This window comes from Bos indicus x Bos taurus, chromosome 14 (assembly GCF_003369695.1).
Source record: "Bos indicus x Bos taurus breed Angus x Brahman F1 hybrid chromosome 14, Bos_hybrid_MaternalHap_v2.0, whole genome shotgun sequence".
NCBI classification, from domain to species: domain Eukaryota; kingdom Metazoa; phylum Chordata; class Mammalia; order Artiodactyla; family Bovidae; genus Bos; species Bos indicus x Bos taurus.
In genome coordinates this window covers 31,097,286-31,161,008 of record NC_040089.1, presented here as the reverse complement: position 1 = coordinate 31,161,008, position 63,723 = coordinate 31,097,286, and the positions used below count along the sequence as shown (strand labels likewise).

At 38.5% G+C, this 63,723-nt stretch overlaps 1 protein-coding gene and 1 non-coding gene across 4 annotated transcripts; one reads left to right on the top strand and one right to left on the bottom strand.

The window, feature by feature from the left end:
• The first annotated feature begins 7,371 nt into the window (after positions 1-7,371).
• On the top strand, positions 7,372-44,493 carry MYBL1 (MYB proto-oncogene like 1). 3 transcript variants are annotated; one of them, XR_003514449.1, is made up of 16 exons: positions 7,372-7,841; positions 16,926-17,031; positions 17,358-17,429; positions 18,855-18,947; positions 21,842-22,062; positions 24,311-24,485; positions 26,904-26,978; positions 27,587-27,691; positions 30,799-31,032; positions 32,262-32,630; positions 34,985-35,127; positions 35,545-35,659; positions 39,670-39,786; positions 39,876-39,980; positions 40,486-40,603; positions 41,860-44,493. XR_003514449.1 is itself a non-coding variant. In XM_027561097.1 (16 exons), the coding sequence occupies exons 1-16, from the start codon at positions 7,822-7,824 to the stop codon at positions 41,986-41,988; spliced, it is 2,259 nt and encodes a 752-aa protein (XP_027416898.1). In that variant the 5' UTR covers positions 7,373-7,821; the 3' UTR covers positions 41,989-44,493. The 3 variants fall into 3 exon arrangements, 2 of the variants coding, with proteins under 2 accessions (XP_027416898.1, XP_027416899.1); XM_027561097.1 differs by having other exon boundaries at positions 7,373-7,841; positions 40,424-40,603; XM_027561098.1 differs by lacking the exon at positions 40,486-40,603 and having other exon boundaries at positions 7,373-7,841.
• Positions 44,494-47,686: 3,193 nt separating this feature from the next.
• On the bottom strand, positions 47,687-47,793 carry LOC113904526. Its single transcript, XR_003514546.1, has one exon. It is a non-coding gene; the product is annotated as a U6 spliceosomal RNA (small nuclear RNA).
• Positions 47,794-63,723: the final 15,930 nt, after the last annotated feature.

Below are 63,723 nucleotides of genomic sequence, written 5' to 3'. Positions count from 1 at the left end.
AGAACTTGTTTTTGTGTTTTTTAATGCTATAGATAATGAAGGAAAATATAGAACATAGTATTAAATAACACTTGTATAGCTTAATAATCAACACAACTGATATTTTAAAGTTGAAGGTATATGCTTAATGTCCATTTTGTTAGACTGCTAACTTAGTAGTCAGTGAATAGCCTTATAGATCTGAGCCCTGGCATCTCTTTACTGTGTGACCTTTGTGCTTCAGTTTCATCTCTGGGATGATAATAATAACACTTGCTTCTGGAGTTTTTGTGAGGATAAAACCAGTGAACACATATCAGATGATTAGAACAGTGCTTGACATACTAAGGGCTTCCCTGGTGGCTCAGCTGGTGAAGAGTCTGCCTGCAATGTGGGAGACCTGGGTTTGATCCCTGGGTTGGGAAGATTCTCTGGAGAAGGAAATGGCCACGCACTTCAGTATTCTGGCCTGGAGAATTCCAAGGACTGTATAGTCCATGGGGTTGCAGAGTTGGGCACAACTGAGTGACTTTCACTGGTGTAACTATTACTGTTATTTACTCATCAATGTAACGAGCTCAGTTGCCATTTAAATGGGATAAATCATACCTAGGGCTTCCCTGATGGCTCAGACAGTAAAGAGTCTGCCTGCAATTCGGGAGACCCAAGTTTGATCCCTGGGTTGGGAAGATCTGGAGAAGGAAATGGCAACCCACCCCAGTACTCTTGTCTGGAAAATGCCATGGACAGCAGAGCCTGGTAGACTACAGTCCATGGGGTCACAAAAGAGTCGGACATGACTGAGTGAATTCACTTTCGGGGCATAACATTATGTTAAGCTTTGCTTTATTTGTGGTATATAATTTATGAGCTAAAAACTGAATGGTTATGCGTTTCAGTTTTTAGGCAAGAGCTTTATGACCACACGCAACATTGGAAATCTGAACTGACAGTCTTGTGCTCTGTGACTAATACATTCTGACCTAAGGCCAGTCGTGGAGCCTCTGAAGACCTCCATTCTACTACAAGCTGTTAACAGTTGTTACTGTCTTGTTCTGGTGACTGTGTCATCGTGGTCTCACTCGCTGGCGGCATATGCTGATGACACAAATGACATGGGTATGAGCCCATCCCTTCCAAAGTTTCAAGCAAAAGGGAGTAACGACGTCAAATCCTGTAGAAAGTTCAGGCAAAACAGATTTCTTTCTTCAAGTGTCCATTGGTTTTAATAGGGGTTGGTGACTTTTACAGCCACAATTTCAATGGTGTGATGGTGGTAAAGGTTAGATTGTGAAAAGACTTAAGACTAATTGGGTAGTCGAGACACGTTTTAAGAAATATGAGCTTCCCTCCCCGCCACAAAATGTTTGAAAGGAAAGAACAAAAATACTGCAGATACAAGAGGAATATGAATGGATTTCAGATAATATTTAGATAAATATTTTCAACACTCCTGGAGCCAGTATCCCCCTTTTATAATAATATATTCTAGTCCTTATATCCTACTGAAATAAAATTCAGATAATTTTAAAAGCCAATTGAGTGCTCTACCTATGAGAAACAAGAGATTTATAATAAAACCTCTCTGAAGCACAACTAATCCAACTGATACATATGTAGACAATAGCTGCAAATAGATACCGGTGGGCTGTATTAGTGTCTTAAAATCTTGAGTGTCTTAATACCTTCACTGGTGTGATTTTCTAAAACAGGCAAACAACTCTTAAGTCTGAATAAAGTAAAATACAGTCTTGCCCTGGTTTACATAGTAGTTGTGCTTCTGGGTATAGTCGGTGTATTTTAAAAGAGTGCAAAATCCCCCCATACTTTGAATACTTGGGTTTATAAGTAAAAAGGAGTTGGTTCCAGGCTTAAATAATTATCAGGTTTTTCACTTAACTGCCTGTTTGAACTTTGACCGGAACTCAACATAGTTTTTCCTTGTTCACTCTCATTTTTCTGTTTCTAGGCCTGGCAGTCTGAATGGCAGTAACAACTTTCAATCACCACAGACTTCCCAAAATTTTCTAAATTGACTTCCCTTTGGGAAGTACCCTCTCCCTTATCTTGGATTCCTAACTTTGGTTTAAAATCCTCAGCTAGTAGGCTCATTTGCTGTAAGTCAGGGCTAAAATTTACACACTGTGAAAGATTACTTTTTGAAGAGAAAGCAACATTTTTATTATGCCAGGTCAAAAATGTTGAAAATTTCAGAGCAGGTAGTTTCCTATTTCTCTTATTTTATTACTGCTGCTGTAACAAATCACCACAAATTTAGTGGCTTAAAACAATACAAACTTAGTATTCTAAGGTTCTAGAGATCAGAGGTACAGACAGCATGTCCCTGGACTAAGATCAAGGTGTTAGCAGGGCTGTGTTCCTTTCCGGAGCCTCGAGGAGAATCCGTTTCCCTGACTTCCTACTTCCTAGAAGCTCTTTGCATTCCTGGGCTCATGACCCTTTTCTTCATTTTTAAAGCTAACAGTGTAACATCTTCAATTTCTCAGACTCTTCTGCTTACATCCTCCACTCTTAAAGGACATTTGTGATTACACTAGGTCCATGTAGATATTCCAAACTGTCAAGATCTTTAATTATATCTGCAAAGTCTCTTTTGCCATTAAGGTAATATGCTCACAGGTTCTGGGAGTAAGGAAGTGGACATATTTGGGGGGTTCAGTTCAGTCACTCAGTCGTGTCTGACTCTTTGCGACCCCATCGACCACAGCATGCCAGGCCTCCCTGTCCATCACCAACTCCTGGAGTCCACCCAAACCCATGTCCATCAAGTCGGTGATGCCATCCAACCATTTCCCTCTCTGTTGTCCCCTTCTCCTCCTGCCCTCAATCTTTCCCAGCATCAGGGTCTTTTCAAATGAGTCAGCTCTTCGCATCAGGTGGCCAAAGTATTGGGAGTTTCAGCTTCAACATCGGTCCTTCCAATGAACACCCAGGACTGATATCCTTTAGGATGGACTGGTTGGATCTCCTTGCAGTCCAACGGACTCTCAAGAGTCTTCTCCAACACCACAGTCCAAAAGCATCAATTCTTTGGCGGGGGGCGAGGAAGGGTAGGGGGGGCATTATTCTATCTACCAGAAAAGGATAGAAGCAAGGAAGACAGAGTTGAAACTGGGATACTTTAAAATGTTTTTTTTCTTATAGTATTTCTTTCTTGCAGTTCAACCACCCTTATTTTTTGCCTTTAAAAGCCAAACTAAGAATTCTCTAGCTGCTTATGTTAGTATGGTTTCTATTTGTAACTTCCATTAAATTTAAAATAGCACCCTAAATATACAGTAGAGATTTGTAATGTAAATGTAAAGTGGGGAGATAGACGTTGTACAGAATACATTTACATATTAAAAACAGATTTATTTTTAAAAATATTTATTTGGTTGCACCAGGTCTTAAGTTGCTGTACATGGATTCTTAGTTGGGGCATATGGGATCTAGTTCCCTGAGCAGAGATCAAACCTAGGCCCCTGCATTGGGAATACATAGACTTAGCCACTGGACCACCAGGGAAGCTCCCTCAAAATAGAGTTCAAAACCTGATTTGGTTTTCATATTGAATACATAATATATGGTTTCATTATTCTGCCAAAGCTTGCTTATTTAGCATTATCAATACTGGAACAAGTTTTATATACCATGTGTGTTCTATTTCTTTCTAGGATTTTCAGCAATTTTTAGAGTTTATCATCAACTAATTTTTTCTAATTAAAAAAGAAACCTGGAATTTATGATTAAAAACAAAGTCAAATCATACAAAAGTACATGTGGTAAAAAGTTAAAGCCTCTTCTGTTCCTGTTTCATTCCTCTCTGCAAAATAAAACACTGTTCAACAGTTTGGAGTGATTTCCATAGAGCTGCACAGATTGCCTTCTAGACTATTAGACACATCTTCACATATACACTCCCCTGAGTTTTTGTTTATGTAAATGACGTCATCCTAATTATACAGTTCTGCTGCTATTTCTGTGCACTATACCACACTGTCTCTACACCTACACTACACTTAGAGTTGAATGCCCATAGATATTAAGGTAGTAGAGTGATTTAGAGTTTGGGCTCTAATTTAAATCTTGGTTCTGTCAAGGTATGCCCCTGGACAAATTAACCTTTTGGTACCCAATTTTCCTTATTTATAAAGTGGATGAAAATAACAGTAACTATCTCATAGGGTTGTTACGATTATAGCAGTTGTGGATGTTACCTAAGACTAATGCATGTGAAGCACCAAGGAGGGCCTAGTAGTGTAATAGCCATTTAATGGCACTGCCTTAATATTATACTATTTTTTACTGGCCATACTTTTTTTTTTTTTTTTTTTTTTTTACTGCTGACAAACCATTTAAACTAGTCTAAAAATGTGAATGCTTCCAAACTGGGGTTCTAATGGAATATACTACTATTAGCATTGAAGCCCATCTTTTTTGCTTGTATTGAATTATATTTCTAAAGCTAAATTTTTGTCAAAGGCTGTGCACACATTTATGGCTTTTGCTCTGTACTGCTTTCCAAAAGGATTACACCAGTTTTAATACATCAAAGAATTATTCAAACTTTGTTGGCAGGATTTAGAAAAATTTTGCTACCTCAGTAGTCATAAAATGGTATTTCAAATCTGGTTTAATTTGTACATTTTGCATCCTGGTAAGCATATTTACTTATGTACTTAATTTATATTTTTCCATTCATTTTGCAATTATATTGCACATCTGAGTACATCACTATTCTAGGGGCTGGACAAGCTAACAATAGTTAGACAAAAATCTAATCATGGAAATGGTTGATACAGCTCTATTGAAACTACAGTGTATTAGGTACTATATTAAACCAGCATAAGCTTTTCACACTAACACTGGCAAATCTTTGGGGTACTTGGCCTTTCTAGGATAAGAAGCTGGTACAGTCATGTGAAAGATAAGCATGGTGTACCTTCTGCTTATTTATTTACTATTAGCAATAGTGAGGCGATTTATTTAAAGATTTGGAGTGAGAAAGTAAATCAGTACATAATTAAAACTCATTTTTATAGTTACAAATGAGTTTTTAAAACTAAGACAGTTTTCAAGGAAATTTCCAGCACTCGTCCCCAGCCTTCGCCCGTGTGGTATTTTTCCCTATACTTCCGTGGAAAGACTTGGGAAGCATTTACAGACTATTCAAAACGAACTCCTGGGGTGCTGAGGAGTACATGTGTGACAATGTTCCTTGTGTTTTCAGCTTTTGGTGATTACAAATAAAGCCACTGTAAACATCTGTTTTCCAAAGTGGCTGTTTCATTTGCGTTCCTATCAGCAATGTATGAAAGTTATATTTGCTCGGCCTCTTCATTTCCACCAACACTAGTACAGCATTCCCCCTCCCATTCTAACAGCTGTTCAATGGTACCTCCTGAGCTTTTACTTTGCATTTCTCTAATGATTAATGATGTGGAGCACCTCTCCATGCTACTTATTTGCCATTTGTATATCTTTTTTGGTGAAGTGTCTGCCCTAATTTCCCATTTTTTATTGCTTTTCTCATTATTGAGTTTTGAGAAGTAAATTTATTAAAGATATGTTTTGATTAAAAAAAAAAAAAAAAAAACAAGTCACAGGTTATGGTATCTTTAAGTGAAGTGAAGTGAAGTCGCTCAGTCGTGTCCGACTCTTTGCGACCCCGTGGACTGTAGCCCGCCAGGCTCCTCTGTCCATGGGATTCTCCAGGCAAGAATATTGGAGTGGGTTACCATTTCGTTCTCCAGGGGATCTTCCCGACCCAGGGATCGAACCCGGGTCTCCCCGCATTGGAGGCAGACTCTTTGAGTATGTGTACTCAAATACTGTGCACCACTTGAAGCCCCCATTTTGTTTTTTTGTAACTAATTTACATGAATCTGCAATGTTACCTTTCTGAGGAATTATATTTTTCTCTATCTCTAAAATGAAAAGAATTCGCTTTGCTGTCAAAATCTAAAATAACTCTCTTCAAGCTCTAAAATAGTATTCTGTATAAAACCGACTACAGCCTAAAATATAGCAGAAACTCTGTTTCTTGTTAGGATGTAAATAAGCGGAGTAATGCATGGCCCAGGAGTAAAGAAAACATTGTTTTCAAAAGACATTACTTTCTAAATTAGGTTTTCTTTTTTAAATGAACTAGCGACATACTAAGGAATGATTTGAAAGAAAGGCTGTTTTACCTTACCAGAATCCATACTTTGAGAAAAAGGAACTATAAAAAGCCAGGTGTTTTTAAGTTTTGAAAGTAGTGCATGCAAGCTCTTCTTAGTACACATTTGCACCTGCATCTCTGATTTGCAAAAACTGATGCGTAAATTTTCAAAATAGCAAAATATAAATCTGTTACAATATTAACATGTGGTTTCGTGCTCTATGCAGTAGAGCATGTTACCTTGCAAATTTGCATCCTTTACCATTTCTAATCGTTACTGTAGTTAATCTACTTTCATGCTGCTTGAACTGAGCATTTCGTGGGTATTAGACTTGAAACCTCTAGAGTAGTTGTAACTGCTAGAAGGTCCTGCAGTGCGGTTCCCCACTTCCTCCCGGCTCTCTTGCGAGAGAAGGTCACCTTCTACCGTTGACTACTCATTTATCTGGGCGAAATTCCCAGTCCGCTCCTGTCTTCCTGCATTCTCCTTCTGGACCAGGGCTCCTTCACCGAGCGCAGCAGTTATTTCCCGAAGAGTCGGAGAGGAGATTAAAGTACTTTGAAGGCCAGCCGCAGACCCGGATTATTTCCCTTTCCCGTTCCATGTGTCCAACTAAAAACTTTTTCACCTGTCACACTCCTGCTCCTTCCCGCTACAGAGTCTTCACTAGATCAGTAGTTACAACGTCTGGCAAAAAAAAAAAAAAAGCTCGCATTTTTGCTTAAACAGTCACGGCCGCGCAAATTTTATGGTTAGGTTTATCTCAAATCCAAAGACTGAGCTTCCTAACTAGTGATGAGGGATGCCCCCGAGAACTGAGGAGCTTTGGCCGAGAGAAGGTTGCGGTGAACCGAACTGCTCAACATCCAGAGACACCGTCCGCGATCCCGGAGAAGCTTGGATTCTGGCTGCCGCTTCCGGACACGCCTCTCGGAGAGCCTGGAACTCACTTTCCCAGCGGGCCCCAGCGCGGCCCTTGGCGCCCCGCCCCTTCGGGTGCGGCGCTCGGCGCGGTCCGGGTCCTGTCACAGCAAGACCTTTGAGCCTTGCCCACGGCCACACCCCCTGGCTCCCAGCTCCTTCCCGGACTCCCGCGAGTTCCAGTCCCGGCTTCCAGCTCCCCAGCCCCGCCCTCAGTCGCGCGCGCTCTCCCCGCCCCGCCCTTGTCCCCCCGCGTGCGGCTACCACAGCCAATGAGGTTCGGGGCCGCGTGCGCAGATTCAAACGGCGGCTCTTGAGGGAGGCTGGGCGCGAGATTCGGCGGTGCGGACAAAACCCTGCAGGGAGACTACGAGTCCTGCAGAGCTGCCCGCTGCGGGGAGAGGGCGGGGGTCGGCGCCCGCGGCAGAGCCGCGCTGGGACCGAGGCGAGGAGGCTAAGAGGCGGCGGGAGGGGCCAGGGGAGGGCAGGAGCGCGCCTGCTGACATGTTGGGGGCATCCCTGACCGGGCAGGGCCGGGGCTAAGAAGCAGAGCTGCGGGCCGGGGGCGGGTCGCGGTCCGCCCCTCCGTCCCTCCGTCCTGCCCTGCCGGGGACCTGCGTTCCGCACTCGGTCGGCCTCGGAGCGGGAGCGAGGGAAGCGGCGGGGGAGGGTCGGGGAGAAGGAGCATTCGCCCGAGGCTGGAGGAGGCTGACCCGCGTCCCCGCCCAGCCCGCGCCTATGCGGTACTTGAAGGATGGCGAAGAGGTCGCGCAGGTGGGTGACATCCCTTTCGCCCAGGCCTGTGGGCACAGCCTCGGCTCAGATTCCCTTTCCTTTCCCTCTGAGTCCCCCCACCCCCCACCCCCACCCCCCACCCCCACCCCCCCGCGCCTACCTGGGCCCTCCGAGGCCGGGGCAGAAGTTTTCCTTCCCGCTGCGCTACAGCCGCCTCGGCCCGCTGGCCAGAGCGCAGCCGTGACGTGTGGAGAGTTGGGGACCAGGGCATTTCGGACTCAGAAAGAGAGTTACAGATGCCCAGGCGGCTCCTTGGAGTCGATTCTCCCCCAGCATATGTCCAGCTCCCCACTGTCCCACAGCCACTTCTTGGGATTTGTTGGCAGGTAAGTCGGTGCGCTTTCAGGGAATACGCTCCGCACCGGAAGGTGGTGGTGTCCTACCCGGACGGCCTGAAAATGCTGTTCCTAGGGCCTCTTACTCTCTGGATTCCTGAGCCAGTTACAAACGGGCTCTGTGATATACCTGGGTTGGGGACCCCTCTGCTACCTTGAAAGGTGTGGAAGTCCTCTGAGATATAGCTGAGGACAGAGTACTTTTTTGATGTCTACTGTGATTACCATACCCATGGTCGCAGTTTCCTTCTACTGGGAAGATGTCACACTGTTAACACCAGTAACTTGATCTTAAAACAATGTGTTTGATTCACTTAATATTTTGTGTGTCCGTTGGACTCTGACTGTACTTGAGGGTTGCATAGAGGTAGAGCATTTCTTTGGTGGTGGTGGTTTTGGAAAACTTGCTAAGATGAATTTATGCATTTCGGTTTTATTTAAAGGTCACTGTAGTAGCTACTCGTAGACTTAGTGTGTAGGAATCACTCATATGACAAAAAACACTAGGGTGTCTTTTAGTTGTCAGTATTATTCAGTAAATATGAAAAGTTGTTTGACAGCGTTTCCAAACAGTTTTATCTGGATCCACAACTTCAAAGTCTCAACTAGAAGTGTTTTTCCCAAGTTGAAATTTAGTAGTAACTTCATTCATTGCAGATGTCTGTTAAAAATTGTCAACAGTCACACCATAGTATTTGTTGCTCTATTCATTTATTAAGGATCTGCTGTCTGTAAGGTATTTTTGCAGAAATCAGCATAGAATGTAATTAAGTCCCTATTAGATTATTATTTTGTACCAACTACAGAAGAGATCAAACTTTTGAAGTGGAACAAACACACACACTTCTCTTGTAGAGGATTTTCAACTTAGACACTGTTGATACTTGGGATCAGATAATTCTTTGTATTGGGAAGGCAGTGGTGGGGGCAGTGGGGAGTGCTGTCCTGTGCTTTGTAGAATGTCTAGCAGCATCCCTGGCCTCTGTCCCATGGATGTCAGTAACACCTCATTTCCCCAGGTGTGACAATCAAAAAATGTCTTCAGACATTACCACCGAATGTCTGTTGAAGGGCAAAATCACCCAGGTGAGAATTACTGCTCTAGAACATTAAGGACCTGACTGACTTCTCAGTCTTCAGAAAAGATAGATATTAAAAGCTCCTGTAACTATAATTACTGAAGTATTGATTTAGGCCTTTTCTTTTGTATTTTTAAACATACCTTCTTTAAGCAAGGTGACAAACGAATATTGTCAACTCAGTAACAGGAGTTTGTATACAGTGTGTGGCATTATCTGCTTGTCTGTATTGATGTTAATCTTATTTGAAACAGTTTCTTGGCTAATGCTATCATCAGCAGTTAGTTATGGTTAGACATGGATGCTTGAATGTCAGAACCCTGCCTTCTTCAGTTAGTTTTTTGTCCATAATTTGTGTATGCTTCATAATAATAGGCTAAGAAGAAAGCGATTTCATGATTAATTTGCTGGTGTAAGTTATTTTGTTTTATTGACAATATTGTGAGCTTTGAGATATAAATATTAATTGTACTACTGACTTTTATTCCTGTCAGCTGTATAAATTAATTGAAATGTATTACAGAATGATTGAAAGAGTCATAAGTCTGGAGTAATTAAATGTAGTGAAGCTACACTCCCTATGTGAATATACGGGTAGATGTGAGAAACTATCATTTCTGAATGGTGTATTTCTTAGGGCCTTTATCCTTGAATGTGTTTTGTTCTATGAATTCTATTTCTTGTATATGTAAATATGACTTATTTGCCCTAGAAAAAATAAAATGTGAAATGTTTTGAAGGATAAATAATCTTTATTCAGCATAGTCTCATGCCTTTACCTATGAATCTAATTTATAGTTGAATGAGAAAGGACATGAGTCAGTCACTTTGAAGTCTCCACTATACAACCATTGAACTGTTTGATTGAAAACTATACTTTGCTGTATAAAAGTTTTGCATAAGACTACAGGCATAAATCCTGTAATAACCTTTCCTGTATGATCTGAAAAAAAAAAGTAAAAAACTGTTACCTCCCGGAGAAACAGCTGAAGGATATTAGCTCTTTTAATCATTGTTTAAGATAGCTGTAGTATCTCTGGTCTGGATTGACATAGAGGAAAAAGTTTATTTAGTGTTGTGACTTTAAATAGTTTTAGGTCCCTTTGGGGGTTATAATGACATAATTTACAGGCAGTACTAAAATTGGTATATATGTTATTAATGTGTACGTGATTTTTAACCATACTTATGTATTAAGTAAGTAATTTTAGATTTTAAAAGCCAGTTCCACTCTTAAAAATTAGCTTAAAGAAATGTCATTTAGAAGCTAGAAGATGTATTTAAGTAGTAACAGATTCAGGTTTTTACCCTTGAGATGACTGGCAACTACAGTAAACTGGAAAGACAAAAGCCAACTCTCTTGAATTAGAAGATATTTTTCCATGGGGTATGCGTGTGCGTAGGAAGCAATTTTACTGTGTTGCTTCTAGTGAGATGGGTGTCATGGGTGAAAGAATACTGGAATATGAGAACTGATATGTTTAATCAACTTTGTAATTAGCAATAATATTTGGAGAAAGCAAGTAAACTCTATATCCCAGTTTTTTGTCTCAATATAAGAGGTTTGGATTTTGTGGTCTATAAGTCTTTTAATATATTTCCTATTTTGAACTCTTTGTAATCATCTTTCTTCATTTAAAAATATACACATGCTAGTGGAATAAAATAGAAATGTTCTCGCATTGTTTTTGTTTATGGATCGCTAGGTAGAACTCCCTTCAGTATATATTTCATTATTGCTATTCATGGTCAGATGAAGTCCAATTTGTCTTACTGTAATAATGCTAGGTTGCAGTCTAGATTTGAAATTAAGATATTCATGTATGCAGTACATCATGTTAACCACTGGGTGGCCTGATTTCACTTTACTAAATCAAGCTGGTAAATTTTCAGGCCTTGAATTTGATTGAACTTAAAAAAATGCAAATACACAGTTATCCTGTCAAGACAGTATAATAAAGATGTATTTTTTGATTATGATAAAAATATTTAGGCTTGATGCAGTTTAATTTAAAATTAAACTGTCAAGTTGAAGTGGTTTTGCTAGAAAAAATTTTATAGAACTACTGATAATTCTCTTAATTTCAAATCTGTAGTTTCTATTCAAATAAAATAAATTTTGAACAATTTCAAATTCTTCCTTTGGCACACCTCATTTTAATCTTTTCAGGTAGAATAATTGATGTCCTTTTTTTTATTTTTTATTTTTATTTTTTATTGATGTCCTTTAAAATTGAACTTCTCTTGAATGTTTTATCTTGATGTTGCCAAGTGTGAATAGTTTGTGTATTATTTCACAGGGAAAGTTATGAGTATCACATCCTATTAGCTTAACCCCAGTGTAGAATTACTTTTAAACAATTTTCCTGGTCTAATGAGTCATAATATTTTTGTGTGTGTGCGTGTGTGCTTCCTTTTGCTGTTTCATAACTACCCTAATCGCTTTGTTCATAATCTACAAAAGTTTTTGAACATAGTACTTAGGTTACATATTAGACAGTTACAGAATAAATATTTTCTTTGACTTAAAAAATAAAACTGGCAGAATGATTCTGGAAACCAATTCCTGGAGAGAGATTCAGAGACCAAATTCCTCTTCTATTTATGCCTTGTGACTGGAGAAATAATTTCACCTATTTTTACTGTCTTCTAGATTAGTCACTCTAGGCTTAGAAATGGTTTATCTATTTATAGATAGATAGTAGAAAGTTGACTTTATTTAGCTATTAGATATTGCTAACATTGATTGCTACAATACAGAAATACTAAAAAATGAAATAAAAATCAGAGAAATAAAGCAAATGAAATATGATTTGTTTTGGTGGTGTCTAATGTTTTGAAGGTGTCTAACCATTATTAAGGGTTCCCTGATAGCTCAGTTGGTAAAGAATCTGCCTGCAATGAACCCGGGTTCGATCCCTGGGTTGGGGAGATACCCTGGAGAAGGGAAAGGCTACCACCCACTCCAGTATTCTGGCCTGGAGAATTCCAGGAACTGTATAGTCCATGGGGTCTCAGAGTCAGACACGACTGAGCAACTTTCACTTCAGTTCACTTCAACCATTATTAAGCAGTGAAACTTTTTCACTGTTAAGTGGTAAAAGTAGAACATTGGTGATGTTATTTGTGGGGTTTTATCCCTTCCCAGTTTTCTTTGCAAAGCGTAGACATCCTTAGGCATCTTTATGTTGTTCAGTTCAGTTCAGTTCACTCAGTCATGTCTGACTCTTTGCGATCCCATGAACCGTAGCACGCCAGACCTCCCTGTCCATCACCAACTCCCAGAGTCCACCCAAACCCACGTCCATCGAGTTGGTGATGCCATCCAACCATCTCATCCTCTGTCGTCCCCTTCTCCTGCCGTCAATCTTTCCCAGCATCAGGGTCTTTTCCAATGAGTCAACTCTTCGCATGCGGTGGCCAAAGTATTGGAGTTTCAGCTTCAACATCAGTCCTTCCAATGAACACCCAGGACTGATCTCCTTTAAGATGGACTGGTAGGATCTCCTTGCACTCCAAGGGACTCTTGAGAGTCTTCTCCAACACCACAGTTCAAAAGCATCAATTCTTCAGCGCTCAGCTTTCTTTATAGTCCAACTCTCACATCCATACATGACCACTGGAAAAACCATAGCCTTGACTAGACAGACCTTTGTTGACAAAGTAATGTCTCTGCTTTTTAATATGCTGTCTAGGTTGGCCATAACTTTCCTTCCAAGGAGTAACTAGTGATAATTTCCTAGGATCTTTTCTGTCACGCTTACTTGAAAGTTTTATCATCCTTTTAACAATTATATAAATAATACAGAAATAACTTAATGCTTGCACCAAGAAGTAGTTAGGTAGATAAATTCTAGGAAAGCCCCAGTGGTAGAGAGATGGATTCTAAGAATTCTGCTTTAATCCTCTCTCACACTCAACCACTCAAAAAACCCAGCTTCCTGAACATGATGGCCATGCTTTTGCAAAACAGATAATGAAACCTCTTGTAGAAACACAAATTTCTCACAAATCAAGTATGTGGTTAAAAAATAAGGCAGATTTTTAAAGTTAAAATGAACACGTTTTCAGAAAGATCATTCCTTGGAAACTAGTCTTTTGACCAAAACAACATTTTTGGACGCATATCTTTAAAATGTTTTGTTAAGAACCTTACAGTGAATTTTGTACAGATTAATGTAGGTATTTTTGTGAATAATCAAAGTTTATATGAATGAGTCCCCAAATTTAAAGTTATTTTCAAATCTAATTTTTAAACCATAATTTTAAAATATGCTGTTGGGGAAGCTGTTGGGGTCTGAGAAAAGTGAATAAAAGAGGGAACCTGTAAAAACCATAACTGAGGGCTGTTTGGGAAGGCTGGAAGTGTTAATGTTGCGGGGGACAGTTGTAGGAAAGGTTAGGCTGTATTGGTAGATACCTCAAAGAACACTTTCTGTACTGAATATTTTCTTTACATTTGTTTCAGCAGGTTTATGCTTCTTAAAATTCTACCACTTGGCGGTGTATTTGGATTTTGAAAGTTCTTTTTATGGGAGTATTTTTCACCTCCTCCTAGAGGTATTTTGTTTAACAAAAAAGGTTGTTTTTTTTTTTTCTCTCATATCAATTTGAGATCACCTGTATTGAGGGAGGTGGAAGTTTTGATTGGGTTGGGAAAGAGTGAGGTAATTTTGGAATACAGAATAGTTGGAGGAGGTGAAAGCATAAGCAATCATTCAGTAATTTTACAGTTATTTGAATGGTCAAGTCTCGGACTTGGTACAGAGAGGTGAACGTATTAGACGTGGTCTTTGCACTCCTGAGTTGTTTGGATGGGAAGCATAGATGCCATGAGTGCATATAGTGGACAGTAAGCTTCGGTATGGTGTTTTATCAGGTTTAATAGCCGCCTTAGAAATTTATGAAGTCATTGCATCCTGAACCATCTCCAACTTAACAATTTAATCATCATTAATCAGGTGATATTTCCGATAGCTGAAGATGGCTGCAAATAACAGGTATTTCTTTAATTAAGCCTGTGCTTTTATTTTTAGCATAGTTTATCAAAATAATCATATATGGAAATGTAGGAGTGGCAGATTATTAAATAGGCATTGGCTTTAGGGGAGAAAGGATTGAAATACTGACGTGCATTGAACTAGAGAAGCAGTTAGGTGTCATAGCTAGTTGGGGGATTTTGGTATCTTGTTTGGTCAGATAATTTTTGGTCAGATGTAATTGACAAATCAAGGAAATTAGAAGTTCCTGCAAAGGCTCTGTAAACAGTATATATTAAATCTAGGCCTTCATTTTCCACAATGTCTGTTACTCAGAAAGGTTAAATAAATATTAGCTCATGTTATTTTCAGATGTTCATATCTTGGTTCAGTCCACTGACTACTCAGAATTCTCTAATTCAGTTTATCATTAAGACCTGCTCTCTTTTCTAGAGTTTTGTGCTCTCGTGGCTTTAACTTTTGTCTGTGGGCTAGTGATTGCCAAAACTAAGTATCCCCTAGACCTAGAGATGAGCAGAAGATCCACATGCCCAGTTATCTTCAAGATCTGCTCTGCCCAATAGGAGAGCCACTGGTCACATGTGGCTGTTGAGCTCTTGATGTACTACTAGTCTGAATTGCTGTGTACTTTTTATTTTATTACATCTAAAAAATTTTATTTTTGTTTTTCTGGTTACCTGTGTCTGAAGCTAGGAATTCACTTTGTTGCTCCCGGGCTGTTTCTATCAGCTTCATCTTCTTGTTATTTTTCTCTTTTGCCTCTGGCTCTCTTTTCTCCTGGACAATGCATGCCAGATTTCAAAGACTTAAGAAGAAAAGAATGTAAAACATTTTGTGATTATGTTGATTACATGTTGAATTGATCACTTAAAAATAGATTGGGTTAAGTATTACTTCTTATTAAAATTAATTTCACCTGTTTTTTTAAACTGTGGTTGCTAATAAATTACTTAGGTGGCTTGCATTATGTTTCTACTGGACAATGCTTTGTAGATACATGTAGTATCCACCTGTGTATTTCTCAAGTACCTTGAAATCAGTTCAAACTACTTACTCTCCTCATTCCCTTTTCCTTCCCAAAGTTCTTTTTCTCCTTCTATTCCTTATCTCAGCAGGTAGTTCTGTGTTTCCAAAGCCAGAAATTTGGAGTTGTCCTTGAATCTTCTTCCCATGTCTCATATTGATCAGTTGAACAAAATCCTTTTGTTTATACTTTTTTCTCAGTTTTATGTGTGTCTTTCTGTTGGTACTATCATGACCTTAGTTGGTTTATTCTTTTATGGTTTCTCGGTTTTTGTCCATTTAGATCTCTTCTACTCAAGGATATAAAAAATAATTCTACCCTAAAAGGTAGAACTAATAGGGCTTCCCTGGTAGCTCCAACAGTAAAGATTCTGCCTGCAATGCAGGAGACCCGGGTTCAATCCCTGGATCTGGAAGATCCCCTGGAAAAGGAAATGGCAACCCACTCCAATATTCTTGCCTGGAGAATTCATGGACAAAGGGGCCTACCAGGCTACAATCCATTGGGTTGCAAAGAGTTGGACAGGACTGAGCAGTTAACACTTTCACTTTCACCGTAATAGGTACTGTTATGTTTTCATTTTTAAAAGTGTAGAATATTTGCTTCATCTGAATTCTTTTATTTTAAAGTAGGACTTTAGGTTTGTTTTTAAAATAACTACCCACTGTCTTACCTTTGTTGAAAAGTCCATCTTTATCACACTGATTGATATTATAATTGATGAAATTCCCATGTGAGGTTTTTTTCTGAATATTCTGTTCCATTGATTTGAGGAGTATTTATTGTTTCTCTGCAGTATTTTCTGGTATTTGGTAGTACTAATTCTCTTTCTCTCTCTCTTTTTAGAGCTTTTCTGGGTATTACTGCTTGTTTGTTTTTCTATATGAACTATAGAATCAGCTTGTCTGTGTTCCTCTGAAAATCTATTGGTATTTTTATTCATTTAATTTAAGTTTATGAATTAATTTACAGAGAATGGACTTCTGTAATATTGTTTTCATGCCCAAGAATGTGGTCTGATTGTTTTTTCATTTGTTCTGTGTCTCCTGATAGTGTTTTGTAGTTTACTATATCTTGATCTTGTATATTCAAATTATTTCTACATATTTTAACTTTTTTGCTGTTGGTGTTGTAAATGGCTCATATCTTACATTATGTCTTTTAACTGACTGTGTTTTGTATTTTACCATTATCATTGCCAGGCCCTAATAATTTCTTTTTGGATTCTTGTGAAAGATCACTAATTGATCTTCCTCCATCTCTCCACATTCCTGCCAGTGATTTTTTTCTGAAACACAAGATATTTGTCTTTTGCTCCTTTACTTAAATTCCTTTAACTCTGTAGGTTAAAGATCAGATTAAGAATAAAGGCCAAACTCCTTAGCATGACGTAAAGGTTATCACTTGGCCCTTGCTGACATATCTAGCTTCATTCCTCTGGTATCAGTAAGCACTATAGCTCCTGTCCATTTTGTGACTGTTAATATTTTTATACTTGAATAATCTCATTGGACATATGTCTGCTAGTCTGAGTGGCTTATTTAGTTGTATCTATGTGTTCAGATTTAGTGATTGAATTCACATATTTAAATAAAAATCTTGATTTCAAATTGTGTTGTTTTCAGTGAGGATGAGGATGATGACCTTCAGTATGCTGATCATGATTATGAAGTACCACAACAAAAAGGGTTGAAGAAACTCTGGAACAGAGTAAAATGGACAAGAGACGAGGTGATTATGTGTAATATGGTTTACTAATTCCATACTTGTATTTCTTGATTAATAAGATATGTATTAAAGATACTTAAAAACACAACATGAGAAAAGTTATCCCTCAGCTAACTTGCACATTTTTCTTCTTCAACCATACATAAAGAGTGGGTTGATGTTGAGACTGACAGAATTAGTTTAGTAAACGGGAGAACATGTGTGATAATGGCTTCAGTGTTTCTAAAAATGGCCACCAGATATGACGTGAAAGAATTGGACAGTGTATTCAGGAATAGGGGAATAGGGTGAGGGAAAGCTTTTTCATTTTCATAAACCTGTCTTAATAGGATGACAAGTTAAAGAAGTTGGTTGAACAACATGGAACTGATGATTGGACTCTAATTGCTAGTCATCTTCAAGTAAGTGAAACACTCTCTCATACTGCTAACACTAATGATTTAGGCCAAGGGGTTACATTTGCTGTTTTTCAGAAATGTGTCTATGTTATTTTAGATTTAGGTTCCTGTCCTAAAAACAACTGTTTTGTTCTGCTCTTCCTACAGTTGGAAACTTAGAAAGTCTGTTTTTTTTTTTTTAGTAATTAGTTTATCTGGGGACCTAAAAAGATGGCTGACCTAAAGCAAAAATGATACCAACTTTGGATAGGGCTTTATAAATATTTGCTAATCAATGTTTAAACATTTTGAGAGAAGTTAAATCTATTGAAATACTTTTGGTAACTAATAAAACCAGAAGAAGTTATGTTGCTGTGAGAATTAGAAGTAACGTATAGGATGTTTGGCACAGTGCCTTACATTTAGCACATGTTCAATAAATAGAATCTAAATTAGAAAAGCTGCGTACATTAGCTTTATCAGTTTAACTTCAGTGGTATAACAGCAAATATAGTCAACAGAGAAATGTTACCAGGACGTACAAGAACAACCTGATTATTTTGAGAAAATGATAACCTTAAAGTGAATCAGCATTGATGTACCGAAGCTATACATGAAGACGCTCAGTATGAATAAAAACAAGTCCACTAGGCATCAGGAGAGACCTGTGGTTAAATACAGTATTTGTATTTATGTCCTTCAAAATTATCTGTAATCCTGTATATGAACTAATATCTTTAGAAACCAAATCACTAAAAGAAAAGTTGTGTTATTAGTATTATCCTTGTAATACACCGGACTTACTAGGTCATGAATTGACTAAAAATAAGGCTACACTTATTAATCATTTTTAAAGTTTGACATGTTTCTACATAAGGCTTTACCGTGGTAAATTTCATTTTCCTTTTGAACTTCAGTGCTTAAATATTTAACTGATATATAATGTATATCAATCTGGATATATTTAGATTTTTCTTGATAACTTGGAGTTATCATTTATAAACATCCTTTAAATACCATGCAGTAGTCTAGTAGTGCCTTTTGGGTTTTTTTTTTAATTGTGTAGAGTTAGGTACTGCTATACTCTATGAATCCAGGCTGCTATGCTGTTTGAGTTTGTACGTCTACATTGTTTAGTTGTCTGTTTACTCCCTTTTATTCATCAGCACATTTCTTTATGTTAATATCTGTGTTGTTTTGCTTTTTTGCTGTGTTATCAGGCAGGGTATAGAGATAAATAATTTTAATTTCAAATATATAATTTTTATTTATACTCTAAGCAATGCTGACAACTTTAATTAAAAATGAATTGGGATAATAGGCATATAAAATAAATACTGCAGTTTTAGAGAATGCTATTGAATATATTATTCCTGGAAACTTTCTTCTTAAGGTTGTGAAAGTTTGGAAGACAGTTGTTCAATAACAAAATCATCTAAATTCTTTCAGAATCGTTCTGATTTTCAATGCCAACATCGGTGGCAGAAAGTTTTAAATCCAGAATTGATAAAGGGTCCCTGGACTAAAGAAGAAGATCAGAGGGTAACGTTCATATTCTTTATTTTCACTGTGTAGGTGGACTTGCTTTTTTTCCTTACTAATACATTGGTTTTGGGTCACATAAATACATGTTTTAATCACCTGGATTTGTTCTCTGGGGACTGCTTGCACTAACATTGAAAATTGAGTATTTTGAGATGTAGTTTTTTCAGAATTGAGTCGAACCAACTGTAATATAATATAGCTTTTGCTGTCTGCAAGTTTGGTTTGTAGAATAAAAAATACTGTCAGCTTAGTCACCTTTTTAGAGCTTAGGTTAGCGACATTTAGGGCATAGTTTCTTACTGAAAATTCAGTTAGCATTTTAAAAACAATTTAATTTTATTCTTATTTTATCTGAAAACTTGAGGTATAAGGAAGTTATTCTTTAACTTTCCCTCTTAACCTAAAATGGGCTCCCATATAAGACAGATATCTTATCATCGTGTCCCCAGAGAGCTAGAGGATTCAAAACCAAGGTAATTCTTTGTGTTATGAAAGTATGAGAAGAATGGGAGAGTTACTGTCCTCTTCTGAGAATTACCCTTTAGTTCATGCTCTTTATGGCATCATGTTATTAATGTAGTTGGAAAATTAGAGCATTTTTACTGCCACTCAAAAAAAAAAAAATTCACTAGGCTCAGAACTGATCTGATTTACTTGGTAGCCAATGGTAGGTTTTAAAATGTGTGATTTATATCCTTTCAGTTTGAGAAAGAAAGTAATGAATAGACAGTAACTATAAATCCTTCCTGCTTCCAAAATGATTTATTTGGCTTTCAGCTAAGCATTAAAAAAAATGTAAGAGTAGAAAATCTTTAAGTCTCAACATTTTACTGTTATTTCATATTAATTTTGTATGAAACAATTTAATTTACAGGTCTCTTTAATACCTTGTATTTAGATAAGTTTGGGATCAATTTTTGAACTTGGCAAATGCTGAAGGAATATTTTTAGCAAAATTTTTTTTTTAATTATACTTGTGGTTTGGATTTAATATCATTTAAAATAGCATTCTTGAGTTATGTTTTAAGATTCTATCAAGGTAGTGCTTTTTAAAAATTGAGGTATGTGGGACTTCCCTGGCGATCCAGTGGTTGAGACTCCACACTCCCAATGCATGGGACACTGATTTGATCCCTGGTTGGGTAGCTAAGATCCTACATGCTATAGGGGGTGGCCTAAAACAATAGATAAAATAAAAATTGGGATATAATTATATATTAGTTCCTGGAGAAGGAAATGGCAATGGGACATGACTCAGTGACTTCACTTTCACTTATATATTAGTTTCAGATGTACAACATAATATATATGACATGACAGTCAGTTCAGTCACTCAGTTGTGTCCAACTCTTTGAGACCCCTTGGACTGCAGCACACCAGGCTTCCCTGTCCATCACCAACTCCGGAGCCTGCTCAAACTCATGTCCATCGTGGCAGTGATGCCATCCAACCATCTCACCCTCTTTTGTTCCTTTCTCTTCCCGCCTTCAGTCTTTCCCAGCATCAGGGTCTTTTTCAGTGAGTTGGTTCTTTGCATCAGGTGGCCAAAGTATTGGAGTTTCAGCTTCAGTCCTTCCAATGAATATTCAGGGTTGATTTCCTTTAGGATGGACTGGTTGGATCTCCTTACAGTCCAAGGGACTCTCAAGAGTCTTCTCCAACACCACACAGTTCAAAGCATCAATTCTTTGGTGCTCAGCTTTATAGCCCAACTCTCACATCCATGCATGACTACTGGAAAAACCATAGCTTTGACTAGACAGACCTTTATTGCTAAAGTAATGTCTTTGATTTTTAATATGCTGTCTAGGTTGGTTATAGCTTTTCTTCCAAGGAGCAAGCGTCTTTTAATTTCATCACTGCAGTCACAATCTGCAGTGATTTTGGAGACCCCAAAGATAAAGTCTGTCACTGTTTCCATTGTTTCCCCATCTGTTTGCCATGAAGTGATGGGTCTAGATACTATGATCTTAGTTTTCTGAAAGTTGAGTTTTAAGCCAGTTTCTTCACTCTCCTCTTTCACTTTCATCAAGAGGCTCTTTAGTTCCTCTTCACTTTCTGCCATAAGGGTGGTGTCATCTGCTTGTCTGAGGTTACTGATATTTCTCCCAGCAATCTTGATTCCATCTTGTGCTTCAACCAGCCCAGCATTTCATATGATGTACTCTGCATATAAGTTAAATAAGCAGGGTGACAGTATACAGCCTTGACCTACTCCTTTCCCCATTTGGAACCAGTCTGTTGTTCCATCTCCAGTTCTAACTGTTGTTTCTTGACCTGCATACAGATTTCTCAGGAGGCAGGTCAGGTGATCTGATATTCCCATCTCTTTAAGAATTTCCCACAGTTCGTTGTGATCCACACAGTCAAAGGCTTTGGCGTAGTCAATAAAGCAAAAGTAGATGTTTTTCTGGAATTCGCTTGCTTTTTCGATGATCCAGTGGATGTTGGCAGTTTGATCTCTGGTTCCTCTGCCTTTTCTAAATCCACCTTGAACATCTGAAAGTTCACAGTTCATGTACTATTAAAGCCTGGCTTGGAGAATTTTGAACATTACTTTGTTGTGAGATGAGTGCAATTGTGCAGTAGTTTGAACATTCTTTGGTATTGTCTTTCTTTGGGATTGGAATGATAACTGACCTTTTCCTGTCCTATGGCCACTGCTGAGTTTTCTAGACCACTGCAAATCTCATTAATATCTATCCCTGTACATAGTTATTCATATTTTTTCTTGTGGTAAGAACTTTTCAGGTCTACTCTCTTAGCAGCTTTCAATATGCAATACAGTATTACTAACTATAGCTACTGTACTGTATAGTACAGTATATCCGCATGACTTATTTATTTTTTAAAAAATCATACTTTTTAAACTTTCTTTTTCTTTTTCTTAGGTTATTGAATTAGTTCAGAAATATGGGCCAAAAAGATGGTCTTTAATTGCAAAACATTTAAAAGGAAGAATAGGCAAGCAGTGTAGAGAAAGATGGCATAATCATCTGAATCCTGAGGTAAAGAAGTCATCCTGGACAGAAGAGGAGGACAGGATTATCTATGAAGCACATAAGCGGTTGGGAAATCGTTGGGCAGAAATTGCCAAACTACTTCCTGGAAGGTACTTATACAAATGAATATATATTTTCCTGTACTTTAAACTTGATCTTTATTATGGTTACTATTAAATATATTTATAGGTACCCCATGACTTTTATTTATAATTAAAATTTAGACTGCAGAATACAAGCAAACCTTTGTGATATTTGTAGTATATTTTGTGGGAAGGAATATAATTACTTTTTTAACAAAATATTTTATAGCAGTAATTTGTGCAACAAAATGATAGACCTTTAGATTATGTAAACGTTTAATGCACTCCCCCAAATTATGGTTACATATCAGTGCCAATCAAGCAGTCTTTTTACAAACTAAGCTGTAATGGAATCTAAGTTGAAGAGATTTCTTTCATATTGGATTCTTTGCATAAGACCAGAGAATAACAAATACACTGGCTGAAATAAATTGCTCTGAAAGTGCATTAGAGAAAATTCAGTTCTTAAACAGTGCTTTAGATCCTGAGTAGTATATATATATCCATGTGGCTAAAATATGGAGTTTCCATCAGGAGCAGTGATGGGCTACATATACACTATACATTGCATTGGTTCAGATGCTTCCTAGCCATTTGTAGTACAGTAGACCAGCAATTTTGGGAAAATCCATTACTCAGAAGGTGTGCACTTGTTTTTTATTGTTGTAGTCTCTGTGTAGTACATAGTAGTTAATTAAATGCATTTACATGTATCCTTTTTTTTACAGAAATAAAATACTTTTATTGTTGAATAAACATTAACTCAGAATGTGATGCCCATCGTAGGCAATCTGATAAGAGACTGAAAAAAAAAAGATAAATCTCACCTTCACCCACATAACCAAGCAGATATGATCCATTTCATGTAGGTTCTCAAGATAATATTTAGTCCTAAGTCAGAAGACTTGATAGCACCATTTTATTTCATGTAGTTCATCCTATATTTACCTAGCAATTGGAGTGCCCATCTGTTGTCAATTATTGGCTTTATGTAAAGGAAAAACAGACTTCTCGTATCTTTTTGTTAGAAGGTAGTTTTACAACTTGGAATCAGGTCAGCTAAAGTTGAGCTCCTTTCCTGATGGAACTTGGAGATAGAGCACTATATTCTATATATTCTTAATTAATCTTCATATACTTGTGAAATAATGTAGAGCAATATATTGCAGAGCAATATTTGTCTTAGAGAAATTAGTGTTAAGTTTTTTTATCTAAGTTACTGAAGCTGGTTGAGGAACTTCTCATGTTTTCAGTCTTTGATACATGTTTACTATCCATAGAACGGTAGCTTAATGCTTAGCATAAAGTAGGTTCTCAGTAAATGTTTGTGTATTTTTTAAAATGTATACTATAAGTAGCTGTAGGTTGAAGGCTTCCATTTTTACAAGGGGGACTTAGGTAAAAGGGGAGCCAATGAACTTTTTCTTCCATAGGAGTTTTGTTGATAAGAAATGAAGATGAATACTGGAATTCTGTCTTTTTATGACCATATTTGATCTTGGCTTCAAGGCTTTTGCCCTTGTTATGCTCTTTATCTGGAATGCTCTTTTTAATTTTTTTTTCTGTTCTTGTATGACTAGTTCATTCTTGTCCTTCAGATTTTAGCTTCACTGTCCCCTCAAAATTGCTCAAAATCAAAATTACTGTAGTTACTCACTTTCTCTTATTACTTTAAATGATCTGCATTGCACTGTTTTTCTTTTTTTTTCTTTTTTTTATTTTTAAATTTTACAATATTGTATTGGTTTTGCCATATATCAATATGAATCCGCCACAGGTATACACGTGTTCCCCATCCTGAACCCTCCTCCCTCCCCGTACCATCCCTCTGGGTCATCCCAGTGCACCAGCCCCAAGCATCCAGTATCGTGCATCAAACCTGGACTGGCGACTCGTTTCATATATGATATTATACATGTTTCAATGCCATTCTCCCAAATCATCCCACCCTCTCCCTCTCCCACAGAGTCCAAAAGACTGTTCTATGATTTTCTTCTTATTTATTTTTTTTTGTTTTTCTTTTCTTCCCTCCTTCCCTGCTACCATGCTTCCTGTGAAGATGTAAGCCCCAAGAGAGCTGGGACTTTATCTTATTGCCTTATCTCCAGTGTTTAGAAATGTATTTGACATACAGACATACAGTATATTTTTTTAATTTAAAAAAGTATCTAATTTTACCAGTTGTAAAAATTTAAGTACTTTGTATACTTTATATGGTGTTAAAAATCTGTGGAGTCCTCTTTTTCTTTTTAAAATATACACTTTAATTTCTTAGGACTGATAATTCTATCAAAAATCATTGGAATTCTACTATGCGGAGAAAAGTGGAGCAGGAAGGCTACTTACAAGATGGAATAAAATCAGAACGATCTTCATCTAAACTTCAACACAAACCTTGTGCAACTATGGACCATTTGCAAACCCAGAATCAATTTTACATACCTGTTCAGGCACATATTTTTAATACTTTTTTGTTTAAATATCTTTTTTAGTTGCTCTTTGGGAAGGTGTTTAGTTTCTTAGTAGGATAAAAACAAAATATATTAAGAGAAACAGACATTTAAATTTCCAAAATGAAAAAATATACCATTACTAGCTGTTAAACCATTGTTGTTGTTGTTTAGTCGCTAAGTCATGTCCGACTCTCTGAAACCCCATGGACTGTAGCCTGCCAGGCTCCTCTGTCCATGGGATTCTGCAGGCAAGAATACTGGAGTGGGTTGCCATTTCTTTCTCCATTAGTGGAAGTTTATCTCTGCTTGTTTTGATTGGTAAATATTTTGGGAACAAATTCATTAAAATATTTCCTTTTATATATCATTTTTACAGTATCTAATTATGAAACTTAGTATGTACATTTCCTGTCATTCTCTGAATCTTCATGATTCAAAGCTAATGATCATTTGTGCTTTAATATTGATTATAGTTTTCTTTTAAAAAATTTTTAGCGTGATTGTAGTATAGCTTGCCTGTAAAAGGTGAGTGTATATAAATAATGGTTTAAAGGAGAGAACAGTCAAAAATATTTCAAGCCATCATTTACGAGTGTGTGGTAAATAATTGGTTCTTTGGCATTCAGCTTTGCTGTTCCCTCATCACTTAGCTGATAGAGTGAATTCAGCCTTTGTTTAGACCGGTTCATTGCAGATTACCCACGTTCATCATAGGGCAGGCTCTGTTTTCCTTTCAAAGCATTTTCCTACCTGCAAGAAATGAGGAGTTTTCATGAGCTTTGTTTTACCTTTTCCCTGTTTACTTGTCTGTCGTCCCATTTTTCATGTTGAGCAGTTCTTAATTTTTGTCACATAGAATGTAAAGATTAAGTCAGGGCTTAAAAGTATCTACTGCAAGATAAATTTTGGCTTGTGGTTAACAATCTGTGGTTAGTATTTAATTTTATTAATTTTATTCCAGATTTAACTTTATTCCACTAAATGGACATTATTTTTTTTTAGACATAATTTTCAAAGAACCTCTTTAAAAAGGTAGTGACATCTTAATTTACAAATAGGAAAACTTGCAAAGACAGTACAGTTATCTGCTGATACTTAGTACCTTAAGATTTCTGTTGTCTCTTTACATTTTTCTTTAGAGTCCTAAATTTCAGCAGCATAAACTGGAACATTCTGCTTCTGCCTTAAAGATTATCTTTAAATTTATTTTTTTTAACTCACAGGATAATTTTTTAAATTATTTGGGGCCAATTGAGTGTTTAATACGCTCAATCAGAATATATTAGAATGTGAGAGTATTTCTTGTACTTTAAGAATTATTTACCTTTGAATGATTCTTGAAAGATTTGTGTATTCATAGTTCAAGTTATTTAAACTGCTGAAAAGCTAATTCTAATTTTGACTTGAAAGAAAAAAATGGATTGGTATGAAGTACTGTCACAGGTTAAAATGAAAAGTTTGAGAAAGATGTTTCTAATTCATTGGAAGTTGAGCAATAACTGATATTAATCAAATGTAAAAATTAAGTTCTGTGTTAGAAGTTATACATAATGCTTCTGCATTAGTGATTTACATAGGCCATTATGGAAGATAGACAATTTCCTATTTATATTTATTAGATTTTAAGGTTTTAAAAAATCTTATGAGGTTCTTCTCAAATTTCTCCCTACCACTGCACACTAAATTTGCATGCAACTTCAAAAACTTTATTACAGATTCTTTAGAAAAGAGACAGAATAATTCATTGTCTATTGTCAAAGTATTGAAAATACATGAGTGATTCTGATTGTTTTTCTGAGACAAATAATAGAAGCAGCCTCTGTTTTCATATCTTCCTATACTGAGATTGGCATGGGGGGGGAGGTGGTAGGAGTAGGAGATGTGAATATTGAAGACTTGCTTTAGTCTCCAGCTGCATAAGTGCTTCATATGGACCAATCAGTCCTTTGCCCTGAATGATAAAACACAAATACTTTGTCTTCTCCAGGAGATAGAGCAATCCTTTAATAGCAGATTTTAAAAAACACTAGGTAGATATTGTAGATAATAAGTAGACTGATTGGGTGATAAATCTAGTCCAAGTAATTCTCATATTTCATTTAGGGGAAAATAGGTCTTTGCTAAGAGTTATGCCTTTTAGTCAATAGATTTTAAGAATAAGATGGAGCTCTTAAGAAATTACTATATGTGTAAATACTCAAAGTTAACAGAGCTACTGTTCCATGTTGATATTTTATTCAGCTTTTGTCTTTGCCTCAGATTTTTAAAAATTTATAGTGTTATATGTTATATCATATGTTATATATGATATATATATGTTATATATATCATAATGTATATCATGTTATATATTAAAACATATAATATCATATGTTATATGATATAAATAATATTAATTTTAAATTACTTTTTTAGATCCCAGGCTATCAGTATGTATCACCTGAAGGCAATTGTGTAGAACATGTTCAGGCTTCTTCTGCCTTTATTCAGGTAACTTTTTATTTATTAAAAAACAAAAACAAACCCCAAAGGAAACAAACACTCAAACAGTTTCAAATTCTAATAGCGCCTGTTGCTCATCTATAAAATTGCGGCAAAAGCAATACTATCTGATCTACTTATTTTGAGTATTATAACATTAAAGGAGAAAGTCTTTAAGTGTGTTTGAGAAATATAAACTGTACCAATGTAAAGTAGTTCACAACACCAGTGAGGTGGTTCTTTCATTCTTCTAACTTAGAACATTCAAGTTATGAATGAACATATTTTTACTAAACTGGATAGAATGTATGTGTTCAGATTCAATAAATTAAAACAAATTCCACACATAAGTTTTTAAATTGATTAGATGATATAGTGTAAGTTTTTTCATGCATTTAAATTTCCCAAGTCCTTTCTGTTAAATTGAAAATATTTACCAGCACCTCTTTAGGTCCCAGAAGAAGTGTGATACTGAGTATTTGGGATTTTGTAGTATTAAGCTTTATTAGAATAGACTTTATGTTGCATAAAAGAAAATAAAACTGAGAACATTAATAATAATAAAAAAGCAATTTTGTAAATAATCTGTTTTTTCTCTTTTGTTTAACTCATTTTAGCAACCCTTTGTAGATGAAGATCCTGATAAGGAAAAAAAAATAAAGGAACTTGAGTTGCTTCTTATGTCGGCTGAGAATGAAGTTAGAAGAAAACGAGTTCCATCAGTAAGAAATAATCTAAAGTGTTTAGATTTTATTGTTAGAATCTTTTATGTGCTTTATATGCTTTTATAGTTTTAATCAGCACTGACTTTTATATGCCAGCAAGTAGAAAGCATATTCATTGTGATTCCAGATTTTAGTACGGACTGAAAATAGTTTTTCTAATTTGCAACTTTGAAGTTGCCTGTTTTTGACGTGCATCTCTTGGAACATACTTTACAGTGTTTTGTATTAAGATGCTTCTTGATAATATCAAACAAACAAGATATAATCTTCAATATGTGTATTTGTGAAAATGTGTGGATTAATTAGGCTTTGTTTTCTATTAGACATTCCATGTGATAATGGCCTTAATAGAAAAAAAAAAGAAACTTAAGGAATTTAATTAGATATGTAGAGAGATTTCTGTGCTTCAAAATTATTTTTATTCTCCCTTTGAAAATGTTTTCTTGTCTACTGTATTAGAACACAAATTCAGTAAATTGGAAAAAGTAATAATATTTTAAATATAGGAAAAGGGAACATTTAGGTTTTATGCTGTCTAAAGAAATCTTTCAGTGGAAGTGGGTTTTGGTTATCAGGTATGAAAAGTATTGTCTGAGATTTGGTTGATGAGAACAACTATGAATATTAAATCAGGATAAATGATAATGATTCTAGCTAAGTTAAACAGGCTGTGCTAGGAAGAAAAAAAGTTTGTATTTAAATGACAATTTTGAAAGTTTTAATATCCTGGTATTTTTTACATTTAGGAAAGTGTTTTTCTTGATCTGGGGCCGAGTCAGGGGACACTATATTTAGAGTGACTGGGAACTAATACAAAATTACTAAATAGAATAACCTCAGGGGGCTTGAAATAGTATTATGAGGCAACTGGTGATGTCTTTGAATCATTTCAGATGGTATTAATAAAAATGACATTTGTTAATTGTAGTAGATGAGATAAATACCATGGGAAAAGTAATTTTTATTTTGAAACTACAAATACCATGGGCAAATAGGGATACCTGAAGTATACTTAAAGTTAATTTCAGATTTATTAAGAAACTGCAAATAAATAACCATGATTAGAGGGTCCACATTTATAGATAATATATTCAGGTTTAAGCATATTTAAAATTTTTGATAATAGTGTAATTTTGTAATTTAATAGGAAAATATAATTAACTAAAAGAATTGCTATTTTGCATTAAAAAGGGAGAAAGTTACTAATTATTTTTTTTAGACTTGCTATCTAAAATCCACTGTCATAAAGATCTGGTTGAATAAGGAGATTGGTGATTTTAGAGGGACATTACTGCACCCAGTATGACAGATTCTATACTCATATAAAGTATTTATTCTAGACAATTATGTGGTATAATGATTGCCATTTTTCTGAGTATTCATTATATTCCACTGTTGTAGATGTGCTAGATGTATTCCTGGTAATCCTTGTATTAACTCTGGAAATTAATTGCTAGGTATTCAGAATCAGATGTATGCGATTACAAAAATCTATCGTTTTGCCAGTGGGCCTAGTAAGCTCCCTCTTTGAATCTTTTTCCTGCCTGAAAACTAAGTTGAAATGCATATGGTGTGGAAGTTATCTCCAAAAAGTGATTGTAAACTCAGAAGGTGGCTATGCTAGTGAAATAAGATTGCTTTAATTTCTTTTATTTATAGGACTCTTTAAAATAGATGGAACTTGTTTTGAAACAATGCTGGAAAGTTATTTTTTCACCTTAACTCGAGACTTAACATTTTGCTGTTGTAAATATCTACTACATTCTAGTGATTTTTAATTTTAATAGTCATAGGTACTGTTTATTGGAGTGCTTCCAATGGACTGAGCAATATGTTCTCTAAGATATGGTAGCTATTAGCCACATTTAATTCAAAATTTAAAAATTCAGCTCCTCAGTTGCAGTAGCCACATTGTTGCTGCTCTTATGGCTGGTGGCGCCCATGTTGAGCAGCCTCCAATGCAGAACATTTTCATCACCTCAGAGGGTTCTTTGGACCATGCTGTACACTTTACATCCTGTTGCTTCTTGGTTTTTTCCTATTTTTTTTAAGTATAGCTCTGTATAAGCTTAACGTGTACAGCATCTTGATTTTACTTACATATTGTTAAGTTTAGTGAACATCCATTGTCTAATATAGAAACCAAAAGAAAACAAAAAGACAAAGGAAAAAAACCTTTTTTTCCTAATGATGGAAGCTCTTAGAATCTGCCATTCTTAACAGTTCTCAGATTATGTTTTGTTTCTTAATCATGGGTCTTCAAGATCTCACTTCTTGTTTTTCGTTATGAGACACTAGAAAACTAGGCTAAAAAGATAAGTAAATTGGCCAGTGTACATCTCTAGCGAGATCAAGAAAAATGGCACAGTCCCTGAATTCAAAGGATTTACTTTGCAGTGGGGAAACAGTGTGATAAAATAAGTCACACAGTTTTATGGGAGTTCATAGAAGATTGAGATTTAGGTAGTCAGAAGGGTTCCCTGGAAGAATTCCTATTTGAGCTTAGTCTTGAAAGACAGGCGGTGAATATATATTAGCAAAAGAGATGAACTTGGACATTATTATAAACAGAACAGTTAATAGTGTATAATAGGATGGAGTACTTCCCAGTATTTGAACTGTATCTTCAATGAGGAATAGGAATTTTTCCTGGTCAGTAGGTTGAGCCTTCTAGATAAAGAGAATGCTCCCTTTTTCTAGCGTAAAAGACCGAAACTCAGCAGAAACTGCAGGTACTACAGTTGGGTATTCCGTATTCCCTGGGAAGAGGGCTTGTGTTGGGAGATGAAGTTTGAAAGGTAGAGAAAAGTCAGATTCTAGGAGTTTGGACCTTATTTTGTAGTATATATATACTAGTTTTATCTCACCATGACTTTATAGGTTTAAAAAAAAAATGTGAGTTAGACAAAAGAAATATAGTCAACATGAGGTTTAATTTTAAAAAATTTGGGGTCAATTTTAAGGAAAGATGGTATATTTGCTACTATATTTTTAGCTGAAATGTTGCAAAGTATATTGTCCTAGAAAAATTCATACTTAAAAATCCACATTTTTGCCTAGGTTGGGAATGAAAAGTAATGTTCAGATTTCTTCTGTATTTTCAGCAACCTGGAAGCTTTTCTAGCTGGCCTGGTAGTTTCCTCATGGATGACAGCATGTCTAATACTCTAAATAGCCTCGAGGAGCACGCTAGTGAGTTTTACAGTATGGATGAAAATCAGACTGTGTCTGCTCAGCAGAACTCACCTACAAAGTTCCTGGCCGTGGAGGCAAACGCTGTGCTGTCCTCTCTACAGACCATCCCAGAATTTGCAGAAACTCTCGAACTTATTGAATCTGTAAGTTTGAAATTGTGAAATTATCAAAAAGCTCAATTTTAGATATGTGGTTTCATATTCAGAAACAGTTTAATGGATACTCACCAATTTTATGTTGCACATTACCTTGTTAATGGTTAATTCTGTTCTGATATTTTGCAGTGGTTTTTGGCAAAAAAATATATGTATGTATTTATTATACAAGTTGAGATAGTTGGAAAGTAGAGAAAATTAAAGAAGAAAATGAAAACCCTCCATAAATCTAGAGTTAATTTGATGTATTTCCTTTCAGGCTCTGTTCTATACATATAAAACATACGCATGCATGTATTTTTAAACTCAGATGTGCACTAATGCTTGTGAATTTTTTTCCCACATTATACCGTGATCATGTCCCTGTTTTCTTAACTTGTTTTTAAACTTGAATATAAATGGTTTGATGGTATTCTATCATATAAATGTAGCAAATTTTATTTACCAAACGTACTGTTATTATTGGATATTTATCTGGTGTTGTTCTTTCAGTATTACAAATTAAAGAATATGTGTAAAAAGCTTTGTGCAAAACCATGATTATGTCCTTAGGTTAAATTGAATTTTTGAATCACAGTGTGTGACCACTTTGAAGATACTCCATATGTGTTTGTGTGTGTGTGTGTGTGTCAGTCACTTAGTCGTCTCTGACTCTTTGCGACCGCATGGCCTGTAACCCTCTAGGCTCCTCTGTCCATGGGATTCTCCAGGCAAGAATACTGGAGTGGGTTGCCGTTTCGTTCTCCAGGGTATCTTTCTGACCCGGGGATCTGACCCAGGTCTCCTGCATTTCAGACAAATTCTTTACCATCTGAGCCACCAGGGAAGCCATACATATTACCAAATGATTATGTAGATGTAGAATAGAGAGTAAAGTTTTCTGATAGAATAGAATGTGGAATTTTATGACAAACTATACTGTTTTATGAAAATAATGTAATTTGTTCCTTTCATTTGAAGTAGTTTGGTAATAAGCTTCAGCTACTGAATTAGATGAAGTGTTATTTTGAAATGTTCCAAATTGGAGTTGTAGTAAAACCATAATCTGTTCCTCTCAGATGGTCTTGCTTAAAAAAAAAGAGGAACCAAGGAAAGCCTATTTCTATGGATAAAAATGGGTAGTTAATTAACTCTGGAAATCATCATCCTATGTTCAAGACTAGACGTAACCAGGTTATAATATTAATAACTTTAGTTAAGAATTTAATCTGTTGCAGGATCCTGTAGCATGGAGTGATGTTACTAGCTTCGATCTTTCTGATGCTGCTGCTTCGCCTGTCAAGTCCACCCCAGTTAAACTAATGCGAATTCAGCACAACGAAGGTGCCATGGAATGTCAGTTTAACGTCAGTCTTGTACTCGAAGGGAAAAGAAACGGTTGTAATGGGGCAGACGGCGAGGCTGTTCCTTTGACCTCCCCAAGTGTGGCTAAGTTTAGCACTCCACCAACCATCCTCAGAAAGAAGAGAAGAATGCGAGTGGGCCAGTCCCCGGGCAGCGAGCTTGGCGACAGCTCATTCAACGACGGTGGTCACACAGCACTAAAGCACACACCGGTGAAAACACTACCATTTTCTCCTTCACAGGTAGTCGTGTCGTTTTTGTTCATGTTTTCAACTGTTGATGAGCTCGATTGAATTAGATCTTGGATATCCATACTAGCATTTAGTTCATTGCTTTAGTAACACATCAAAATGTATACTGTAATCAGATGTATATAGGAGAGTGCTGAGCTGGGATAAATCAGAAAAGCATCCCGGGAAGTGAAGTAGTTGCATTTTATCTTACAGTGTTTAGAGCTGAAAGGGATGTCTTAGATACGTAGTTCCACGTGTTTGTAGAACTCATCGGGAAGTAGGCCCAGAAAGGAAAAATGCCTTGCCCACAGTTATCTAATGGCAGAACTGAGACAGAGAGCCAGTTTCCTGACTGACTATTCAAGAAGTACCAGGTATATATTCCTAGACAACTGCTTCTTAGAAGAATTTCATGTGTCAGAAGGTCATCTAGGGATGTCAGGAATTAACCTGCTTTCTCCTGTAGTTATATCTTTAAGCAGCAGATACTTATATCGGGGCAAACTGTTTCTTTGATTTTATAATACTGTCTGTCTTAATGAACACCATATTCCAGGCTGTATGCTAAATGCTTTTCTTATAGTATCTTAGTTAATGCTCTTTCAAAAAAACCTCTGGAGGTAGTTAGAATGAAATTCAGAAGTTAAGCAATTTGTCCAAGATCAGTAAGAAAGAGATGAAGCTGGTATTTGCTTAAAGTATATTGACAGAGGTGAAAAAGTTTTATGGAAGAAGAAGGAAGTTTAATGGCCAAGTAAACTTGGAGGCTGTTGGGATATTATTGGAGGTATATTTTGATGCTGGGAAGATGAATATCTGGCAGTAACTACACAGCCACTGTTTTCTCTGAAAATTTACCACCCACCCCCAGTGCACCCTCAGAAGTTACAAAGTGTCCTGAGGAAAGTGAACCTGGGTTGAGCATACTAGCAGTTTTGTTTTTGGAGTTTTGCATACCTGCAATTTTTGTTGAGTAAATTCTAAGATGAAAAGTGGCTGAGAAGCTGAGGCATGATTATAAAGACCATGTGATGTGCTGAGGTGTGCTAAGTCACTTCAGTTGTGTCTGACTCTGTGCCCCGGGGACTGTAGTATACCAGGCTGCTCTGTCGATGGGATTCTCCAGGCAAGAATACTGAAGTGGGTTGCCATTTCCTCCCCCAGGGGATCTTCCCAACCCAAGGATTGAACCCAAGTCTTCTGCATCCCCTGCATTGGCAGGTGGGTTCTTTACGACTGGAGCCACCTGGGAAGCCCATAAAGAATGTATATTCCATAGCAAAGAACTTGGATTTTATACTGTGACTTGCAGGCATCAGAAGTGATAGAGCTAGAACTCATTTCAGTTATAAGTAGCCTTAAAGCAGTTTCTACTTTTTCTTATGATTGCTTCTAATCTGTTGGTTCCAAAAAAAATTAGTATTTCACAATTGTATGTAAGTTAAAATCCAATGTGTAAATTGTGTCATTTGGAAAATGGACTCTATGATACCAGTTTTGGCTGCTCAAAGCTTCTGAACTGTGTTCTAAATAGGCACATTTGCCACACAGCTGTATTTCTTATTAGTTAAACTTATTCTGGGGCTTCCCTGGTAGCTCAGCTAGTAAAGAGTCTGCCTGCAATGCAGGAGATCCCAGTCCAATTCCTGGGTCGGGAAGATCCTCTGGAGAAGGGATAAGCTACCCACTCCAGTATTCTTGGGCTTTCCTGGTGGCTCAGAGAGTAAAGCATCTGCCTGGGGACACCTGGTTTTGATCCCTGAGTTGGGAAGATCCCCTGGAGGAGGGCATGGCAACCCACTCTAGTATTCTTACCTGGAGAATCCCCATGGACAGAGGAGCCTGGCAGGCTATAGTCCATGGGGTCGCAAAGAGTCGAACACAACTGAGCGACTAAGCACAGCACAGCACAAACTTACTCTGAATTCTATATGTTCTTATAGAAAGGAGCATTTAAGATCATTTATTAATAAAATCATAAAACTTTTTTTCAGTTATACCATTGTACAAAACTTACCTTTAGCAAAGCAGCTAGTTATGGCTTCTATAGATTCTCATTTGATAAGATACACTGTTTGGAAATTTTTTACTGTGTTTTGTTACTTTTGGATTTTTGTTAAATGGCTATTTTTGGAATACCTGTTAGGTGTTAAACAACTGTTCTAAGAGCTGGGGAGGCAGCAATGAACAAAATAAAATTTCCTGCCCTCTTGGAACTTTATTTTTATTGAGTGGAATGTAAATATATTATTATTGGTATCTTTTCCTGAAAGGAGTGGAGAAATAACTTGAAAATTTAATCAGTTTCATATTTGTGTAGGATTTTGACATTTTAGAAATTGTCTCTACACTCTCTTTTTTAGTTTTTCAACACATGTCCTGGAAATGAACAAATTAATATAGAAAATCCTTCATTCACATCAACCCCTATTTGTGGGCAGAAGGTTCTCATTACAACTCCTCTTCATAAGGAAACAACCCCCAAAGATCAAAAGGAAAATGTAGGGTAAGTAGATACTAAATAATTGTGTTGAAGAAAATGGGAAGCAGTTTCAAAAGTAGATTACCTTTTTGTCCATTTATATATATTATCATAATCCTATTCATATGAGATTTAGAATTAAAAAAAATCATAACCTTGAATTTTATCCCTAGGAGACTAGAAATCAGCTAAAGGTAGTATAGAAGTTTGATCTTAAGCAAATAACATTTTTAGTACTTATTTCTACATCAATCTTTTTTCTGTTGTAAGATGATTGGAATAAGAATAGTTTAAGCAGGCAAATTTTAAAAGTCTTGGAATATTTAAAGCATGTATATATACAAGAAAAATTCAGTGTGTGCTTTTATGATGGCTTTGTCTTCCTTAACTTACATGAAATCAAATTTTGACTATAATACAAATATCTGAATAATTGGACAGGTTTAGAACACCTACTATTAGAAGATCTATATTGGGTACCACACCAAGGACTCCTACTCCTTTTAAGAATGCGCTTGCTGCTCAGGAGAAAAAATATGGACCTCTTAAAATTGTGGTGTGTATACTCCTTTTATTTTTAAAAATGTTCCTAATTTTAATAAGACAAAAATTTTGATATTTTTATCCTTGATTTTTAACATTTAAAAAAGATGTTCAATGAACTGGATTAAAACGACTTACCTCCTATAAGTTTGAATTTGTGTTAATCTTTTTCCTTGTAAATAAACCCTTGCTTGGCTTGTTTTGAATTCACGCTTTCTTTATGTCATCCAGAGAAAGCAAATCAAGTGTCAGTAGAACTCATTTCTTAATACTAAAACCTACCTTTAGTAGTTTCAGTAGCAGTTACCTACAGTATAATAAAATAATTTTAATATTTTGATATACATAAGCACCGGAGAAGGAAATGGCAACCTACACCAGTATTCTTGCTTGGGAAATCCCATGGACAGAGGAGCCTGGTGGGCTACATAGTCCATGGGGTCACAAGGAGTCAGACACAACTTAACGATTTAAACAACAACAAAATTACATAAGCACGTTCCTAGTAATATTTATGAAACTGATCACGATACCTCTTTAAGGCTCAGTTTCCTCTTCTATTCAGTGGATATTACAAAACACCCCAGCAGGTTATTTATGAAGGTAGATAATAGAAATAAAGGGGCTGGTATTAAGATTCAAGTAGTATGTGCTTAGTTGCTGCTATTACTACTTTAATAATGATGGGTAACAGTAGTAGTATGTGAATAGAGGTGGCAGGTGTTATCTGTACTTTCATATATATATTGTCAATGTTGAAGTACCTTAGGTGAGCCATGAGCATTCTGATTCTAGGCAGATTTCTGACAAATTAGGTACATTAGAAATAAAATATGATTTTTAAAACGGTCATTTCTAGGGTACTTTAGTTATGTAAATCAGTTAATAAATTCTGGTTTACTTGATCTAATCAGTTTTCTATGAAAAAGCATGTATCAAAAAGAAAAAAGAAAAAAAAGAAAAAGCATGTATCGCACTCAAATGTTCTAGTCTTTTCCTTATTTTGAAATACTCTTTTAGAGGGTACGTAGTAGGATTGATCAAGTCTTCTGCCACTTAGCTCCATATACTGCCATAAGAAAAAAAAAATTAGCATTCTCTAAACTTCTTAGTTTTTATGCATATACATAATAATAGTGGGATCACATTATGTACTTTTTGGTAACCTTTTAAAATTTATAAATTGCATTCATGTAAATAAATTACCTTGCATTTATCTCATAACTTTTAATGTTTTTGTACTGTTCCATTGTATGGACTTACCTAGTTGATTTAACTAGTTTGTTTCAGCATTTTGTTACTCATTTTAAAAAAAAATCATGAATTTGACAAATACTGACTGAGTGCCTCATGGGTGCCAGCTGCTGGGCTAGTCTTTTGGGGATGTAATGTTAAACATGTCAGGTGTGGTTCCTGCCTTTATAAGGGTGTGTGGCCTAATTGAGAATTCTAAAAATAAGCAATAATTTGAAAACATTTGAAAAATTCTAACAGTTCCTCAGAGTCATTTCGCCAACAGATACTTTGAATAAAAAGTGTTATTTTAATAATAATGCATAAGAAATTAGGTTTCAGGTATCTAAAATCCCTATCAGTTTGTTCATGTTTGGGAAGAATTTATCTATTGCCAAAATAGGTCATTTTCATAAAAAATTTAAGATAAAAGGAAAGTATAGATTTTGTAAGTAAAATTTCTAAAATATCTGCAGGCTCATTTGCAGCAAGCTGACTTTGCATTCCTCCAGTTGTTTACTGAACACCTGCTGTGTGCTAACCATTCAGCTTTCTTATGTATCTTACTTGAATCAGATGTACTTCTTAGACTTTGGCTTTCTAGGACACTTGTATTCTTTTTTTAACTGAAGTATAGTCGATTTACAATGTCAAGTTAGTTTCTGATGTACAGCAAAGTGATTTAGTTACATATATATACACATTCTTTTCCATTATGGTTTATTACAGGATATTGAATAATATTATAGTTCCATGTGCTATACCGTGTTTTTTATCCGTTCTATATATAATAGTTTGCATCTGCCAACCCCAGATTCCCAGTCTTTGCATCTCCAACCCCTCTTCCTCCATGGCAACCACAGGTCTGTTATCTTTGTCTGTGAGTCTGTTTCTGATTCATACATAAGTTCACTTGTGTCATATTTTAGATTCCATATGGAAGTGATATCAGACGGTATTTGCCTTTCTCTGTCTGACTTGACTTAGTATGATAATCTCTTAAGTCCATCAGTGTTCTGTATACGATGTTTTCTTTCTTTCTTTTTTAATGGCTGAGTAGTATTCCATTATATATGCACCACATCTTAGGGCACTTGCATTCTTATAGGCGAAAGAACAGATTCCAGATTCCTTTTTAAGAACACATAACCTGTGTTCTTTGTGAAGCATAATCCTTAAAACAAGAGCTCTTAGAGAAACACAAAGAAATACTCACATAATTCCTGCATGTCTCAGGCTATACATGAGAACACTTGAAACATTCTGTTTCCATTTTAAAGTTTTTGTAAGTACTGTGAAATCTTGTTTATGTATGGATGCTATTCTCTCTAACTTTGTTGACTGGGAACGTAAGCTGCTGGTCATTACATGCTGCCAGTTTGTTCTTTGGTTTAGTGGAGCTTTGATTACTTTTTTTTTTTAAACAGGTCTTGGTTATGGTAGATCTTAAGACCTATGGTAGGTCTTAATATAATTTACATTTTTTTCTGAGTTATATAGTGTGCTTAGTTATTTGAGGGCTTCCCTGGTGGCTCAGATGGTAAAGAATCTGCCTGCAATGCTGGAGACTTGGGTTTGATCCCTGGGTTGGGAACATCCCCTGGAGAAGGGAACAGCTACCCACTCTAGTATTCTTGCCTGGAGAATTCTATGGACTGTATAGTCCATGGGGTCTCAGAGAGTTAGACATGACTGAGTGACTTTCTGTAGTTACTTGATAGAAAGATAAATGAATAATATTTTGAGACTATTTCATCATTCAGCCCACATTCAAGTTTGTTTGTTTGTTTTTTTGTATTCTCCCTTCCCACACTCCAGTACACACATAGACAGCCACAGACACACATGCACACACACGTGCTTCCTGAACACTGTGACTCAGCTCTGAGCTTAAGGCTAGGTGTGGAGAGATATATACAGAAGAAAAAGCTCTTAAACAGCTTACACATGTAGTGGTAAGACAAACATGCAAACTAGTAATTACACACTGTATAATAACTACAATAAAAATAGGATAAGGAGAGCTACTGTTGTCCAAATTTATTCTGTGTTTCCTATTTTTATGTAAAAATAGGAAAGTAATATCGCCTATATTGCATTCTTATAGGCGAAAGAACAGATTCCAGATTCCTTTTTAAGAACACATAACCTGGGTTCTCTGTGAAACATAATCCTTGAAACAAGAGCTCTTAGAGCAACACACAGAAATACTCACATAATTCCTGCTTTTACTCACATACTCAAATACTCACATAATTCCTACATAATTCATGTAGTGGTAAGACAAACATCTCTCCACACCTAGCCTTAAGCTTAGAGCTGAGTCACAGTGTTCAGGAAGCATGTGTGTGCATGTGTGTCTGTGGCTGTCTATGTGTGTACTGGAGTGTGGGAAGGGAGAATACAAAAAAAAAAACAAAACTAACTTGAATGTGGGCTGAATGATGAAATAGTCTCAAAATATTATTGCATTTTTATATGCCTATATTGCATTCTTATAGGTGAAAAATAGGGAATATGAAAATAGGAAGTAATATGGGTTCCCCCAAAGGAAGACTTTTATTTAGTGCTTTGCCATGAAGGAAGTGGCACACTTCATTCAGTGCTTGCAATGTGCAATATTATTTTTGCCATTCAATGGATTAGTTAATTTATTCAACTTATATCTTTAGGGGCTGGGAGAAAATTATGCCAATAATGAAAAAGTATAAAAGTTGGGTTTTTATATATGGGGAGAAAAAAGGAAGTGCTATAAAAGGCTTTTTAAAACTCCTTTTAAAAATAATTTAGTCACAGCCACTTGCCTTCTTGGAAGAAGATATTCGAGAAGTTTTAAAAGAAGAAACTGGAACAGACATATTCCTCAAAGAGGAAGATGAACCTGCTTACAAAAGCTGCAAGCAAGAGGTGATCTTTTAGTATTGTTGTTGATAAAAGTCTTTATCATGTTCCAGTGACTTGGCCATAATGTCCCTATTGTAAATTATTCATTCTAGCATACTGCTTCTGTCAAGAAGGTCAGAAAATCACTAATCTTAGATAATTGGGAAAAAGAAGAACCAGGTACTCAACTGTTAAATGAAGACCTTTCAGACTTGCAGGTTTGTAAAGGATTTTCCTTATATTAAGATGGTTGCTTTAAGCTCTAGTGGTTCTTGTGCTTTACTCATTGTGTGGTTAATTCATTAGAGATCATAGAGGGTTTCCATTGGTGGTGTTCAGCCTAATTCAGAGAGAAACAGTTAACTGTAGAGAATATTTCATTCACATCCTTGCTTTTTATATTTGTTTTGTTTTGAGAGAAGTTAGCTCTCTTACGTATGATGTCAAAGAGTGGTAGTCCTCAAAGCTTGAAATTTCAGTATTTATCTTTGGTTCACCTCTTAAATATTTATTTTTGCTACATTGCTAGAAATTTCATCGGAGCAAAAGCTTTCTTGGAGGGACATGCACAGGATTTCCACTACCACTTACTCCATAGTCCTTCTGTTTGTCTCCATTTTTGAATTAGTTATTTTATTTTCCTCTTTCTTTTTTCTCTTAGTCAGAAAATATATTTACAACATCTTTATTAATGATACCATTATTGGAAATACATGACAATAGGTGCAACTTGACTCCTGAAAAACAAGATATAAATTCAACCAACAAAACATATACACTTAATAAAAAGAAACCAAACCCTAACACTTCCAAAGTTGTCACATTGGAAAAGAATCTTCAGGTATGAATTTATAAATTTCTTTCAGTGACTTTTGTTGTTGTGTATTCAGTTATCACGTTGGACCTACTGATCACAAATCATACTTTTTCTTTTAAATTCAAAATTGACTATACCAGTAACTAGACATTCACCATTGTTTTGTCACTCAAACTAGATTTGGGTTTCTGAGAGACTCACTCATCAGGGCACATATAAAGTAAACACCTGGAATTATAACTGGGGACTCTCCTGGTGATTTCTTAAGCACTATTTCATTCTTAAACTAAAAATTCCTAAATCTATTTCTGGCACCTCTTCTTCTGTAATAAATAATTGTAGCCTGAATTACAACTTTTAAAGGGTAAGTGGTTGGAAGCAGTTTCAACTTGATTTTGTTGATATAATGGTTTCCAGTGAACTTTCTGGCTCATAGTGTAAAATAAAATGGTTTTTTTCAGATACTGTGCAGCCATTATGTCGCTGCAAATGAAAGCTGGAAATTTTTTTACTGTACTTAAGAATTTAACCTAGAGAATTTGAGAGGTCACTGAGGAAAAAGTTATCTTCTTTACGCTACAATGACCGCAGGACTAGCGTTCCTGACATTCAAGCATTCCTTGAAAACATCTCTGGCAGTCAGACGTGTGGCGCCTCCTCTCCTTATTGAGCCGCTGCTCTTCACAGAGCCGTGCAGCACAATCTCTGAATTCATTTAAAGTGATCTGATTTACCAGTGTTTAACACAGAACTTTTCAGGAAAATTTATTACATAGGAGGTCATACCTATACAGTAGTAACCTTGATAATAGAGGAAAACAAATGTAAACTTGACTTTGTGTTATTTTTCCTAATTTGCAAGACATAAAGCATTCTCGGTTCATTTTTTGACATTATATCCTCTTTATATCTTTTGCAAAACTTTGAAGCAGTAAAGATTGATATTTCTGTGCTCAGACTGATTTTGTAAAGCAACTATATACTCCAATTTAAAAATAAACCAGAGTTGATTTGAGGGGCAGTTGTGGAAATAGAACTTTAAACTTCCTTCACAGGCCTGTATATGGCGAAAACATTGACTAACAATTGATCATAAACAGTATATGATTTTGAAACATTGTTATTTAAAAAGAATCACAATGCCATTGTCAAAAACATTTTATAGTAATTACTTATCAAATATCCAATCAATTAATTGATTTTTTAAAAGTCTTAATTGTGAAGTAGAATGGATAGTTTTCTTAGCGGTTTTCACATCACTATTAATATTTCCTTCCTAGTCAACTTGTGAATGGGAAACAGTGGTTTATGGGAAAACAGAAGACCAACTTATCATGACTGAACAAGCAAGAAGATATTTGAGTACTTATACAGCTACAGGCAGCACTTCAAGAGCTCTCATACTGTGATTGTTACTAAGATTGATGAAATGCCCCCACTCCCTTACTAGATTCTATACTAAGTTAAGCTGCAATGAAATTTTTTTGTTGATTGTTTTTAAAGTTTTAAAACAGCCCTAAAACGGTTTGTATCCTTTGTCATATTGGGCAACCAGAAAGCTAGGCACTTAAGTAAGGAGTAGGCAATTTCATAATTTATTTTTTTAAGACATGAGATTTTTAAAAATGTTTTTAAAGAACAAGATGGGGAAATCATATTAGAATGTTCAAGGATATTCTGAAAGTAAATTCTCACATCTTTTCTTCAGAAGATATATGTTGCTACTCTCCTGATGCTGCAGTTTTGTTATAGATAGGTCTTATGAGTATGTGTGATTTCTGAAATTAGTCTCTATACAGAAAGCACACATGGCCTTATGAAGTACTTTTGCCTATCTGCTGATTTACTTAGGCTACCATTTACAGAGAAACACAGTGGGAAGGCATTTAAAAGAATAAAAGTTGCACTACTAATTTTTGGTATTTTTAAAAAAATAGTAAAATTAACTACAGTGTTAAATGTATTTATTTGAGCGTAGTCCTCAAAACAAAAGGCATTGCAAAAATGTTTTTTCCTTATTGGTAAAGAGTCAGTATTTTCTCCATAAATCTCAGAAGAGCTGAGAGTTTTGTTGAATGTATTGTACAGTATGTAGGAGCAGGAAAACTTTGTAAATTGGAAAGAAATCTGTTTTTATAATTTATTTTCATTTTTAAAGCTTAAATGTAGATATTTAAACCTATACAGGGTGTCTAGAAGCCAATGTTGTTTCCTGTTATTACAGATAACATAGTAAAGAACAATTTTGACTTTTAATATGAAACAGTAGTAAGTTATAGCTGCAAAGAATTCAGTATCTATACTGTATGTCACATCTACCTAAATATTGCACTATGTCCTTTAAATCATGTTGGTTATAAAGTAGTTCTAAAAATGTACTAAATAATAATTTAATATTTTCTTTTTAAATTATATGGGGGGTCATATAAATTAATCTGGTGATTTGTATATTTGTTTGAAATTTTTGCATTTTGTTTAAAAAAATAATATGGTACTTTGGTCCCTAAAAACAGTCTGCACTTAGAAGTTTATTATATTTACTCAATGTTTAAGAAGTAGAGAACATTATCTTTTATTTATAAAAATATTTGTCCTTTTATAAATGTTTTGTGTTTCTCTACAGGTTACAACAGTTGCTTCAGTTGCCTGTTTTAGGTGTTTGCACTTACTTTATTTCTTCTTGAAAGAATGTCTTTATTTGCTTTTGTGTAGAGATTTTATGTAATTTTTTGAAACATATAATGGTATGCTGTCAACTTAAACACTGACAGGTAAATAGAATTGTACACTGTAGTTGTAATTATTTGTAATTGACACACTCTCTCCCTCTCCACTCCTGAAGTATGCTGCTATAGAAAATAGCAGAGTCGGCTTGCTGCTATGAGAGAAGGAAAGAGCGACCACCACTTGCACTGTGTGAAAACATAAAAAGTATGATGATGGCAAGTTCTCAAGTTAACTTAATGGAATCAACCATTACCAGGCAAATTCTTGCAAATACCAAAATGCTCTGCCTTAAAACAAAAACAGCTTAAGATTCTCTGTTGATGGAAATGGAAATACGAAGTATTTTAATGCCTAGCTTTTGAACAGTAGACCTAAAAGGATTTTAAGCTATTTAAATCTACTTGCTCATTTTTGCATATTATATGTAGTGAGAAGTGAAGAAAATGTGTGGTACTAAGATTATGCCTTGTTGATAACAAATAGATGAACCAATTTGAATCTTCCTAGCATGTTTGTTAAGTATGTTGATTGCTTCCTAATTAATGAACTTCTCACAGAAATTTCACTTTGTAAAACCAATGATTGTAGCAAAATCATACTGGATCATTTCAATTTCAGTTACCTTGAACTAATAGCACATAATGGTTCCCTTTTATCTTTTCTTTTTTTTAATGTAGCCCTTGGCTGGTTTGGATGTACATAGTCTCCAATTACCAAAGTATAATATCTTGGAAGAGCTATATTTTTTTAAAGCATAGTTTTTTTTGAGCATTAAATTATCCCACATGTAATATATTGCAGATAAGCTTGGGATTTTTGGACATAGTACATATTTCGGTTGGTATTGGTTGAATCCTCCAGTTAACTGCTTTGTTGCTTTTTGCAAGAAGATTTTTTCATCTTAAACATGTCAGGCATCTTAAATCACCTTTTATACTGTTGTGTTCAATTTGAATTTCTTTCAGTATGTTAAAAATGCCAGACATAACATGTAGCAGCCATACTTGCATGGAAACTGACTACACATATAATACTGCATTTTGTTGTAAGGTTTTCGCATTAATACAGCCATTACCCTGACTAAATTGAGTTTTTTGATGTATGGGAAAAAACTTTCCATTGTAAGAGAATCTTGCATACAATGTTGACTGTTAACATCCAAAATAAAGCATCTGTGTACAAGCTGTCATGGCATTGCTTATTCCACTCAGATTTTGTATTGACTGACCCTTGAAGGACTTAACCCAATATTCTGTGCTTAAACCATTTTTCTCCTTTCAGGTGATTTCATCTGTTAACACAACTTGACCTCTTTACTCAAGAAATGAAAATACATTTCCAATTCTTGAGCCTCATTTAGAGCCATATTTTCAACTGCCTTTAGAGATTTCCATGTGACTCTTCTGTCAACACCTTAAATGTCGGATGTTCTCTTTTTCTCCAGCTTGAACCTGCGCCTCCTTTGTTCTCTTAGTGGTGTTACTTTCCCTTCGATCACTCACCGAGAAACCTTGTGCCTCTCTCTAACCTTCCACGTTGAAATCTGTTTTAAAATCTTAGCCCACTGAAAGGCTCAGCTCTAATTCCATTACTTCATCTCTGACTTAGATTATTGCACTTACCACTCTGCTCTCCATTCTCCAGAAGTATCAAGAAATTGTTCTGTGACATCAGGGTGTCACCTAGGCATGGCCGACGGTCACCCAGACAGGTTTGTGCAGTATTATATCACCTTAGGCAATGTCACCATCCAGATTTTACCGTTAGCCTTCTAGGTTTAGAAATCTGATGGATTAACCCATCAGATTAAGAGACTAAAATGAGTTTACCCCTCACTGGAATGTCTGTATCAAGTGAGTGAGACTGACACATGAACTCAAAACACTTAATTTACAGTGTGAAATGTAAGTCCTGAGAGGAAAGACAACTGCTTACAAGCTGCTGCTGCTGCTGCTGCTAAGTCACTTCAGTCGTGTCAGACTCTGATCCCATAGATAGCAGCCCACCAGGCTCCTCTGTCCCTGCGATTCTCCAGGCAAGAATACTGGAGTGGGTTGCCATTTCCTTCTCCCGTGAGGGTAAAGAAACATATGAAAACACACAGAGATTGGATCACCTCTCCTGTTCACAGACCTTCCACAGTTGTTTGTTGCCTAAATAACAAGAATTCTCCTTCACTTCCTAATCTGGATCTGGCGACCTGGATCTTTCAGGAACAATGTATGCATGCTTCTGCCTTCGTGCCTCCCCTCATTGCTGCTTCTCTTTGTCTCCCTGCCTGTTAGAATCCTACGCAGCCTTCAGGGCACAGGTATGTGTCATTTCCTGATTATCCTGGTGCCTCCGTAAAACTTTCCCATTAGACTTTATGTTTTCAAGAGTAGGAATTGCTCTTTATAACTCCTGCATCTACTGTGGTGCTTAGGGAGTCTCAGGAAGTGTTAAATTGAAAGAGTGTTAAAAAATAGTCTTGACTCTTAGGAAATATTAACCATATTTGTTTTACACAATGGGTTGTGAATAGCTTGGGTTTCTTAGTTTTGCTTTATAGTCAGCTATTATTTTGTTAAAAATCTTTTGAGCTCCTTTTATAACCATGTGATTTCCTGCCTGATTTATCTAGTTATAGAGCAGTAGGCTTGCCAGCCAATCAGACTTTTAATTGTAATATAAAACAGATGGAAGGTTTTGAAGAGGTACTTCCCACTCTGTGACTCTATGAGAAGTGAAAAGTTATTTTTAATTAGGTAGTGGAGGATAAAACAACCAAATGCAGTTCCATAAGAGCAGGGAAGGGGAGCATTACTTCCCCTTCCCTGGCTGTTTTTTATTTTAAACAAGGTCAAGATGTTAAAAATATTGGTAGAAAACCAAGATAAAGTATAGCAGGAAAAAAATTATTCATGGCTGACACGTTGGGAAGAGAGTGTTTTTGAAAACTTTAATATCTTGGCATCAGTACATTGAGTTTGAGCAAACTCCATGTTAAAAGCAGTGTACTCTCCTGCCCTTAGTTTTGAAGACCTCAGATCTGGTGTGCTTATTCAAGTTCCAAGTACAGAATGTGCTAACTTTGAGTAGATTTTTTCTGGCCAGCACAGGGAAAGAAGGAGGGAGATTGACTACTCTGGTTTTACTACTGTACTTTTGCCAAAGTTTGGATAACATTCTGACATAATTTCCTGAGACTCAATACAGTTAGCACTTATTTGTTCAACTAGCAACCAGTACTTAGCTGCATGCTTACAGGACCTGGCACTAGGGAACTATGGTAAATAGGGCATGACCCTTCCCTTGAGGAAGCTGATGTTTGAGAAGGGCAGATGAATAGTATGTAACAGAAATAGCATCTCTACTCCGTTTGGCCAAAAGTGAGATAGATCAAGTAGCCAAGTTTCATTTGAGAATAAGGGAATGGTGGGTCATTGCCCAGATAGTGTGGGTTTTCCCTTTAAACTGGAGAATTGTGCCCAGGTGCCTTCCACCCCAGGAAGTTCACAGGCTAAAAGTTTGTGTACAAGTAACAGTTGCAACCATATGCCAGTAACATACATGACCTCATTTAATCCTACCAACAACTATTAGGTAAACATTTTATAACCCACTTCTGTGAATTTGGAAGCAGGCTTGGATTAAGAGGCTTGTCCAAACTCAGTACAATGCTAAGCTGAGATTCATTCAGACGTCTGAGATTTGAGTTGATTCTTTAAGCACAGGGCACAAAATACTTTTCTATTTCTATAAAAGTATAAAAACAAACAAAACTAGTGTATAGTAGGCTTGGGGGGTTGTTGAAGGGAGCCTGGGAGGGGGGCCCCTGGAGTGCTGCAATGCTCCATTTCTTGCTCTGGGTGCTGGGGTTTTTTTGTGTGTGGCGGAGGAAGAGGAAGGACCACACCTCATGGCTTGTAGACTCTTAGTTCCCCAACCAGGGATTGAACCCAGGTCTTGGCACTGAAAATGTGGAGTCCTAACCACTGGACTGCCAGGGAATTCTCTGGGTGCTGATTTGATGGATGGATTCAAGCTCTACTATTATATGTGCACTTTTCTGTGTTTATATACATTGTACTTCAATAACATGTTTAAAAAAAATCTAGTTTGGATAGTAGAGGAAAATACAAATGTAATGAGTTATTCCTTGCCTGTTCCTGTGATTACTGTACTTGTAAGCATCTACAACGCTAGCCCTGTTATGGGTGTTTCACTGTTATTCTCTAGCATATGTTGGGCCCATTTCTCCTGGTAAATATTTGTTAAATTTCTGCATGGAATAAGTGAACTGTGTGGACTACTTCTTTGGTCTGTATATACCAAATATACCAAAAGTTTACATGTAAGAGCTTTCTCTACTCCACTGAATGAATACTCTTTAAAAAAAAAAATACGGAACACTTCACGAATTTGCATGTCATCCTTGTGCAGGGGCCATGCTAATCTTCTCTGTATCGTTCCAATTTTTGTATATGTGCTGCCAAAGTGAGCACTGAATGAATACTCTTGTTATAATCCCTCATAAAAGTCCACAGTTGAACCTAGCCTCCACCTTAAAGTTCAAGCTTTTACTCCCATCCCACTGAAATTTCCACATTCAACAAATTACAGCTCTGTCTAATGTAGTCCCCTAGTTAGTTAACTCTGCCAGTTGCATCCCTTGGTAGCACAATGTGTTGTTACCTTGTTTATTTAGCATTGATGTTCTATAAGCAAACATTCACATAATTCACCCATCTAATTGACCCACATCCTTCCTTCCAAATTCCCCACACAGGCCTTCTCCAGGTTATTTAACGCTTTTACTCAATTAACAATGCGTGCAAATGATGTCAGCTAAGAGGGCTTCTACTACATGTTGAAAAGTTCAATAAGATATTTTATCGAACCCAATATGTCCAAAATATTATCATTTTAACATATGATTAATATACATTATTCGTGAGGTATTTTGCATTTTTTTTCCATTCTGAGTCTTTGAAATCCAGTGTGCATTTTACACACAACTAAGCCCCAGCCAGCCACATTTCAAGGGCTCAGTAGTCATGTGGTCAGTGGCTACCACACTGAGCAGTGCAGTTTTCAATCACTAGGAATTTACAGAAAAAAATGTTTTGTAATTCAGAAGAAATACTACCTATTTTAGGCCACAGCAGAACAACTTCAGGAGAGAAACACCTTTCATGGGAGGCTGTGACAAAGGAAACTGATCTTTTTCCTCAGGAGAAAATTATGTTTGAAGTGAGACCTGGCAGATGGAAAGTGTGTGCGTGACTGCTTAAGTCACTTCAGTCGTGTCCGACTCAGCTGGAGTGAGCTGCCAGGCCCGCCTCCAGGGACTCTTCCGGACCCAGGGATTGAACCCGCATCTTTTATGTCTCCTGCATTGGCAGGTGGGTTCTTTACCACTAGCGCCACCTGGGAAGCTTGGCAGACGGATAGGCACGAGGCAATCAGGTAGAAAAGAGCAAGGACCTGTGGGTTAAAGCGCCACCAAGGGAGCTAGTGTCCACATGCAGACTGCAAGGCCAGAGGGGCTGAAGGTGAGATGGGGGAGGAAGAGGACTGTGCAGAGAAGGCTCCTGAGGGAAGAGTGGGGAGAACCCGAGTTCCCTGGGAAGCGGACCACGGTGGAGGTTGGCAGGCAGGCCATGAACCAGGGGGTGCTCTTGTCCCCAACGCCTGAAGGAGGCGGGGGAGAAGGCAGGGTTGGGCAGAGGGAGATGCAGGCCTTGCCATCTCCATGGGGACCTATGAGGCTCCTCCGGAGAGGAACCCAGGTCTTCTTGGGCCTGTCACCAGAAATGGGCTCCCCAGGAAGGGGGCCTGCCTTGGGCCAGCATTCACCTCAGCAGAGAACATTCTTTGACTTCAGTTTCTTTGCAGAACAAGAGTCGAGGTCTTCTGAGAGAGAAAAGGAGGAATGGTTGCAGTGGGAAGCACCATCAGAGATCTTAGGAGAATAAAGGATTTCTGAAACAATCCTTGAGAAGACTGGGGAAGGGATTTGATCAGGGGCACCCAGGGGAACTGCCAGGCAGCTTCAAGGACTTATTTTAGGTTGGCAGGTGTGAGTTCAGGCCCTTCGGCTAGATGGGTCAAGGTCGTGATCTTTTGTGTTCACCCAGCCCTGCCCATCACCTGGGCTGAGTGCGTGGCCATAGGCAGGGCTCTGCACCAAGACATAGCCATGTGGGTCTGCCCTGCCTGGCATCCAGGCAGGGTGATCAGGCGCAGCAGCAGAGGAAGACTACAGCATGTCCATCTGCCACATGGGTGCGGCTGAAGGACCGAGGGGCAAGGGAGTATGGAACACTATCAAGAAAGGTGGTTCGTGAACTAGGCAGGATGATACCCGCTGGAAGTCACTTTGCCTCTTCTGAGTCCTCACTGCCCCTCCCTGGTGGTTGTCATTATTTCTGTTTTTTGTCGTATCTTTTTATGTATGCTTTAATTCCTCTCCTGTATTTGCAGCTCTCTGAAGAGTTCCAGCTCCCACCAAGCCCTCAACAAATATTTTCTAAATGTTCTAGAGCAGCAGTCCCCAACCTTTTTGGGACCGGTTTCGTGGAAGACAATTTTTCCACAGACTGGGGAGGGGAGGATGGTTTTTGGATGATTCAAGTGCATTACATTTCTTGTGCACTTTATTATTGTTGCATCAGCTCCACCTCTGATCATCAGGCATTGGATCCCCAAGGCTGGGGACACCCTGTTCTAGTTGTCTTCTGGTTTTATTTTGCCTCACCTACACTGACTTCATTATAGGTTAGCCAAGTGTTTGTTAGTGGGTGAGGAGGGGAGCCTGGATCCACACTGTAGGTTCCTCATTCATTCATTCACTCAACAGATGTTAAACCATAACCATGAACTAGTAGAGACAGATTGGACCTGGTTCCAGTCTTTCAGGATTTAGTGTTTAGTGGGGAGAGGGACACACTAAGCAAGTAACCACCTAAAGAGTATATGACCACAAACCATGAGGAACATTCTGAGGGAAAAGAATGCCATGTTTTATGAATGTCTCTAACGAAGGGATCTGACTAGATGGGTGGTCAGGCAGAGAAGATTTCCCCAGGGAAATGAGGTTTGAGCAGAATCTCTCCAGAGAGAAATAGGGAGATAAAATATAAGAATATGAACAGAATGAGGCTAAAATTATTGGCTGGCATTTGCTATCCAGGCTCCATGCTGAACACACCTCCAGTCTGCACTCCCCCTCATCAGGCAGGTTTCAGAGGCTTCTGTTGCATCCACTGAGACACTGCATTCTAAGCTCAGAGGCCACAACTACAGGGTGTGTAGGGTGCATGCCTGAACGTGACCTCAGCATCTTTCAAAGTTTCAGGAGGTCACCTGGTTGGGGAGTGTTGGAAGAAGGAATGCCACCTCCCAGGAAAGCTCTTTGACTTTTCTGGTTCTCAGTTACCAACTCTAGCTGCTTCTGGCAGAACTTTCCTTCCCAACAAGTACAGTTGGTCACTATATATTGAATCTAGAAAAATCAAGCCCAACATATACTATTAGGGCCTTATCAGTTATTTTAATTGTCAACATACTGTGTTTACTATTATCATTAAGTCCCATAGAACTCTAGAGTTTATTGAAATAGTGTTGTTGTTTTTTTTCCAAATGACTTGAAAGACAAAAAAAGTTATTAGGTAAATTCTTTTGTTAAAAATAATGTAAAAAAACCCCACAAATACCCAATGTAATAATAAGTGAAGGGTCTCATTAGATTATGGATTTTTTTTAGACAATTTTAACTTCTAGGTTGGTTGGTTTTTATGACCCACCTGGCTCTTGCCCATAATCTGGTCATTCCTGCTCAAGGAATATTGAAATATTGAAATATTCACTCTCTCACCCCAGAGAGTGAATGGAAGCTGGTGGCTACCAGGATTTGAGTTTGTCCTGCAAACCTACAGTTAGGAAAATGGCTTATTAAAACTCCTCTGCTTGTAAACTGCCTTTCCTGCTTAAGCTCATTTTCATTCTATTTTCTTTATTTTTTTCCTGTCTTTAATTTTATGCCTTCCTAGGTTCACACAGCCTAGTTGTTTTACAGGAATATGGAGTTAGCTCTTGTCCAGTGCCAACTGGCTAAGGCTGGATGGGACCACTGACCCTAAAACTGGGCCCGTGTAGGTGCCTGATGAATGACATCAGAGGATTGGGAAACTCCATCCTAAGATCCTGCTAAGTGCCTTCATTTTTGGATGTGCAGAAGTATGTAACCCAAATATACCCGTGCCTTCTCCCCTGCCTCCAATCACTTCTCCACACACCTGAGACCTCCCTGCTTATCTCATAAGTATCCCAGCTCCCTCGACTTCAGAGAGGTGAAGCTGAGACTTGTTCTCCCAGCTCTTCATTTGGCTGCCTTGTAATAAATTCTTTCTTGGCTGGGAAACTTGGCATCTCAGTCTTTGGTTTGCTGTGCATTGGCCAACAGACCTACTTTGGTAACAATATCAGCTCATTCAAGTCACTGCTAACTATTTTGGATCATAGAAGTTTGAAAGATCTTAGATCTCTCTCTGTAAAATGGGAATTAATACACTTACTCTGAGTATTAATTTCTTATTGCTGCTGTAACAAATACCACACATTTAGTCGCTTAAAACAATGCAGATTTATTATCTTACAGTCTTGAAGTCAGAAATTTGAAGTCAGTGTCAATGGACTAAAGTCAAGGTGTCAGAAAGCCTACATTGCATCTGGAGGCTCTAGGAGGAAATCTATTCCCTTGCATTTTCTAGCTCCAAGAGGCTGCCTGCATTTCTTGGTGCACAGCCCCTTCTTCGATCTTCAAAACCAGGAGTGATTGGTGGAATTGTCATCTTGCTACATCCCTCAGACATTCCTCTATCTGGACAAAATCTCCCTCTGTCATCTTTGTGATTACATTGGGTCCATCTGGATAATCCAGGCTGATTAAGGTCCCCAAGTCAAGACCCTTAATTTGATGACATCTGCCAAGTCTGCTTCACCATGTAAGGTAACATGTTTGCAGGTTCTGGGAATTTGCACATTGATGTATTGGGGGGGTGGGGTCATTAGGGTGCTATAACAGTGTGAACTGTTGCATTTGTAGCAAATATGTAGCCATGGACAAATTTTTAATAATGGAGTGAATATAATATATAAATCACACAATGCTCAGAAATTGTAGTCAATGAAAAGAAGCTATCCAGATAGCCCCTTATAAGATGAATTTTATATTTAAAAATTTTGTTTGGACTTTATCTTAAATGCTCTTTTTTTCTGTTATGGTATTTTAGTTTCTTTCTTAACTTTTTTTTTTTTTTAACAAGGTTGGGCACACTCTCCTTATTAGGAATCACTATTCATCAAGTTACACTGATGTAACCGGAAAGAAAAATCAGGTCAGCCTAACGTTTGAAGAATATGAAAGCCAAAATTCAAGATGTGGGGGAGAAACCTGGGTTGAAGCTTTTGGAAAATTTAATTTAAAATTTGAGGTCAATTTTCTCTCTAACAGAAGGCGCCGTTACCAGACGTTTTCTTTCCGTATTTAAGGACATTTGCTTATAAGTATTCAATTATCTCCAAATATTTTTAAAATATACTCTTCTTTTTTTTTCATTATGAAAGAGAAAACTGTAGTCTTAGAAAAATCCTGGGAAGTGATAGTTATGCCTCACCACCCACTCTTTAAAATCAGTGAACTGGTTTATTGCCTCCTCTCTCCAGCACTGAGGTGGTATCTCTCCCATCCTCTCTCTCATTAGTCTGATCTGCTTGGAAGATGGGGCTAAGCCTCGTAGTTAAGATCATCTGTTTGTCGTTCCCGCCCAGCGTGTCGTCCTCTGGCTCCATTCCTTCTTTCTTTGTTATATAAGGCAAGGTTACTGGAGAAGTTCTTCAGGCTGGAGAAGCTGTAACTGCAGCTTTTTTTTTTTTTTTCCTTTCTTTCTTTTCATTAAAGGCAGAACTAAAACCGAGGTGAGTCGTTTAAAATGAGACACTTAGCATCTCTTGCCTGGTGGGGTGCCCAGGTTGTGTTTTATTTCACAGATGCCTAATTAACCCCTGTTTATCAAAGCCAGAGGATATCAGGTAAAATGCAGCCGCATGAAACCGATCCTTGGAGGGATCTATGTTGTAAAGTGTGAAATCAGTCGCTGATGGACTACTTTTGTGGTCACCTTAAGACTTTAGCATCTTGGAAAAGTTGGCCCCAGAAGGGGGTACTTTTCTTGATGAAGCTACAGGAATTGGAAATAGTTCACTGAAACCTTTGTGGGTTAAAGATATAAAGGACTGTGGCGAAGTCCCAGTGGTATGAAGGGACGCGCTTCTGTGTTGTCCAAACTGGATTTCCCTGCAGTGATTTGTAAAAGCCGAATCGCTAAGGGCGGCGGGTCCCTCTGATGAGTACGGGCCACCAGAGAGGCCAGCCCTGGCAGTGTGCACTGCCAATGGGGCGTGAAGCAGACACATCTCCAGGCTTTTGTTCCCTAAGCAGACCAGCTTGGGCAGGAAATTCATCTGAGACTGCTCTGAATTAGAAACTACAAACTTATGAATGGTCCGTCTGCTCACAGGCCAGAGCCGTTGAATCTCTTGAGTCCTTTAACATTTTTCTAATTGCATCAATGCGTCCAAAAACAAAATTTTTTTTTTTTTTTTGGCCGTTGATTTTAGAAGAAATAATTAAGCGGGATGAGCCACATAAATGATGGCTTTACCTAGTTCCTCCTTTAACTCTAAATTGCTGGAGGAATTAATAAAAGCTCACAAAATCTATTAGTCTAAAAATCCATTACGAGTGGCATAAGAAAGGCAGGCAGCAATTGTTAAAAAATGACTGTAAACTGGAAGGAAACTGGTCTCTCTGAGGAGCCGGCACAGTATACAGTGTCGCGTACCTCGCCTCCATCTCCCAGTCACTGGCCTTAGAGGAATAAGAATCAGGGTGTGCAATCCGCATAGGTTCCAGCCCTGATTTCTGAACTATTTCACTTGGTCCTCACAGCAACCTTCATGGGTAGCTATTACGATTCCATTTTGTAGATGAGCAAACTGAGGATCAGAGAAGTCTGACCTGCCCCAGATCACACAGACAAAGGTAGACTTACTATAAAGTAAATGAACATCAGGGCCCCCACTTGCAAGGGCCCCAAGAGGGTGGTAGTCACATTGTTAGGGGGTCAGGACCCCAGTGGGGTGGGGTGGAAACAGATTGTAATCAGTGAGCATCTCTGCATAAATGTTTCTGATAAATTGTCTAAAGAGATCTCAGAAGGCAAGATTGAAATCTCTGGAAATGTGTTGTGATTTCCTTCTTCATTTCAAAGAAATATTCAATTCTGCTCTCAAGTTTGTGTTCTTCAAGAGAAGCCCCTAAGCTTTGGGCCCCTTAAGACCTACATCTGCCTTTGAAGATAGGCGATGAGAGGTAGAACTATGTTTTGAACTTCTGATTCCAAAGCCTGTTCTATTTTCAGACCATGTAGAAACAGAGAAGTATAAACAGAACATCAAGTTAAAAAAAAAAAAAAGCTGGATATGAGAATTGTAATTGTAATAATGTAAAGCTTTTGCTCTTATCCAAGCCCCCATCTTTGGGCTTGGAAGTCCTGTGCTCTGGGTCCACAGCTCATCTTCCTCCACATCACATTCATGTCTGCTCCCTCCCAGGACCCAGGAAGGGCAACACACCAGCGCGTGGTTGATAAACATCAGTTAGCTCGTATAAAGTAGTAAATGTAATTTATACTTTCATATTGGTTTACTGTTCACTTTCTAAAGGAGAAAGTGCATGATGTCACCAGGGAGACACACATAAATAAATGATGACATCTATACTTCCTGTAGATCTTGTGGGAACTTATTTGTGATTTTGAGTCTTTTAATCAGTCTCTTTTGCTGTTACTCTTCACGATGTAGTGATAAAGGCTTGCTGATGGAGAAAGAGTGGCAAAGGGAAGTATTTCCCTAGGCCATGATACAAATGAAGGAGATGGGGACGTACAGGCAAACACATAACCGTGCCAACTGATCTGTAAAGTGTCCATCGATGTCACCCACCTCAAGCAGCTGCTATACATCCTAGAAGTAACTCATCTCCCCTTGCCACACCTACCATGCTGCCTGCATTGGTGCTCACCTAAGCTCTGCTTTCTTTCTCCATGTGGGGGGCGGGCTGTCCTAGGAGCTGAATAGCCACCCTAGCTGGCTGCGCTTGCAGATCCTTCTCTGCCCATCATCTCTGGCTGCTGGATCACTGACTTCCTGGTTAACCTGATCATTATCATCATCCTACAACAATGTTGAAATATTTCCATGTCTGAGAAAACACGGCCCTCCACATCTCCCATTTCTTTGCAGAACTCCAGTTCCACGCTCTCCCTCTTATCCGACAAATCTTCACCTCGCCCCATTTGCTGTCCTAGTCTTATTCTCCTGACCTCTTAAGGACACGTGACAGAGCCTGAGCCAGTTCTTTCTCTCGGCCTCTGGGATCCTTCTGGTTTTTCTCCCTTCTTACTGGCTTCTCCTCGGATTGCTTTCCTGTCTCCTCCTTTATCCAATTTCTAAATACTGGAGTTCCCAGGCCTCAGCCCGGGACTCCCTTCTCTTCTGTACTTTCTCCTCCTCTAGTTCATGGCTTTAAATAGTATCTATAAGTAAATGAGAAAGTTGTCTCCAGCATTCATTAAAAACAAAATTTTTTTTGCTATACAGTTATAGAAAAATGTGTGAAAATCAGAAAATATGATCAAAAATAGGAAGATAAAATCAGCCATAAACTCAATATCCAGAAATAATGAGTTAACATCTTGGTATACATACTTTTTCTATGTACATGTATATAAATGTATGTATAAATGTATATATTTTATATAGCAAAGTAGAATCACATTATATATATTACTTGGAAACTTGCTATTTAAGAATGTTTTTGTGGATAGCCTTTGATGCCAAAAGACACAGGTCTCCAGCATTGTCTTCAGTCGCTACGCGGTTGTGTGTTTTTTTCTTTTTTTTTTTTTTAATAGTATGGCTATTTCCATGATCGAGGTAATCTGGAGTTGTTTCCAGTTCTCTGCTGTTGTGCAGAAAGGTGGTGCTGCGGCTCCTTAGCAGTCTGGGCCCGGGTCCTTCCTTGTGAATTGCAGTCCAGGCCGCTGGAAACTGCTGAGTCAGAGGCGCGTGCACGTGTGAATCATGAGTGCCGGCGCCTGGTGAGTCCCAGAGTTCGGACACCCGCTGACATCACCTGTTGGTCTTCAGGCCGAGGGGCGCCCGGGGACCAGACCCTCGCGCGGAGCGGGCCCCAGGGACCTGACGGCCGGTGGCGGCTGCAGAAAGGCCTGGGCGGGGCGGCCGGGGGCCTTTGTGCGCACCAGACACCAGATGGGACTCGAGATGGGGAGGGACCTGTGAGCAGGTCAGATGGCAGGCTTTCCACAGACCTGCTGCTGCTGCTGCTGCTGCATCGGGAACAAGCATTTTGGCGGGAAGAGAAAATTCTTAAAAAAAAAAAAAAAAAGAACAGAAGTTTTCCCTGTGATGGGCCCTGTGGACAAATGTCTTTTTGACTCCGTGTGTGCTTGGGGGCGGGACTGCCGCTCAGAACCCGGCTCTTTCCTTCTGAGATAAAAGCCTTGTGCGCTGTCAGATGTGGACCCACAAATGGGGTGGGGGCGGGGGGGGGGGGGCGGTTCCATCTGGCCTTTCAGGGAACGGAGCGATATCTGCGCTCCGGTGAGCACGGCTGGCCGTTGTTAGAAGGACTCAATGCACAGGATGTCAAACAAGGGGCGGGTTTGTGCGGGATCCAGGGGGTGTGCACCGGCAGAGAAAAAAGATGGTGGTGAGGAGGGAGGGACACGGGACCCCCAAGGCGGATCCCCCGATTTACATCTTAGCCCAGTGTTCATGAGAAGATGGGGCAGGGGGGCTATGTGTGTATATGAGATGAGGGGCGGGTAGAGGAAGATGGAACGGAGCCTTCTTCCTCTATCTGTAGCCACAGGCCCCGGGGCCTCCACCACCTGGGTGTCCCTTTCTAACTAGAATAAATGTGACTTACTCAGGCCAGTGGCAAAGGCCGCGTTGTTTGGGTCTGAAAGGAAAGCTGAGATCTAGCACGCCGCTGTCTTGAGTCAGTAGACAAGTGGGGAGGGACGCTGCGTGAAGACTTCTCTCTGTCTTCTGAACATCTGCTCCCCGGCCTTGCCCTCTCCAGGTCTAAGCGTCCCTGCAGAGGCCCCTGTTGTGCCTCTAGACACGATGTCTAGACCACAGTGGTGTCCAGCACGCCCGCACACCTATCACTTAAGTAGAGAGCTGTGTCTGCAGCCCAGATGTGCTGGCAAAGGCCTGGGGGGAGGATGAGAGGACAAGCAGACCAGGTGAGGGCCGGACAGGACCCTACTGGGGAGGGGAGGCGGGGCGGAGGGGGCCAAGAGAGGACGCGCATGGGGGCTCCCAAAGCCCCTTCCCACACTTTGCCCAGGGCGAGCCCACCTTCCCACCTAACCCTGCATTTCTCAGAAATAATCCTTATCCACTGTGAGCACTTCATGGGGAGGGACTGTAGCCCCCGCATACAGTGATTCTCCACAAGGACGCAGAGGACGGAGAATCCCTCCTTCTCACCTCCTCTGGGAAGCCACCGAGCGTGTCTCACTGAGTTCCCACCGCAGAAGTGACTTCACACCAACTTCTGTGTACTTTGGCCTCGGCCAAGCAGAGTCAGTTCCGTTTTCTTAGTTTAAAATTGTCTTCTAGACAGTTTAAAAATTCCATTACATTTCTGTTTTTCTGAGTGAAAACAGGCTCTCAGAACACTCACTGGACTGGGGGTTCAGTTCATGGGTGGAGATGTCCAAGCTGGGTCCCGTGGGTGGGCTGCCTGCCTCTGCTGTCAGAGGTGCTGCCACCCCTGCGCCTCCTGGGAGGCCCCTCCTATGGTCCAGAATGAGGCTGGAGCTGGCTGTTCCTGCACACAAAACAGCCTTGTGGACAAGGTTCACAGACAAGCCCTTGCTTCCAACAAGGGTGGGAGGATGTGAGGGATCCCTGGAGTAGGCAGTGACAACCCACTGCAGTATTCTTGCCTGGAAAATCCCATGGACATAGGAGCCTGGCATGCTGCAGTCCATGGAGTCGCAAAGAGTCTGACATGAATGAGCGACTAAGCACTTTAGCTCTTACATTTGATGTATATTTAAAAATTCTCTCCTCTGGCTTGGCCGAGAGCAGCTGGACAAGTCATTCAGCCTTCCCACTAAGTAAGGGGATTGGCAAGATGGAGTCTTCAGTTCTATCCAGTCCCCAAGTTTTGTGATGCTGTTAGGAGAAAGAAGAAACAGCTGGCTTAGAGGAACTAGGTTCACAGAAAAAAAAAAAAAAAAAAACAACCCAAACCTGAGCATTTCTTCTTAGAACAACAAGTACTCAGAAACAAGTACCGGTGAAAGCAGATTGCTGTCAAGTGGGGCTTCTTATCTGATCAGCCTCTCCTTTCTGATGGTAAACATGTCCAATGATAATAATTCTAACCTCAGACTTTGATAAATAGGTGGTTTTAAAACTTGTCATCAGAGCACACCCATGCTCCATGCCAGTCTTCCTGGGCACTGGGACTGGTGCCGCTTCCCAAGCCACAGGTCAGGCCTCCAGGGGGCTGGAGTCTCATCCAGCCCCAGGTAACTTTGAGATGCTGAGCTTCTGTTAACTGTGTGGTTGGCAGGAAGGTGAGGGTAGTGCTGCTCTGGGGAGATGGAAAGACAGAAAAGAAGAGGATGATAACTGTCTTCAGCTGGGAATTTGGGAAGCAATAGGAGTGTCTCATAAATTCTTCCTCCCTCCCCAGAAAAGAATGCCTAGTATATAAAATGTCCAAAGCACAAATAGGGTCATGTCATTGCTCTTCTCAAAAATTCTTGTTTGACTCCCTACTGCCCACATTTGGGCATTTGGGGCCATTTATGACTAACTCCAGGGGCTTCCCAGGTGGCTCAGTGGTAAAGAATCCACCCGCCAATGCAGGAGATGTAGGAGACATGTGTTCAATCCTGGGTCGAGAAGATGCCCTGGAGCAGGAAATGGCAACCCACTCCAGTATTCTTGCCTGGAAAATTCCATGGACAGAGGAGCCTGGCAGGGTGCGGGCCATGGGGTTGCAGAGTCAGACAAAACTGAGTGACTGAGCACTGCTTAGCAAGCAGCACGACTAACCCCAAGCCTTCTTTCCAGCTTTCTCTCCGACACTCATCCTCAGAGAAACTCTTCATCTTCCCACTGGCTTACTTTTTCTGGACTAGATACTCTTTCTCAAAAGCTCCAGTCCCAGGGGTTTCCCTGGTGGTCCAGTGGTGAAGACTTCACCTTCCAATGCAGGGGGTGCAGATTAGATTCCTGGTCAGGGAGCTAGGACCCCACATGCCTCACTCCAAAACATAAAAGCAAAAGCAATATTGTAACAAATTAATTAAAAATGAATTCATTAAAAAATGAATTTGTCCACATAAAAAAAATTCATCAGAATCTTAAAAAAAAAAAAAAGCTCTAACCCCAGATCTGCCTCTTGAAATTATCATCATTCAAGGCCCAACTGGTTTGACTTCCTCCTCCTTGAAGCCTTCCTGGATTTCCTAAGCTGAAAATTCTTCACCCCGCCACCACTCCCACTTATCTGAGCAGTCATAGTCTTCAGTTTGTATCTGTCTTTTGGTACAACTTGTTTTCTATCTATTCTTCCAATTATTTCTACATCTTTGACCACACCGGGGTAGACCTTGCTCTTGCTCTTTAGTAGCTCTTGCTATTTAGCTCATGCTATGCCCTTACTTGGAGAAGGCAATGGCACCCCACTCCAGTACTCTTGCCTGGAAAATCCCATGGATGGAGGAGCCTGGTGGGCTGCAGTCCATGGGGTCGCTAGGAGTCAGACACGACTGAGCGACTTCACTTTCACTTTTCACTTTATGCATTGGAGAAGGAAATGGCAAACCACTCCAGCGTTCTTGCCTGGAGAATCCCAGGGACGGGGGAGCCTGGTGGGCTGCCGTCTATGGGGTCGCACAGAGTTGGACATGACTGAAGTGGCTTAGCAGCAGCATGCCCTTACTAGGTGCTGAACAGATGTTTCTTGGACCACATATAAAATGAAACAGGCAAAAGAAAGTGCATGTATTGGCGATGATGTAGCAGTGCAGCAGGACAGCTGCCAGGCCAGGTGAGGCAAAGATCTAAGAGCAAATGGCCTCAGACCACCTCAAAGCACACACGCTCTATTTTCCAGAACAGAATCTGCTGGCAGCTTGCCAGCCCTGTCTGCCTCCTAGAGGGGACAGATTTCTGCTCCCCCCCAAACCTTTTCCTTTCTTTTTTGAGACCCAGGCACCTGCATCCCTCTCATATAGAATAAAGGAAGAATTGGAAATAAAAGACACGCTTAAAGAAAAGAAGTACTAATTTTGAAAGATTATGCTGTGGTTAGGTTAATCTTACAATCCCAGGAGTTTAGTTTTGATCACTTTCTGCTTATCATTTGCTTAAAAAAAAAAAAAGACAACCATCATATTTAAAACAAGCTATAGGACCTTGTGGGCACTAAGCCAGTGTCTTCCACGCTTGGATGAGCAAACACCCCTTCAGAGGATTCACTAAAACGCAAAACCTGAAATTGCCTGCTCCAGTGGTTAGAGCTTCATGTTGCCATTTCACCGGGCATGGGTTCTAACCCTGGTCAGGGAATTAGATCCTGCAATCATGCAGCGGGGTCAAAAAAGAAAATTGCAGAAGGTCTGGGCAGAGTTTATCATCTTTACAATTCTAACAAGCTCCCGGGTGACGCCTGTATTCTGGTTCTGTGGACTACACCTTGAGAAGCAAGGATTTATACATGATTTTCAAATTATGTGCAGTAACTAAGTTTTTCAAATCACCTTTCCCACCTTGAGCCCTTATAATATCTTCTTGATGCTGTTCTTAAAAAAAATTATATTTTGTATTACAGTATAGTTGTTACTTTCAGGTTTACAGCAAAGTGATTTATATATATATATGTGTGTGTGTATATATATATATCCATTCTTTTTCAGATTCTTTTCCCAGATAGGTTATTACAGAATATTGAGTAGAGTTCCCTATGCTATACAGTAGGTACTTGCTGATTATCTATTTTATATATAGTAATATATATTTGTTAATCTCAAACTCCTAATTTATCCTTCCCCACCCACATTTCCCCTTTGGTAACCACAAGTTTGTTTTTGAAGTCTGTGAGTCTGTTTCTGTTTTGTAAATAAGTTCATTTGTATCATTTTTTAAAGATTCCACATATAAATGATATCATATATTTGTCTTTCTGTATCTGACTTTCTTCACTTAGTATGATAATCTCTAGCTCCATCCATGTTGCTGCAAATGGCATTATTTCATTCTTTTTTAAATGATTTCTTTTTTAAAATGATTTTATTATTGTTATTTTATTTATTTTTATGTTTTGGCCATGCCACGTGGCATGTGGGATCTTGGCTCCTCGACCAGGGATCAAACCCACACTCTGTGTGTTGGAAGTGTGGAGTCTTAACCACTGGGCCACCAGGGAAGTCCTCATTCTTTTTCATGGCTAAGTAACACTCCATTATATAGATATATAGTGGAATATATATATATATATGTATGTGTGTATCTTCATCCATTCATCTGTCAATGGACATCTAAGTTGGACATCCATTCATCTCATGATGGACATCTAAGTTGCTTCCATGTGTTGGCTATTGTAAATTTTTTGTTGCTATTCTTAAGGCCCATTTAGCAGATTTCATTTTGTTATAGCTATGTATATGTTAGAAGCCATCACCATGGAGGTAGAAGCCGTCTCTTCCTGTTATCTCCATATTTTATAACCTTCCTAAAGGAGATGGCAACACACTCCAGTATTCTTGCCTGTCGAATCCCATCAACAGAGGAGTCTAGCGGGCTTCAGTCTGTGAGGGCACAAGAATCGGACACAACTTAGCGACTAAACTACTGCTGCTGCTACCAGCAGCACAGAGGAAGTCTTCACAAATGTTTTGTAAGTGAATGAATGGGCAAAGCAAAACTATAAAACTATTTTCAAGTGCACAGTTGTGCCCTTCAGAGAAAGCTGAGTCCAAGAAAAGAAATCAAGGTATTCTATGGGAACTGATGTCTCTCAGGAGCTGACGTCATTGCTTAGGGAGAGGGACCTTTGTGAACTGACTGAACTATATGCACTTTTGGAAGCCATAGGATCCCAGTCACACTTTGGAATGTGCTGCTAGGAAGGAGACACCATCTAGCACATGGCAGTCACCATACACTGGGTTTTAGTATTAGGAACCTCTAGGAACTTCTCACTGTAATCTATCTGTGTCATTATTCAAATGCTGATTATAGTATCCAGGCTCATGGCCTTTTTTGCTTATTTTTTCCTCCTTTTTTAAAAAAATATTTTTGTCTGTGTGTGGTCTTTATTGCTGCATGGGCGTTTTCTCTAGTGATGCATGGGCTTCTCGCTGTGGTGGCTTCTCTTGTTGCAGAGCATAGGCTCTGGGGAATGGGGGCTTCAGTAGTCATGGGGCAGGGGTTTAGTTGCTCCTTGGCATGTGGGGCTTCCTGGCCCAGGGATCAAACTCATGTCTCCTGCATTGACAGGCAGATTCTTTACCACTGAGCTGCCAGCGAAGTCCTCCCTTCTTGTTTCTTTTCAGTCCCTTTTCAACATCTTGGCGCTATTCATCATGTCATATGCAGAGCTGTTAGGGAGAGCTTTCTGTAACAGAGATCTCTCCAGAGCCCTCACCTTCCTCGTCTGTTGCTTCCCCACTGCCAACCAGAATCAAGATACCTGCTGAGCCCTTAGCTGCCCACCCTGTGCCCTTTCTCCAGCTTTATCTTTCCTCCTTTCCCACCATACTCTCCACTCCCTCCAGCTGGACAATTTACCAACCCCCAAGCACATTCTTAGGCTCCGTGTGTTTGCTTATGCTGTTCATTTTGCCTAAAATGTCATCTCTCCACCTGGCAACCTCTCCTTCTCTTCGCTCCTATCCAATCACCCAATCCCACCTTCCCCTGGGGTCCTCCTCAAACTCCAGAAAGAACAAGTCAGTCTTCCGGGGGCCCAGACTCTTTGCTGCTCCTCGGTTCCTTCATTTATCCCATTGCATTGTCCTTGGAGCCCTACTCTGGCCACCTGCCTTCTTCTTGGCATCTCCAGCCCCTTGTGGGCACCCAGTTCAAGCTCCTTGAAGAAATGCAGTCACCGGGACAGCACTTTAACTGTTGCTATTGATGATAAAGTACTTCCAAAGTGGCTCAGCAGTACACAATCTGCCTACCAATGCAGAAGACTCGGGTTTGATCCTTGGGTCAGAAAGATCCCCTGGAGGAGGAAATGGCTATGTACT

Excerpts from the sequence above, each read along its gene's own strand:
- MYBL1 (XM_027561097.1), top strand. The coding sequence starts at position 7,822 with ATGGCGAAGAGGTCGCGCAG. Across the intron at positions 17,032-17,357 it reads TAAAATGGACAAGAGACGAG|GATGACAAGTTAAAGAAGTT; the intron begins GTGATTATGTGT and ends CTGTCTTAATAG. Across the intron at positions 35,660-39,669 it reads ATGGACCTCTTAAAATTGTG|TCACAGCCACTTGCCTTCTT; the intron begins GTGTGTATACTC and ends AAAATAATTTAG.